This window comes from Bos indicus, chromosome 18 (assembly GCF_029378745.1).
Source record: "Bos indicus isolate NIAB-ARS_2022 breed Sahiwal x Tharparkar chromosome 18, NIAB-ARS_B.indTharparkar_mat_pri_1.0, whole genome shotgun sequence".
Lineage (NCBI taxonomy): Eukaryota > Metazoa > Chordata > Mammalia > Artiodactyla > Bovidae > Bos > Bos indicus.
This window is the reverse complement of record NC_091777.1, coordinates 50,829,639-50,890,192: the sequence shown is the minus strand read 5'-3', so window position 1 is coordinate 50,890,192 and position 60,554 is coordinate 50,829,639. Positions and strand designations below refer to the sequence as shown.

The following is a 60,554-nucleotide window of genomic DNA, read 5'->3' as shown; positions in this document are numbered from 1 at the left end:
CTACTGTATAGCACAGGGAACTATGCTCAGTGTCTTTTAATAACCTGTAATGGATGGCATCACCGACTCGACGGACGTGAGTTTGAGTGAACTCCGGGAGTTGGTGATGGACAGGGAGGCCTGGCGTGCTGCAATTCATGGGGTCGCAAAGAGTCGGACACGACTGAGTGACTGAACTGAACTGAACTGAATGGAAAGGAATCTGAAAAAGGAAAAAATATATATATACACATGTACATATATATTTGGGCTTCCCTGACTAATTGTTACTGCGGTCTAATTGTAAATAAGACTTTGCCGGTGCAGCCATGAGTAACAGAGAGAACCTTGCCCTCTCAGAGCACCTGCTGCTGCTACTGCTAAGTTGCTTCAGTCCTGTCCGACTCTGTGCGACCCCATAGAGGGCAGCCCACCAGGCTCCGTCGTCCCTGGGATTCTCCAGGCAAGAATACTGGAGTGGGTTGCCATTTCCTTCTCCAGTGCATGAAAAGAGAAAAGTGAAAGTGAAGTCGCTCAGTCGTGTCCGACTCTTAGGGAAGTGACCCCATGGACTGCAGCCTACCAGGCTCCTCCGTCCATGGGATTTTCCAGGCAAGATTACTGGAGTGGGGTGCCATTGCCTTCTCCAGTATATTTATATATATGTGTATAAATATATACACATATATATAAAATACATAACCAACAGGGACCTACTGTATATCACCTGGAACTATACTCAATATCTTGTAATAAACTATAATGGAGAAGAATCTGAAAAAGGAAATATATATATACATGTGTACCTATATATATATTATGTATTTATATATACATATGTAATGTATATATAAATATGTATGTGTATATATAGATACATGTATATGTACATATATTAATTATACACATATATATGTATGTAAATGGGCATGTGTAACGGAATCACTGCTGTACACCTGAAATTAACACGACATTGTAAATCAACCGTACTTCAATAAAAATTAATTAGTTAACAGAACGAACAAAAAAAAATAAAGAATCTAGGTTCAGAGAGCCTTAGGCCACACAGCTAACAAAAGGGCTCAACTAGAATTTGAACTCAGGCCAGTCTGAATGATTGACTAAACTATTCATTCACTTCACAGTATAGCACAGTGGTTAGAACCATGATGTCTAAAGCCAGACTACTTGAGTTCACAGCCTAACTTCTCCGTGACTCTGTTAACTCATCTGTAAAATGGGGATCTGTTTTAGAATTAAATAGGTTAAGTGTGGGAATTCCCTGGTGGTCCAGTGGTGAGGACTCTGGGCTCTCACTCCCAAGGGCCCCTGTTCAATCCCTGTTCCGGGAAATACGATCTCACAAATAAGAGGCCAAACATAAAAGAAAATAAAAAGATAGGGATGTGTGTGAAAAAGGGAAAGTGAAGTCTCTCAGTTGTGTCCAACTCTTTGTGACCCCATGGACTGTAGCCTGCAAGGCTCCTCTGTCCATGGGATTTTCCAGGCAAGAATACTGGAGTGAGTTACCATTTCCTTCTCCAGGGGATCCTCCAGGGGACCCAGGGATGGAAGCCGGGTGTCCCGCACTCTTTACTGTCTGAGCCACCACGTATGTGTGTACATAGCTTAAAACAGGGCCAGGTGCATATATAGCAAATATTAAACAAATGCAAAGCTAATATTCTTCTGACTAATTGTTACTGCGGTCTAATTGTAAATAAGACTTTGCCGGTGCAGCCATGAGTAACAGAGAGAACCGTGCCCTCTCAGAGCACCTGCTGCTGCTACTGCTAAGTCGCTTCAGTCGTGTCCGACTCTGTGCGACCCCATAGACTCAGAGCACCTACCCCTGTGTAAATAAACTTGCAAATCAAGACAATTTAAGGAATCTCAGAGGCCAGCCGAGGGAATGCGGTCCTCCAGGCAGAAGACAGTTATAGTATCAGATCCATGATGTACTCCAGCATCTGGGGCAGTCCCTGGCATAGAGTAGATGCTCAATAAATGTCTGTGTCATCACAGATTGAATGTAGGGGATGAGGATGTTGAGGTTGACAGGGACATCACGGAAAAGATTTTGTGTTTTATTTCTAATGAAAGGGGAAGCAGTGGGTGTCTAGCAGGAAGTTACTCTGTTTGCTTTGCATTTTCATTTAGTGTTTTATTAGGGAAACTTTAAAACATACAGTAGACACCAGTATATTCACCACCTAGCTTCCACTGATAACATTTTAACTATCCTTGCTTTGTTATGTATCTATTCATCTTGTCTCATCAATTCATCTTTTTTTTTTTATGCATTTCAAAGACAGTGGCAGACACCAGTATCCTTCACTCCTAAACACATCCGCATGCATATCATAACTAGCATGCATCTGGCATGCTAGAGTTAATATTGGTTTACAGGTCATTCCTTGCCACTTCCCAGGTAAATCTACACACAATGAAATGCACAAATTTCCACACATGAGTACATCCTCCATGTGGCCCCAAAATCCTATGGGGATACAGAGAGTTACCATCATCCCAGAAACCACCATGCCTCTTCCCATCACCCCTTCAAACATTCATTTTCTCTTTGCATTTTTTTCTTATCTCTTAAAAAAGATTTATGTATTTATTTTACTTTTTGGCTGTGGAGAGTTTTTGTTGCTTTTTGAGAGCTCTCTCTAGTTGTGGTGTGTGGGCTTCTTATGGCAGTGGCTTCTTTTACTGCAGAGCAAGGGCTCCAGGGTGCACGGGACTCAGTAGTTGCAGACTGAGGCTTTGGTATTTGAGGCTCGTGGGCTCTAGGGTGCTGGCTCTGTAGTTTGGCACACGGGCTTAGTTGCTCTGCGGCGAGTGGGCTCTTCCCTGATCAGAGATCAAATCGGTGTCCCTTGCATTGCAAGGCCACTCGAAGTGAAAAGTGCAGAGTAGTAACCACCAGGGAATTCCCCTCTTTTTGCATTTCAAAAGATCTTTCTGTCTGCCTTTAGAAGAAGGGACTGTTGGGGAGGGGGAGCAGGGGAAGAAAAAGCTGGGAGCCCTGTGCAATCAAGGTCCAGGCAAGTGATGCTAATGGCAGGGAGCAGAGTGGCTACCAATGAGAAAAGAAAGAAATGGATTTACTTTGAATGTATTAATACTTGGAGGTAGAGTCAGAAGGGTTTCCTGACAAATTTGGCTTGAAGGCGAAGGAAATTAGGTTGTTTCTGTCATGTACTAACAATTCTGGAGAGTAAGGAGAGACTTTTTATTCCAAAAGACTGTTGCAGTAGAGGGGACAGAGTCTATTGCAAAGACAGTGAGCAACCCCAGAATGTGATAACCCAGAAAAATGTATTTTCTAGCAAGACCAATGCTTTCCCTAATCTCGGTTTGTTTTTGTCCTCAGCAAATGGAAACATGACACTTTCCTTTTACAGAGGTAAGGAAGGAGATGGGGACAAATAGAGGTGGAAAACTGGAGAAGCAAGTTTTACTGGAGGGAGGGGAAATCAGGAATTCTCTTTTGGTCCCAAGAAGTATGAGATGGCTGTTAGCTATCCCAGGAGAAGAGCCAAGTGGACAGGCAGGTTAGATGTTGGACTTGGGACCTCCCAGGACCCTCTGGAACAGGGCAAAGGAGAAGCTTAAGGACTTGCACCTGCTTCATGGTAACGAAGGGTAGGCCAGCCTCTTCTAATCTCTCTCTGGTTTCAGAAGACATCTTTGGGTGTCAGAGGCTAGAATCGAGACTGTAGAGAACATTTTGGCCTTTTTTTTTTTGCTGCACCTTGCCATGTGGAACTTTCCCAGAACCAGGGATCGAACCCACAGTGGAAGTGTGGGTTCTTAACAATTGGACCACCAGGGAAGTCCTAGCCATGTTTTGAGAGAAAGGGCTCTGGCTTAGAATAGAAATTTCAAGATTGCAGAGGTCTAGGAGTCTAACCACGTTTTAAGATGAACTTGGTAAGTTCACAAGAGTCTAAAGATTTCAAGACAAATTCCTATAGGTAAGTTCACAAGATTCTAAAGATTTCAAACTGCAAATTCCTATAGGTAAGTTCACAAGATTCTAAAGATTTCAGGATTTCAAGACTTTCCACCACCATGGTAGTTAAATTCAAGTCCCTCGTGGTGGCCAATGGGGCCCTTTTGGGGGATTTGTCCACTGGCTGCTGTTTGACATCATCTGGGCCCACTTTGTTCTATTCTCAGAATGGTCCACTCATCCTGAGCATTGGCCTTCTTTCAGTGTTTTAAATAGCAAGCTGGCCTCAGGGTCTTTGCATTAACTCTCTGCCTGAAATGCTTGGCCTAGAGATTGAGACTGGCTCATCTTCTGTTCTCAGCTTAAATGCCAGTCCCCTCTGGAAGAGACTGTCATAGATGACACAAGCAGAATTCCCCTCGTCCTCAACCCCAGACCTTCCTGTAATTTATAAAATAAGGTACTTAATAAATATGAAATTAATTAATATTTTCTAAGCCTCTACAATGGGCTTTCCTGGTGGCTCAGATGGTAAAGAATCCGCTAGGAGTAGGGGAGACCGGGGTTTGATCTCTAGGTCGGAAGATCCCCTGGAGGAGGGCATGGCAACCCACTCCAGTATTCTTGCCTGGAGAATCTGCATGGACAGAGGAGCCTGGTGGGCTACAGTCCATGGGGTCACAAAGAGTCAGACACGACTGAGCGATTAAGCACCTACAATAATAATGCCTGGCATAGAGGCAGTTTTAAATGTGTTTATTAAATATATACAAAATTGTCTTCACAGCCTTTTATCACTACCTGGAAGCATCTTTTGTTTCAAAAAAATACTATTTATTTATTTGGCTGTACCAGGTCTCCAGACCACCTGACTTGTCTCTTGAGAAATCTGTATGCAGGTCAGGAAGCAACAGTTAGAACTGGACATGGAACAACAGACTGGTTCCAAATAGGAAAAGGAGTATGTCAAGGCTGTATATTGTCACCCTGCTGTATATTGTCACCCTTATTTAACTTATATGCAGAGTACATCATGAGAAACACTGGGCTGGAAGAAGCACAAACTGGAATCAAGATTGCTGGGAGAAATATCAATAACCTCAGATATGCAGATGACACCACCCTTATGGCAGAAAGTGAAGAAGTAAACAGCCTCTTGATGAAAGTCAAAGAGGAGAATGAAAAAGTTGGCTTAAAACTCAACATTCAGAAAACTGAGATCATGGCATGGGATCTCAGTGCAGCTCCAGAGTGTGAAGTCTTAGCCACTGGACCACCAGGGAAGTCTCCTGAAGTATCTTATATATTGATTCACATTTTCATTCTGCCTTCCCCCTCCAGAATATTCTCTCCATGAAGGCAGGAACTTCTCTCTGGTTCACTGATGTGTTCCCAGTGTCTGGCACAGAGTAGGTACTCAATAATTATTTTGTTGAATGAGTGATTTGAATGAGAGATTTGCTAGTCTCTCAAATTCATCTAAAGAGCAATGAAGGTTTCCAAAATCTCAGTCTACAGAGCAAAGATTCCGAGATTCCCAGGGTAGATTCTTCAATAACTGGGTCATCTGTGGTAGATCCTATCTCTCTTCCCCTGGACCAGGAGATGCTCACATATCTTATTCAGTGACTGACTGCTGACCCTGTGCTCCCCCATATCAGCTACTTCCCACCAGACACCCTCTGGGTTGGGTAGGGCCCTGGGTGACTTAATTTTGTATTTTTATTTTTTGGCAGTGCTGTGGGAATCTCGGCTTGCAGGATCTTAGTTCCTTTACCAGGGATCAAACCCAGGAGCCCTGGGCAGTGAAAGCATCAAGGTGTAATCAGTGGACCACCAGGGAATTTCTCACTGGGTGACTTTAAATTTAGTCTACTATGATGGATTTTAAGAGACTGCTCTGGGGGTTGTCAACCCCAGGGTTCCAGCGGGCTGTGTGGTGGGTGTGTTCCAAAAGTTGCTGGGGCTTTATTTTGCTTGGATCCTCCAAGCCTTACAGTTCTAGAACCTGATTTGCTATCTGGCGGTGAGCCATGGCCCATCTGCTCTCTGGCTTATTCCTTGCTCCAAATATTCTTTCCCCGGCTCTGCTTAGTTTCTTTGCCTTCCCTTCTGCAAAGCTACCCCACCCAGCATCCAGAACTGGGCAAAGGGGAAGTTTAAGATGAGTCTTGCTTCCTTCCTACTATACTGGGCCTAGGGTTTCCCTGGATTCTAAGAGCATCCTTGGCTGTGAGTAACATGAGGAAAGGAAGCAAAGTGAAGTCGCTCAATCGTGTCCGACTCTTTGCGACCCCATGGACTGTAGCCTACCAGGCTCCTTCGTCCATGGGATTTTCCAGGCAAGAGTACTGGAGTGGGTTGCCATTTCCTTCTCCAGGAGATCTTCCCAACCCAGGGATCGAACCCGGATCTCCCGCATTGTGGCAGATGCTTTACTGTCTGAGCCACCAGGGAAGCCCGAGTAACGTGAGGAACTTGACTATGCTGCAGTTCACAGGCGGCAATATTCTTTGGCTTTCTACTGCTGTCTCCAGTCCCATCCCTCATCCATCCACTCATTTACTCTCTCATCCACCACTTCATCCCATGCTCTTGAAACCAAGTCCCCCTAAAACCACATTCACCTGCTGAGTTTATGATTAACTATTCAAAACTGTATTCCGTTTGTTGTCTGGCTCCTGTTCCTGTCAAGATTGAGGAGTATCGAAGAAAGGGGGGATTGAAACTGAGCAGGACACTGTGGGGCCTCCCTGGGTATAAAAACCCTTCTATGTCGCCCATTTCTTGTTTGTAGAAAAAAGCTTTAGTCTCTTAGGCCTTCTTGGCGTTCCAAAGAACAGACTTCAGCAGTTACTAATTAGGGAAGTGAGGGGATGCAGAGACAAAGGAGGAGCAGTTGAGCAGGGAAAGTAATGATGTCTTAAACAAAGGTTTGTTGATTCTGTCCATAAAACAGAGTCCTGGTTCCTCCTCAACTGATACGTACAACGATCTGTGCATATCTTTGAGTTTTCTGCAGACGCTAAGAACCCCCAACCCCTGCTCCATGGGTGGAGGATGGTGACTACATGGACCACAAGCAAGTAGACACTAGACTGCCTGGAACCAGAAGGTTGATGATTAAGATTCCAGAAACATCACCCTGTCACCTGACCACCAACCAATCAGAGGAAAGTCCATACACTGCAACCCTCACCGCAAATGTTGCCTTTAAAAGTCCTCCCCTGAAAGCCATCCAGGAGTCTGGGTCTTTTGAGCATGAGCTGCCCATTTCCTTGATTGGATCCCTGCAATTGGCTCCCTGATGTACTTTTTCTTCAAACAACCTGGTATCAGTAGATTGGTTTTGCTTCATGGTAGGTAAGTGGACCCAGGTTGGCTTCAGTAACACTCTTACCCCATCCTCTCTTTTCCTGAGACCCTCGATGTATCATACCCTGTAGTGGGGTGGGTGGCGGGGTGGAATAAAAGTAAGGCACTGCCCCATACATTCAGGAAGGCAGCCAAGGGCTGAGATAAAGAAAATTGTAGGTCTTTCCTGCCATGGCTCTTGCTCCCTTCCCTCTATCTACAACTGCATCTGATTATTATCTGGTTCCATGCTTTGTTTTTGTTTTTCTCTAACTTTCACATAAGGTTACCATCCCTCCTCCTCAGAGCCTTTTTCAAAATTTTTGTTTATTTGCTTGTACTGGGTCTTCATTGCTATGTGAGGGTTTTCTGTTTGTTGTGGTGCATGGATTTCTTACCGCAGTGGCTTCTCTTGCTAAAAAGCATGGGCTCTAGGCATATGGGCTTCAATAGTTGCAACACACCGGCTCAGTAGTTGTCACGCACAGACTCAATTGCTCCGAGGCATGTGGAATCCTTCTGTACCAGGGATCAAATCCATGTCCCTGTACTGGCAGATGGACTGCCATCCACTGTACCACCAGGGAAGTCCCCCTTTTCTGTTTTAGAAATAATTATTTCAAATACAGAGATGGGAGAGTTTTTTTTTTTTTAAAGCAATTTATTTTATTATTTTCTGGCTGTGCCATAGGCATTTGGGATCTTTGGTACCTGACCAGGGATTGAACCTGGGCCTCCTGCAGTGAAGGTATGGAGCCCTAACCACTGGACCACCAGGGAATTCCCAAGACAGGACAGGTTTTGAAGAACTGTCATGATTCAGTGCATCTACACACTTTATTATATGTTACCATTTTTACCATGTATTTATTTAGGGAAAGAAAAAAAACTCTGACTCAGTGTGGGGGGGTGGTCTCCTGTATCCTCTCCTGTACCACCAGGGAAGTCCCCTTTTTTCTGTTTTAGAAATAATTTTTTCAAATACAGAGATGGGAGAGTTTTTTTGTTTTCTTTTCTTTTTTTTAAAGCAATTTATTTTATATCCCAGATGTCATATTTCTCCCGCCCCAGGGAAACCACTCTCTTACAGTTACTAGTCTGACATAACTTTTCATTCTTTTATTACATATGTGTGCATCCAACAGAAGATTTGGGAATCTTTTGCAGGTTTAAGAACTGGATACACAGGACAGCACATACCACACAAATATCTTTCTGCAACTGGTCTCTTTTTCTTCCATTTTTGGGGTCACTCATATCCAGTCAAGGCAGCTTTGATGCATTTGTTTCAACTCCAGGCAGGCAGTTCATGGAACTGCTTTGACAGTTTCTCTTACATAAAGCACTGAATCTTTCTCTTGGTTAAGAATTTCCTCATTTCAAGTGCCTGAGTCACGGGGGTCTGGTTCCTTCTGCTGCAACATTTGGTTTCAATCTCTCCTCTCCTATCTTTCCTTTGGATCCAAACTAATCTCCTCTAAGCTCCTGGCATCCAGGCCTCCAGGCTCCCACCTACCTTCCATTCGAAGCCAGAGAGGGTCTTTATTTATTTTATTTTTAAAAAAATTATGATTTTTTGATCTTGCCGCATCACACATGGGATCTTCTCTGACCAGTGATCGAACCTGCACCCCCCTGCAGTGGAAACACAGAGTCTTAACCACTGGAAAGCCAGGGAAGTCCCAGAGAGTCTTTAAATTACCCATCTTTGATGATTTATCTGATGCTGGTTGTGTTCGAAGCCCAGAGTTGGACAGGGTCCAGGGCAGGGGCAGGGTTCATCTTCCCCACCCAGCAACAACCGACCAGGAAGACACAGACATAAGTGGGATGAAAGTGTACAGTCTCAGCAGCTGGCTTTGGAATTCTCTGAAGGAAATGGCAACCCACTCCAGTATTCTTGCCTGGAGAATCCCACGGACAGAGGAGCCCTGAGGGCTGCAGTTCATGAGATCACAAGAGTCAAACACGATTTAGCGCTTTCTTTCTTTCTTAGGCTTGGCTGATGAAAGTATGTGGTTTGGCCAGTTGGTCGAGTTGGGGTGGGGTTGGGGGGTGGGAGTAGGGAGTGGGAGGGGCGGGCTAGGATGGTATGGAGTGGTTTTGCATTCAAAAGGAACAGGAAGAGTCCGAGTAGATGGGCTGGAGGCTGGAGTGTGAGCTTTGAAGGGCTGGAACCTCCAGTTTGGAAACTTTTGAGAACAGAAATACCTGAATTCAAGTCTCTGTTTTGCCACTGCCACAGCTTTCTGTGTGATTCTAGCAAGGTATTTTAACCTTGCGGTTTTCCCCATCTGTAAATGGGGCTCATAATTATACCTACCTGCCAGGGATTTGGGGCTTCCCTGGTGGCTCAGCTGGTAAAGAATCTGCCCGCAATGTGGGAGACCTGGGTTTGATCCCTGGGTTGGAAAGATCCCCTGGAGAAGGGAACAGCTACCCATTCCAGTATTCTGTCCTGGAGAATTCCATGGACTCTATAGAGATGGCAAAGAGTCTGCCAGGACTGGGCAACTTTCAGTTTCAGTTTCTTTCACCGGTGGCTCAGCAGTTGGATCCCCGGGTGGGGAAGATCCCCTGGAGAAGGAAATGGCAACCCACTGCAATATTCTTGCCTGAAAAATTCCATGGATAGAGGAGTCTGGAGGGCTACAGTCCATGGGGTCACAAAAGGGTCGGATGTGACTTAGTGACTAAACAAGCAAGAAAATAGTAAACCCAGACCCTTTACTCCCCACCCCAGCCTGGGTTAAGGAATCTCCTTTGGGCTCCTCCTAGAAAAGGCATGAATCTTATTATCACTCCTTAATGCCTTAAGAGAGGTGTCATCGACATCGGATGAAGAAACTGGGGCAGAAGAAAGTCAAGGTGACCTGCTCAAGGTCACGTAGGTATCTGCTGTTTGGGGCTGTTCTTTCCCTATTCCTCCATCCCTACTCCAGAACCTGCCTGGTACAGACTAGTTGTCCTGGACTATGATGAAATAAAGGAGTGAGCCCCCGCTGATGCCCACCCTCCCTATCGGGTACGACCGCGCACTGCGACACCCCCCATCCACTCCCACTAGCTTCTTCTGCCGTCACACAGGACTTCCACCAGGGGGCGCTCTCCTCCCTACCAGTCACCGGACGTGAGCGTCGTGAGCTGGAGAAGGGAGCTGACCAGAGACTCGGGAGAGACCCCGAGACTGGAGGGAGCTGGAACCTGCGAGGGATACCCGTACCTATTGCCCGGTGAGGGTTCCTGGGTTCAAATCCCGGCACCGACCCTGAGAAGCTGTGTAACCTCGGGCAGGCCAGCTAAAAACCTCCCTCTAGTTCAGTTTCTCATTTGGAAAAGGACTGACGGCCGATCCCAGGAGGCAGCGTACGTGCTATACCGCTCACTGCTGTGTCGTTCTGGGTGTGCGTCCGCGTCAGGTGTGGCCCTCGGATCTCACAACAGCCCAAAGCAGTCTCCACCACCGTTTTCTACAGAAATTCAGTTACACAAGTAGCAGATGATTATAAACTCAAAAATCTCAAAACACCGGGAGTTCCCTGACGGTCTAGTGAACTGTGTAGCTTGGCCAAAAAAAAAAAAAAAAAAATCTCAAAGACTGCAGGGAAAGAATCCCTTCAACTCCTCATTCCCTGGCCCGGACCATTTCAGCCCCCAGGCTTAGCCTTCAAGCCCGGGAAACACCTAAGAGGTTACTCATGTTCTCAGATTTGTTGCCGGAACCCGTGTGGACTGGTTCCACTATTTTCTATCTTTCTACCAAAGGAGACTCACCCTTAGATAGCTGACAGAAAGCCCTGCCCAGGGACAGGAGGTCACTGGCTCCCAGTGTTACTTTGGAAATGTCACATTCCACTTGGTCTCCAAATTTCAAGTAAATTCCACCTGCATTTAGGGCTACGTGTTATTTCAATATGCCCCAGCTTCCAGAGGAGAAGGAAATGGCAACCCACTAGAGTATTCTTGCCTGGGAAATCCCATGGACAGAGGAGCCTGGCGGGCTATAGACCATGGGGTTGCAAAGAGTTGGACGTGGCTTAGTGGCTAAACACACACACGTGCCCAGCTTCCAGAATAATTGGCTGGAGGAGAGCCAAAGGGCCAGGATGCAGAAGGGCATTCTGTCTGTGCCTAGGGCTAGAGGCCCCAGTGAACCCCAGTCTCCCCCTCTTAACTCCAAAGTGGATGCCAGCTAGCTCTGTGCTCAGGCCTGGCTGGGCCATGCTGGGGTCACAGTGGTAACATAGACAGCTTTGCCCTCTAGTCGGGTAGTCAAATCAGTCACGCTGACTGCCCAGTGTGGTCTGGGCTGGGACGGGGGTGGTATAGGCAGAGGGGTCAGACCCCGTATGGGGAAGGTACCAGGGACTGTGGGAATCCACAAAATGTGCCTGCCCCAGCCTGGGAGTAGTGGGGATCAGGGAGGGCTTCCTAGGAGGCAGCATCTCAAGTAACCCTGAGAGAACTACTCTAAGGAGGTGAGGAAAGGGCCCAGATTATATCAAAGTTTTGCAACAAAGAGCACATTAAAAGATTATTGTTAATTAAAGAAAACCAGATATCCTAAGTTAAGTAATTTAGCACTTTTCTTTGTATGGGAAGGTGCAAGAGTCCAGGCTCAATGAAATCGTTCCTTTCATATGCACCTCAGCTATCTTAGGGCCAGTATCCTGTGTTTCACATCTTGAGCTGTCCTGGGGCTCATCGTAGGGTGTGGCTGCAGTCTGATGGCTGCTCAGTTCAGTTGCTCAGTCTTTTCGGACTCTTTGCAGCCCCATGGATTGCAGCATGCCAAGCTTCCCTGTTCATCACCAACTCCTGGAGCTTGCTCAAACTCTTGTGCATCAAGTTGGTGATGCCATCCAGCCATCTCATCCTCTGTCGTCCCCTTCTCCTCCTGCCCCAAATCCCTCCCAGCATCAGAGTCTTTTCCAATGAGTCAACTCTTCGCATGAGGTGGCCGAAGTACTGGAGTTTCAGCTTTAGCATCATTCCTTCCAAAGAAATCCCAGGGCTGATCTCCTTCAGAATGGACTGGTTGGATCTCCTTGCAGTCCAAGGGACTCTCAAGAGTCTTCTCCAACACCACAGTTCAAAAGCACTAATCCTTTGGTGCTCAGCTTTCTTTATGGTCCAACTCTCACATCCATACATGACCACTGGAAAAACTAGCAGTTTTTGGCTGCTAAATGGCAGGTATTCCTCTCCTTCCTGCATGCCCTTAGGGCTTGCTGGCTCCTATTGGAGGGCTGAAATCCCTGATGACTGTGACATCCTTGTTTGCTGATACAGTACTGATATGGTAGGAGATACTCCATTTCTCACTATAAAAGAATAAAAAAGAAAAAATCTGATAGATTAAAGAAAAATAGGATGAGGATAATGACAGAGTTTAAAAAAAAAAAATGAAGTGAGTCTCAGGGGTTTAAAATAAAAGTGTCCACTAAGTTGCTTCTGTCTGGCAGCTCTAGGGGAGAATCTGTCCCCTGCCTCTTCCAGAACCTAGAGGCTGCCCATGGTCCTTGGCTCATGGCTGCATCAGGTAATATCTGTTTCTGTTATTGCAATTTCCGTCTCTGACTCTGACCCTTCTGTCACCCCTTATAAGGACCACTGTGATTACAATGGGCCACCAGAAGAATCCAGAATAATCTACCCATCTCAAGATCCTTAATTTAATCACACCTGCAAAGTCTTTTTTAGCAGGTAAGGGGAGCACATTTTGAGTATGAGGGCAGGGGCATCTTTTGGGGAAAGTGAAAGTTGCTCAGTCATGTCCAACTTTGCAACCCCATGGACTGTAGCCCACCAGGCTTCTCTGTCTGTGGAATTCTCCAGGCAAGAATACTGCAGTGGGTTGCCATTTCCTCCTCCAGGGGATTTTCCCAAGCCAGGGATCTAACCCAGGTCTCTTGCATTGCAGGCAAATTCTTTACCTTTTGAGCTACCCTGGGAAGCCCATCTTTGGGGGAGGGGGCTGTTATTCAGCATCCTGCTCTGGGACAGAGCAGATCCAGAGACCTCAGTCTCTTAGAGAATTCCTTCAGGAATCAAATCATGGGATTCCTTTGGCTAGAACTTCCCTCTGCACTCACTCTCTTCCTCCCTTCAGTTCCTCTGTTGAGTTTATCACCGTTTCTTCTTAAATCAACATTGGGTTTTACATTATCAGGACTGTGTAATAGAGTTCACAGCTGGGCCATGTAATGACTTATAGCTACATGTTCTTTCTCCTGCAGGCGTTTTTCTTAATATTGATAACAGCTTTATCTTTTGTTTGTTTACTTTTCTAAGCACTGGCCAGTATTTGATCCCCAGATTTTGACATAACCAGGAAACTTTCACTGTGATCAAGCATATCAGTGAATCGTCATGAGACTAAAAACCTCATGGGTCACTTTGGAAGGATACTGAGGAATAAATTCATTTTGGGGGAAAGTTGATATATATAAAGGGAAGAATCAAGCATTTATTTTGCTTTTTAAAAATAAAACTGTACTTTGGGGGCTCCCCTCCTCTTAAGCTGAAGATCTTGATTCTTATTTATTTGCTTTATCTTCAGTGTATCATCTATATCTACTTATGCATCAGAATCATATGGCTGTATCATATTTCATACACGCTTGTACTATGATTCGTTTTAAGTTAATTTTGGGCGTGGTGTGAAATAAAACTAAGATCATGGCATCCAGTTTCGTCACTTCGTGGCAAATAGATGGGAAACAATGGAAACAGTGACAGACTTTATTTTCTTGGACTCCAAAATCACGGCGACTACAGCCATGAAATTAAAAGATGCCTGCTCCTTGGAAGAAAAGCTATGACCAACCCAGACAGCATATTAAAAAGCAGAGACATTACATTGCTGACAAAGGTCCGTCTACTCAAAGCTATGGTTTTTCCAGTGGTCATGTATGGATGTGAGAGTTGGACTGTGAAGAAGGCTGAGCGCTGAAGAATTGATGCTTTTGAACTGTGGTGTTGGAGAGTCCTGTGGACTGTAAGGAGATCTAACCCGTCCATCCTGAAGGAAATCAGTCCTGAATATTCATTGGAAGGACTGACGCTGAAGCTGAATCTCCAATACTTTGGCCATCTGATGCAAAGAACTGACTCACTGGAAAAGACCCAGATGCTGGGAAAGAATGAAGGCAGGAGGAGAAGCGGATGACAGAGGATGAGATAGTAACTCAGTGGCATCAGCAACTCAATGGGTATGAGTTTGAGCAAATTCCAGGAAATAGTGAAGAACAGGGAAGCCTGGTGTGCTGCTGTCCATGGGGTCACAGAGTTGGACACGACTCAGCGACTGAACAATAACAACAAATGGCTTCCAGTCCCATCATGTCATGGCAAATTGAAGGGGGAAAAGTGGAAGCAGTTATATATTTCTTTTCTTTGTGACCCTATGGACTGTAGTCCCCCAGGCTCCTCCATCCAAGGGATTCTCCAGGCAAGAATACTGGAGTGAGTTGCCATTCTCTTCTCCAGGGGATCTTCCTGACCAAGGAATTGAACTTGCATCTCCTGCACTGCAGGCAGATTCTGTACCATTGAGCCACCAGGGAAGAGGCTTGAATGGATAGTCTGTAGGAAAGCGAATTGTCAAAAAGATGTTTTCATCTCAGCTTGACAAAAATATGAAATATTCGACAAAAAATAAAGCTTGATGGGATTTTGATTGTGTTCAGAATTCTTTATTCTACAGATCAGTGGAGCACTGACACTTCAGCAATCTTGATTCATCTGATTCTTGAACATGACGTATGTCTCATTGATTCAGTCTTACTCAGTTACCCTACTAATATTAGGTGGTTTTCAGTGTACAGGTCTTACACATATTTTATCAGATTTATGCCTTAGTCTCTCATGATTTAGATGTGATGGAAAATTATGTATATTTTGTTTCAATACATATGAAAAAGTACCCACAACAAATGAGTATCTGCCCAATGAATTGTTAAAAAGTGAAAACCCAGGTTAAGAGACAGAACGTAGCCTGCATCCCTGATGCCCCTCTACTGGCCCTCCCCATGACTCCTGCCTCTCTCTTCCCAAAGAAAAGCATTTTCCTGACGTTCATGGAGTTTTCGTGTGTTTAGCCTTTTACCTCCTAAGTAGGGCTACTTACCTGCCTGTTTTTGTGGAACTTTGCATAAATAAAACTTTTAGTACATATAGTTTTGTATTTTCTTTGCTTAAAGTTATGTTTTTTTTTTCTTTTAACTTTTAAAAAAATATGATAACAAATTTACAGGAGACTTGGAAAATAGAGAACAAGGTTACATATGGTTCCACTATCAAAGCTATGTTTTTGAGATTCTTTTCTGTTGCTGTTGTTGTTAAAGAGAACACATTTTTAACTTAATTTAATTTTTAAAACTTTTTGGCCATGGGTGGAGCTTGTGGGATCTTAGTTCCCCAACCAAGGATTGAACCCAGGCCCCGGGGCAGTGAGAGTGAGGAGTCCTAACCACTGGACCGTCAGGGAATTCTCTCATCCTTTTTATTGTGTGAAACTGCAGTTCATTCATTTTTCTTGCTTTATAGGAATTGATTTTATGACTGTGGCAATGTACCTGTTTTGGTCTTTTGCCTTTATTATTATTATTGCCTTCATTTTTATGTAGGTATAATTTACATACAGTAAAGTGCAAACAAAGCTTTTAAGTGGACAGCTTAATGAGACATGTTCATAACAGATAAAGAATTTTTTGGTACCCTGGACCTCTCTGTCCTGCCCTTTCTCAGTGATAGCCACTGAGTGGAACCACTGTTCTGACTTCATCTAGAGTACTTTTGCCTGTTTCAAAATTTCACCTAAATTCAAATTGTTTGTCCACTTTTAATTTGGGTTATACGTTCTCTCATTACTGAGTTTTGAGAGCTCTTAATAAATTCTGGATGAAAGTCCTTTTATTAGATTTAAACAACCCTTCACCTAAATGGAGCCACGTGTGATATGTAGTATGCATTCTTTTTCTAAATTTTAAAACTTTGGGGGCAATACAGTTTTAAATGTACAGAAAAGTTTCAAAAATGAATATAATTCAAATAACATCCATTTGGTGGCTCTTTATCCAGATTAGCATCGGGTTAACATTTTATTTCATTTCCAATATCATTTGACTCTCCTCTCTCTCTTTGTCTCATATCTATCTAACATTTTCCTGAATCATTCAGGATACATGACTGCACACAACATGGCCTTTTACTCCTAAATATTTCAGTGTATATTTCCTAAGAACAGAGATGTTTTCTCATACAGCTGCAGTCTGGTTATCAAGTTTAGTGATGTTAAGTTAACACTGATACAATACTTTCATCTCTACTCTTTATATTCCAACTTTGTCAATTTGAGAATCAATTGACAACTTTGAAAGAAGAAGTTGGGGAATCCCTGGTCCTCCCGGTGTGCTTTCACTGCCGAGGGCCTGAGTTCAATCTCTGATTGGGGAACTAAGATCCCAAAAGCCACAAGGCCAAAAAGAAAAATAAAAGTGGCTGAGGCTGAGTTGTGCTGTTGTCTGAGTGATCCACACTCCAGAGGCATCACAACAGCCAGTGGCAAAAGCCCTGAAACCAGACCCCTGGGGGTGATCCAGCAAAGTGGCCTTGATCAGATTCCTCCACAAAAAGATGGGGACACTTTTAGGAATACATAATCGGAAGTATTTACCAGTGAGAACGGATACAACGTCTGGACTTTGCTTCAAAGTACTTCTGATTTGGCGGGGTGTAGGAGGAGGGGATTGTTGAGAGTATGGATGAAACAAGATTGGCCATGAGTTGATCATTGTTGAACCAGGATGATGGATACATCATCACCAGTTTTTTTTTTAAAATATATCATTTTATTTATGTATTTTCGGCTGGGCTGGGTCCCCTTTGCTTCTCGGGTTTTTCCTTAGTTGTGGTGGGCGGGTGGCTACTCTCTGGCTGCAGTGCACCGGCTTCTCATTGCGGTGACTTCTCTTGTTGCGGAGCATGGGCCCTAGGATGCAAGAGCTTCAGCAGCTGTGGCTCGTGGGCTCAGTGGTTGTGGCTCCTGGGCTCAGAGCTCAGACTCACTAGCTGTGGTGCATGGGCTTAGTTGCTCAGTGGCATGTGGAATCTTCCCAGATCAGAGATCAAACTGTGTGTCCTGCATTCGCAGGCGGATTCCTTACCATTGAACCACCAAGAAAGCCCCATCATCCAGTTTTGGGTATGCCTGAATGCTCCATAGTAAGATTTTTTTTCCCAAAGAAAGAAGAATAAAATAAAAGTGGAGAAGGGTGGAAATTATTATTAACTAACTGACTTGAAGGTCTGTTAGGAGGAGGTATTAAACAAGTTATTTAAATGGAATCTAAGTAAGCCATTTAGATCAGTGCCTAGCCCATTTTAAATGCTATATATTAACTATTTATGGCAGAAAGTGAAGAGGAACTAAAAAGCCTCTTGATGAAAGTGGAAGAGGAGAGTGAAAAAGTTGGCTTAAAGCTCAATATTCAGAAAACGAAGATCATGGCATCCGGTCCCATCACTTCATGGGAAATAGATGGGGAAACAGTGGAAACAGTGTCAGACTTTATTTTTGGGGGCTCCAAAATCACTGCAGATGGTGACTGCAGCCATGAAATTAGAAGACGCTTACTCCTTGGAAGGAAAGTTATGACCAACCTAGATAGCATATTCAAAAGCAGAGACATTACTTTGCCAACAAAGGTTCATCTAGTCAAGGCTATGGTTTTTCCAGTGGTCATGTATGGATGTGAGAGTTGGACTGTGAAGAAAGCTGAGCGCTGAAGAATTGATGCTTTTGAACTGTGGTGTTGGAGAAGACTCTTGAGAGTCCCTTGGACTGCAAGGAGATCCAACCAGTCCATTCTGAAGGAGATCAGTCCTGGGTGTTCATTGGAAGGACTGATGCTAAAGCTGAAACTCCAATATTTTGGCCACCTCATGCGAAGAGTTGACTCATTGGAAAAGACTCTGATGCTGGGAGGGATTGGGGGCAGGAGGAGAAGGGGACGACAGAGGATGAGATGGCTGGATGGCATCACCGACTCAATGGACGTGAGTCTGAGTAAACTCCGGGAGCTGGTGATGGACAGGGAGTCCTGGCGTGCTGCGATTCATGGGGTCGCAAAGAGTCGGACACGACTGAGCGACTGAACTGAACTGAACTGTCGTTGTTGCTCAGCCGTGTTCCACTCTTTGCGATCCCATGGACTTCAGCACACCAGGCTGCCCAGTGCTTCCCCATCTCCCGGACCTTGCTCAGACTCATGTTCATTGAGTCAGTGATGCCATCCAACCATCTTACCCTCCGTCGTCCTCTGTAATAGCCCCTTTTTATCTTGTTCTCTCTTCCTCCAGAAGCAGTTCCAACAGAACACCACCAGGTGGCGCTGTCTCACAGCTTCATAGGGAGTCAGGCGCAAGAGACGCTCAGCTCTGAGAATGACTTCCACTCTGTTGCTTCCTGTCTAAGATCTTGGACATTTACTATCTCTGCATTTTGTTTTATTTATTTCTAAAGTGGGGACAGTAATAGGCTGGTTCAGTGACAGTGATGTAAAGTGTCTGATGCATTGTCTGGTGCATACCTTTCCAGGCACCTCTTTCTGGGGCTGGATCTGGCCCTGGGCAGTGTTTCTCATCTCTCCTTAGGGGACTGTCCATCTGCCCAAGTGACTGGGAGAATCTGGAGAGGTTACAAACAAAGTGAGAGATTTCTCCCCTAGCCTTACCACATGCATTCCTTTCATTGTTGTTGTTGCTTGGCTTCACAGCATGTGGGATCTTAGTCCCCTGACCAGGGATCAAACCCAAGACCCCTGCATTGGAAGTGTGGAGTCTTAACCACTGAACTGTCAGAGAAGTTCCTGGCATGAATTGCTATTACAGATCAGCCCTCCAGCCACAAACAACACAGTCTTCCTATAAGACAGGAAGTTTTAGAAATCCACTCCCCCCTCCATTTTTTAATTTTTAAAAAACTTTTATTTATTTTAATTGGATGGCAAATATCCCCCTCCCCCAGATTTTTTGAGAGGCGATTTACATTTGAGTCTGTAAGAATCTGACCTGAGTTAGAATTACCATTCTATTACCTGTAACCTATGTTATCTCACCAGTCTGCCCCTCAATTTTCTCCTTTATAAAATGAATATCTATATGTAAAACATACTTCTCACAATAGTATCATGAAGATTCAATATGATGCTACACGGAATAAATAGCAGCGTTTGGGAATTCCCTGGTTTCCAATGTTTAGGACTTGGCACTTTCACTGCTGGGGCCTAGGTTCAATCCCTGGTCAGGAAACTAAAGATCCCATGAGCTTCACAGGATGGCCAAAATAAAATAAAATAAAAAGCAGCTTTTATTAAGATACTGAGATGATTAAGCTAACATTTTGAGAGCTTATTATGTGTAGGGCACATAGTAACACTGTGATTCCCATAGTGACATCATGAGACAGATACTAATATTAGCAATGATCCCTGTATTATAGGAGAAGGTACTGAGGCTCAGAGAGGTAAAGTTACTTGCTGAAGGTCACACAGCTGGTACCACAGCAACTTTGGGATTTAAACGCAGGCAGCTATGGCACCCCACTCCAGCACTCTTGCCTGGAAAATCCCATGGATGGAGGAGCCTGGTGGGCTGCAGTCCATAGGGTCGCTAAGAGTCAGACACGACTGAACGACTTCACTTTCACTTTTTCACTTTCATGCATTGGAGAAGGAAATGGCAACCCACTCCAGTGTTCTTGCCTGGAGAATCCCAGGGGCAGGAGAGCCTGGTGGGCTGACGTCTATGGGGTCACACAGAGTCGGACACGACTGAAGTGACTTAGCAGCAGCAGTAGCAGCTTGTCTCCAGAATCTAAACCACTAACTATTATGCTAGTCTAGCCACCCTCCTCCTCTTAAACCACCTTGCATGCCCAGAAGTCAAGTTTCTTCTGGACCTGAGGTCTTTGAACAGCCAGAGCACCTCCATCCTGGCCACCTCCTGGATAGGAAGGGGTGATTCAAGAAGTACAAAACCCTCCCTTTGACCATGAACACCTCCACCTTAATTGTCCATCAAGGTCAGTGGGAATCCTTGTTGAAACGCAGGTCGCTGGCCCACTCCCAGGGTTTCTGATCCAGTGGGTCCAGGGTCTGGCCTGAGAATCTGCATTTTTAACGGGTTTCAGGTGATGTTGATGCTAGTGATCTCAGCAACAAGACTGAAGGAAGCTGTGTCCCTGACTGACCACATGGAGGGGAGCCACCTGCCATCTTAGACAACATGCCTACTTCAGGAGGGTCACGAAACAGAATGAGAACCTTCTATTTTACTTAAACCATTGTATTTTAGGATCTTACAGTTATAGCAACTTGGCCTTTACATTAATATAGACCTTCTATGGGCCTTCTTATCTTATTTATTTATTTATTTTTGGTGGTGTTGGCTCTTTGGTGCTGCACACAGGCTCTCTCTAGTTTCAGCGAGTAGGGGCTACTCTTCGTTGCAGAGCACAGGCTTTAGGGGCACAGGCTCAGGAGCTGTGGTGCACAGGCTTAGCTGCTCTGCAGCATGTGGAATCTTCCCGGACCAGGGGTTGAACCCATGTCCCTTGCATTGGCAGGCAGATTCGTATCCACTGTACCACCAGGGGAGTCCTGGGCTTTCTTCTTGGAAATGTTCTGATGGATACCTTAGGTCCCATCTACAGTCAGTAACACGGCTGACATTTGTCTATAGATGACCAGCTCCGTTGACTCCATCAGGTGTCTAGCACTCTGATGACTGTTGCTGAGAGGCACACCCTCCAGGGTGGGGTCCAAACAGTGAATGGGTGTGTGGCTGTGCAGGCTGTTCCCTGCACACGGAGTGAGCAGCAAATGCAGCCTGCTTACACTTCACCTGCCAAGTCACACACCTTGAAGCAGAGCTGCATCCAACCACAGGAGGGCAGTTTTGTTTTGTTTTGTTTTTCCCAAGAAAGCATTGCTCGCCAAACTTTGCACTTTGAGGTATGGCTCTGCCCAGATGAGATCTTGCTTCCATCTAGAGGGAGAGCCTTTTTCTGATTAACACAAAGGCACCCCATTGGCCCTGAGCTTAGATTCAAGAACCAGGAGTTGTCAAGATTTCTGGTATTACCGACAAGCTCTGTGGAGTTCTGTAACTGAGTGAGGGCTAATATGCCCACAGCAGAGAAAGTCAACCTCTGATAGCAGGTGTTTGCAACAAAGTAAAGCTTTATTTGTGGGGCTTTCCTGGTGGCTCAGATGGTAAAAAAAAAAATCTCCCTGCAATGTGGGAGACTCAGGTTCGATCCCTGGGTAGGGAAAACCCCCTGGAGAAGGGAATGGCAACCCACTCCAGTATTCTTGTCTGGGAAATCCCATGGACAGAGGAGCCTAGTGGGCTACAGTCCATGGGGTCGCAAAGAGTCAGGCATGACTGAGAGACTTAACATGCATGCATTTGTAGGACAGCAAGCAAGGAACTGGGAGACAAACCTCAGATCCACTTGAACCTGGTCTTCAAGTTAAGGATATTTTAAAGAGGAAGATTGACAGAAAAGATTGAGCATCATCTTCTGATCTTTCTTTATCATAGTTCCAGGAATCAGGATATCTTCAGTTAACAATTATTTGGCCAAGTAGCCCATGGCTTAGGGATCCCTGAGTTCATTTTGCCCTGGGGAAACCACCTGAGCTTATAGTATATCTTTAAGAGCAGTTTTAGTGCACTAATGATATGACAACAGCAATCTTAGTCATCTGATTGTGGTGAAGTAGTGTTGGAGAAGGCAATGGCACCCCACTCCAGTACTCTTGCCTGGAAAATCCCATGGATGGAGGAGCCTGGTGGGCTGCAGACCATGGGGTCGCTAAGAGTTGGACACAACTGAGTGACTTCACTTTCACTTCTCACTTTCATGCATTGGAGGAGGAAATGGCAACCCAGTCCAGTGTTCTTGCCTGGAGAATCCCAGGGACGGGGGAGCCTGGTGGGCTGCCATCTCTGGGGTCACACAGAGTCAGACACGACTGAAGTGACTTAGCAGCAGCAGCAGCAGTGTTCAGTCAGGCAGACTCTGGGAGATGGGGAGGGACAGAGAGCCCTGGTGCGCTCCAGCCCATGGGGTCGCAAAGAGTCAGACACGACTTGGCAATGGAACAGCACCAACAGCACAGGATTGAGGTTAGAGGGGGTGAGGATGGGACTGAGGCTTGAGGAGACACGCAAGGGAAGAAAGTCTTGGAAAGAGGAATTAAATCATAAATGTGGTAAGGGAACTCAGTTTTAGGGGGACTTGGTTTCCTTCCCAAGAATTGAAGCACCCCCCAGGGGTCGAAGCAGGGTCTTGTGCATTGCAGCTAGAATCTTTATCAACTGAGCCAGCAAGGAAGCCCCAGTCTGTGGTCGATGGAGGCAATTTTAAGATCCGTGAACAAGAAGAAATAAAGCAGCACAACCCCAGGAGGGAAATCTCTTCTACACTCCCTTCAGGCTAGACAAGGGAGACAAGGTGGAGAATTAACCCTCAGAGAAGAGGATTAGAGGCACCTATGTTGGTTACTGTGGATGGTGACTGCAGCCATCATTAAAAGACGCTTGCTCCTTGGAAGGAAAGCTATGACAAACCTAGACAGCGTATTAAAAACCAGAGACATCACTTTGCTGCCAAAGATCCGAACAGAGAACTACAGTTTTCCCCGTAGTCATATATAGATGTGAGAGCTGGACCATTAAGAAGTCTGAGCACTGAAGAATTGATGCTTTTGAACTGTGGTGCTGGAGAAGACTCTTGAGAGTCTCTTGCGCTGCAAGGAGATAAACTGGTCAATCCTCTTAGTTGAGGCATGAGGATCCAGTTCCCTGACCTGGGATGGAACTGGGCTCCCTGAATGGGGAGCATGGAGTCTTAGCCACTGGACCACCAGGGAAGTCCCAGTTCCTTCATTTTCAAAAATTAGTATAAGTGAGGAGCTCTAGGATAGACTTTGGAGGCAAAAACAGCTTGCGTTCAAGCCACATCTCTGCTGTATGGCGACCTTGAGCCTCGATTTTCCTCTGTGAAGTGGGGGTGAAATGACATAAGGCTTGGCCTGTCAAACTGTCAGGCAGTGCTGACTCACAGCAGGCTCTCTGATAAGAGCATTCTTGTCATTATGAACGTTTCGGTCAGAAATGTTAACATTGGCATCATTGCAAGGAAGGCTTATTGTTTGAGGGGTTTTTTGCTAATTTTTTTTTTTTTTTTTTTTGCCACATGGCATGTTGGATCTTATTTCCCTGACTGGGGACTGAACCTGTGCTCTGTGACGTAGGAGCACTGGGAAGCATGGAGTTTTAACCACTGGACTGCCAGGGAAGTCCTGTTTGAGGGTTTTGGAGCTGGGTGGACCTGGGGTCAAATCCATCTCTCCTGCATTCTAACCCTGACCAGAGACCACCACCCCTGTCTGAGCTGTTTCTTCATCTAGAGGACAGGGATAGCTGACTCAGAAGATGAAAGGGTTCAATCATGTAATTTCATGAATGTAAATTGCTCAGTGTGAAGCTAGTTTGGACTAAGAAAAACTCTGTCAACATTAACTATTATCCTGAGATTCTAAGATCCCTCAGCATTGCACCCACCCTTCCAGGTGCATCTATTACTGAGTCCAGGCTCACTCTTATTTGGAAAACCAGCTGAGAAGCTGGCTGACTGATGTGTCAAAATAACCATCTTACGGGATCTGGATGCCAGGTTCTTTTATAGAACAGAAGTGAAGGAAGGTGAAGAAACAAGGTAAAAAGCCCATTAATCTTGCCTATATCTCCTAGAATGGCAAACTTCGGGCAGGGGAATGTGTCAGTCTCCTCTTTCCTGAAGCCATTCACAGGTAGGCAGGGTCAGATGATCTCACTATGAGCTGAACACAGGCATTCTACCCCTACAAGTCAAGCAGAGGGGAAGGGTTCCCTAAGGCAGGCCATTATGCATGATTATAATAACAAAAGCAACATAAAGCAAGTTAAAGGAACACTTCCAACATGGAGTTAGAATTGGCTCTTCCCTGCACACATCAATTCCTCTGGACGGCTTTCCTCCCAAATGAGGGTGCTTCAGCCCCCAACCTGCTTGTCTGGAATAGCAGCAAGATCAGAGCAACCCCAGCCCTTTGTGTATCTGGGAATTTCCCATCCACCCATTGTCCCAGCCACCAGCCCAGCTCCAGCCTCATCTTCCCCACATCTTCCCTTGTATGTGCCTTACCACCAAATCCTGTCCATTTTACCACCAAAGTATCTCCACTTAGAAGATACTCAATCTGGGGGCCATCTCATTTAACCACTTATACTTGTTTTCCTGTTTGAAGAATATGGGGCAGAAAACAGAATCTATCAATATATCGGAGGATTGTCAAAAGCATTAAATAGCTAAAGATTGAAAAGCTGAATGTCTGAGACATAGTAAGAAGTCAATAGAGGAACTCACCAAAAAAAAAAAAAAAAGAGTTGAAACAACTCCAGGGTGACTTGCGTAAGAGGGGTTAAGTTCACAAACAACACAATGGCCCATCACACCGTTTGCAATAGTATTCTTTTCCTGACAAACTGACCCTGAAATAGGAAACAAGGCCTCCAAATCATTAAAAAAAAAGGGCACCAGAGAGTCAACCTTCATAGCTATTAATAACACTCCAGCCAGGTACATGCACAAACGTGGAGCTTATACTTGAAAGTACTTGCTTAAATGAGAATGCTATGTTATAGGAGATCTCACTGTGAAATGGCCAAGATGGGGCTCTTTTGTCATTCTAAGATTGTTTGTTCTGTGTAAACTCTAGAGAAAGCCCGCTTGAAAAAACTATTCCCCCACCTCCCGCAAAATTCTGACTCTAAGGGAACAGAAGTCCTGTAAGATGGAAGAGTCAGTATTGACTTTTCCATGCTAGATCTGTCTCTTTGACTTAACCCTGACCCTGGTATTCTTTACCAGGGCTTCCCTGGTACTTAGCTGGTAAAGAATCCCCCGGAAATGCAGGAGACCCCAGTTCGATTCCTGGGTTGGGAAGGTCCCCTGGAGAAGGGAACAGCTACCCACTCCAGTATTCTTGCCTGGAGAATTCCATGGACAGAGAAGCTTGGCAGGCTACAGTCCATGGGAATGCAAAGAGTTGGACACCTAAAACCTAACCTGACTCAGGTTTGATCCCAGGGTCAGGAAGATCCCCTGAGGAAGGGAATGGCTACCCACTCCAGTGTTCTTGCCTGGAGAATTCCATGGACAGAGGAGCTGGGCAGGCTGCAGTCCACAGGGTCACAGGGAGTCAAGACACAACTGAGTGACTAACACTAGGAGATATTTGCAAGACTAATGGCCTTTTCCACTTTGTTTCCTCACCTCCCCGCCCCATCTTCTAATTCATAAACAAACCTGGCATCCAGACCCTGACAGGATGGTTATTTTGAGATGTCAGTCTGCTGTCTTCTTGGTCAGCCAGCTTTCTGAATAAAGTCCTATTCCTTGCCTCAACACTGTGTCTCTTGGATTCGTTGGCCTATTGTGGCAAGCAGAGTGAGCTTGGACTCCATAAGAATCCTAAGAGGAGCTTGCATTCCTCTTCAGGTGCCTTTGGGATGTAAATGTTCTGCCTGCTTTTCTCAAGGAACTTTTATGTAAGTGATAATTCCAGGACTTCCCTGGTGGTCCCATGGTTAAGACTGTGCTTCCAATGCAGGGAGTCCAGGTTCCATCCTTAGTCAAAGAACTACATCCCACATGTTGCAACTAAACTGAAGATCCTGCCTGCTGCAGCAAAGATCCTGCGTACAGCACAGTCAAATAAATAAAGACTTTTTTTTTAATAAGAGAGATAATTCTTAAAACTGAAAAAATAGACCTTTTAAAACTCAAAATTTTAAGTGTCTTCTCCACAAAACAGTACAAGACTTTAGCCTTCAGAGTGAGCAAACCTAACATATCTCAAGAAGAGATAAGAAAGCTTTCTTCAGCGATCAATGCAAAGAAATAGAGGAAAACAACAGAATGGGAAAGACTAGGGATCTCTTCAAGAAAATCAGAGATACCAAAGGAACATTTCATGCAAAGATGAGCTCGATAAAAGACAGAAATGGTATGGATCTAACAGAAGCAGAAGATATTAAGAAGAGATGGCAAGAATACACAGAAGAACTGTACAAAAAAGATCTTCACGACCCAGATAATCATGATGGTGTGATCACTGACCTAGAGCCAGACATCCTGGAATGTGAAGTCAAGTGGGCCTTAGAAAGCATCACTACGAACAAAGCTAGTGGGGTGATGGAATTCCAGTTGAGCTATTCCAAATCCTGAAAGATGATGCTATGAAAGTGCTGCACTCAACATGCCAGCAAATTTGGAAAACTCAGCAGTGGCCACAGGACTGGAAAAGGTCAGTTTTCATTCCAATCCCAAAGAAAGGCAATGCCAAAGAATGCTCAAACTACCACACAATTGCACTCATGTCAAATGCTAGTAAAGTAATGCTCAAAATTCTCCAAGCCAGGCTTCAGCAATATGTGAACCGTGAACTTCCTGATGTTCAAGCTGGTTTTAGAAAAGGCAGAGGAACCAGAGATCAAATTGCCAACATCCGCTGGATCATGGAAAAAGCAAGAGAGTTCCAGAAAAACATCTATTTCTGCTTTATTGACTATGCCAAAGCCTCTGACTGTGTGGATCACAATAAACTGTGGAAAATTCTGAAAGAGATGGGAATACCAGAACACCTGATCTGCCTCTTGAGAAATTTGTATGCAGGTCAGGAAGCAACAGTTAGAACTGGACATGGAACAACAGACTGGTTCCAAATAGGAAAAGGAGTTCGTCAAGGCTGTATATTGTCACCCTGTTTATTTAACTTATATGCAGAGTACATCATGAGAAATGCTGGACTGGAAGAAGCACAAGCTGGAATCAAGATTGCCGGGAGAAATATCAGTAATCTCAAATATGCAGATGACACCACCCTTATGGCAGAAAGTGAAGAGGAACTCAAAAGCCTCTTGATGAAAGTGAAAGTGGAGAGTGAAAAAGTTGGCTTAAAGCTCAATATTCAGAAAATGAAGATCATGGCATCCGGTCCCATCACTTCATGGGAAATAGATGGGGAAACAGTGGAAACAGTGTCAGACTTTATTTTTCTGGGCTCCAAAATCACTGCAGATGGTGACTGCAGCCATGAATTAAAAGACACTTATTCCTTGGAAGGAAAATTATGACCAACCTAGATAGCATATTCAAAAGCAGAGACATTACTTTGCCAACAAAGGTCCGTCTAGTCAAGGCTATGGTTTTTCCTGTGGTCATGTATGGATGTGAGAGTTGGACTGTGAAGAAGGCTGAGCGGTGAAGAATTGATGATTTTGAACTGTGGTGTTGTCCCTTGGACTGCAAGGAGATCCAACCAGTCCATTCTGAAGGAGATCAGCCCTGGGATTTCTTTGGAAGGAATGATGCTAAAGCTGAAACTCCAGTACTTTGGCCACCTCATGTGAAGAGTTGACTCATTGGAAAAGACTCTGATGCTGGGGAGGGATTGGGGGCAGGAGGAGAAGGGGATGACAGAGGATGAGATGGCTGGATGGCATCACTGACTCGATGGACGTGAGTCTGAGTGAACTCCGGGAGTTGGTGAGGGACAGGGAATCTTGGCGTGCTGCGGTTCATGGGGTCGCAAAGAGTCGGACAGGACTGAGCGACTGCTCTGATCTGATTTATAAACGAGTTAATTTTATATTGTATCTGATCCATGACTAAAGTTTCATTTTTATTTCTATTTTTAAAATTCATGACTAAAGTTTTAAAATGAAAGTTGAGATCTGTGGTTATGTCTGTCTATATGTCTATTTGTGTGCATTATAGATATAATATTTTTTTCTATCTCTGAATGGTATTACCAAACCTAGTTTGTAAAAGACCTCTGTTTAATTGGCATAAAAGTAAGTGCAAAAATTTTAGTAAAATTCCAGAGGATCAGCACAGTCTTTTGGTAAAGTATAAAATTTTGGATGTAAAGTATTTGATTAGTCAAAATAAGAAGACTGGACAGGAAGATGATCCTGCTGAGTGAAAAAGATGCACAACGTGAGAATTGTGAGTTAAGTTTCATTTGGGGCAAAATGCGGACTGCAGCCTGGGAGGACTGCATCCCAAATAGCTCCGAGAAACTAAAGTGGTTCCAAAGAGGTAGTGGGAGAAGGTCAATATATATGATTTGGGTGAAAGGGGAGTTCAATGCAATCAAGCACTTATTTTACAAAAGGTTTTCTGCTAGTCCCAAGGAGCTGATGTAACCATGAAGGGATCTGGTGCTTCGCTAGATATGAGAAGATGCAAAGATTGGGATAATCAAATGAGCTCCTGAAAACATCAAACTACGTAAAGATCTATTCCACCAGCTTCCCTGGAGCATAGAGTGCCTCATCCTCCACACTTAACTCATCTCAAAGTGCATCAAATGTCGACAGCTGCAGCAGCACAGGATTCAGTCTTTGCAGAGGCAGATGGCTAATGTCCTTGGCAAATGCCAATTTGTAGTTGATAATCCCTTGAGGGATGAATTAAACAAAGAACAAGAAGATATTACAAATACTACTTCAAGAACTTCCTTCTCCCATTAAAGACCTTGTTCTCGCTCCCTCGCCTCTGCGCTTCCAAGAAGACCAAGAAAAGAAGGAACAACGGTCGTGCAAAAAAAGGGCCGCGGCCATGTGCAGCCTATTCGCTGCACCAGCTGTGCCCGATGCGTGCCCAAGGATAAGGCCATTAAGAAGTTGGTCATTCGGAACATCGTAGAGGCCGCAGCTGTCAGGGACATTTCTGAAGCGAGTGTTTTCGACGCTTATGTGCTTCCCAAGCTGTATGTGAAACTACATTGCTGCGTGAGTTGTGCCATTCACAGCAAGGTTGTCAGGAATCGCTCTCGGGAAGCCCGGAAGGACCGAACACCTTCACCCTGATTTAGACCCTCGGGTGCTGCCCCACGTCCTCCACCAAAGCCCATGTAAGGATCCAAGTCCTTAAAGACTGAAGAAATATTGGTTTCTCTGAAAAGACAATAAAATAGAAATTATACTTTATGTTGCATGTTGAATATATGTTGCCAGATGCAGTAGGCTTTGTAACATCTTATTTCTGTCTTTGGTCTCCCCAGTTTGCATAGCTTAGTGGTGGGGGTGAGGAATTAGGGCATCTGTGTTTGATTAATTCAGCCTGGCAAATGGCTTAAGTTGGTGTCTTAAAAATGGGGAGGAAGCTAGCAGAGTGAGGGATTCTTTTTACAGAGAAAATGAAGATATTTAGGACTACTGGTAAATATACTTGGTGCCACACTGAGAAAGTTTCTATAAGAAAGCACATGTTTTAGGAAGCCATAAATGGTATTTATGAGTTTGCTAATTTACAGAATGCTAATGAAGAAACACAAGCTGGAATCAAGATTGCCGGGAGAAATATCAATAACTTCAAATATGCAGATGACACCACCCTTATGGCAGAAAGTGAAGAGGAACTCAAAAGCCTCTTGATGAAAGTGAAAGTGGAGAGTGAAAAAGTTGGCTTAAAGCTCGACATTCAGAAAACGAAGAGCATGGCATCCGGTCCCATCACTTCATAGGAAATAGATGGGGAAACAGTGGAAACAGTGTCAGACTTTATTTTTCTGGGCTCCAAAATCACTGCAGATGGTGATTGCAGCCATGAATTAAAAGATGCTTACTCCTTGGAAGGAAAGTTATGACCAACCTAGATAGCATATTGCAAAGCAGAGACATTACTTTGCCAACAAAGGTTCATCTAGTCAAGGCTATGGTTTTTCCAGTGGTCATGTATGGATGTGAGAGTTGGACTGTGAAGAAGGCTGAGCGCCGAAGAATTGATGCTTTTGAACTGTGGTGTTGTCCCTTGGACTGCAAGGAGATCCAACCAGTCCATTCTGAAGGAGATCAGCCCTGGGATTTCTTTGGAAGGAATGATGCTAAAGCTGAAACTGCAGTATTTTGGCCACCTCATGCGAAGAGTTGACTCATTGGAAAAGACTCTGATGCTGGGAGGGATTGGGGGCAGGAGGAGAAGGGGACGACAGAGGATGAGATGGCTGGATGGCATCACTGACTCGATGGACTTGGGTCTGAGTGAACTCTGGGAGTTGGTGATGGACAGGGAGTCCTGGCGTGCTACGATTCATGGGGTCACAAAGAGTCGGACACGACTGAGTGACTGAACTGAACTGAACTGAATGTAAAATTAGCTTACTTCTTAATGTAAAATTGCTTACTTCTTAATTTGCACTAGAATTTAAGTATTTTAAAGGTCAAGGATTCTAATTAACATATGCAATTAAAATTACTACAAAGTTAATAAAGAAAACATCTTCATGTGTAAGACCAAAAAAAAGTACAAAGAATGGAAATGGAATTTGTTAAGGGAAAGAAAGTAATTTTGTCCTAAAGCTGGTTATTTCTAAATGAGAAAGAAAATAAAGGATAAACTAAAATGGACATAGAAAGATGTAAAAGGTTTGTTTTTGTGAGAAAAAAGGAATCTTTAGAAAGGAATTTTAAGTGTGGCCAGGACTGGCTAAGATGAAAACGAATTTAAGTTAACGAGTAAGCTAATGCAAAATTAAACTTTGTCTTTTTGCTCTGTTAAGAGGACAAAGTTTTCTTGAGTATTGATCTGCTTTTGATAACAGATTGTGAAGTTGTTGTTTTTTTTAACCTTTTAAGTAATCTGTTGTAACTTCCTGTATTTGCTTTTGAAATATTTTATTGTCATGTTTGCCGAAGAATTGATGCTTTTGAACTGTGGTGTTGGAGAAGACTTTTGAGAGTCCCTTGGACTGCAAGGAGATCAAACTAGTCAATCCTAAAGGAGATCAGTCCTGAATATTCATTGGAGGGACTGATACTAAAACTGAAGCTAGCTCCAATACTTTGACCGCCTGATGTGAAGAGCCGGCTCATTGCAAAATACCCTGATGCTGGGAAAGATTGAAGGCAGGAGGAGAAGGGGGCAACAGAGGATGAGATGGTTGGATTGCATCACTGACTCAACAGTGAGTTCAGGCAAACTCTGGGAGATACCGAAGGACAGAGAAACCTGGTATGCTGCAGCCCATGGGGTTGCAAAAAGTCAGACATGACTGAGCCACTGAACTGAACTGAACTGAACTGATTGTCATGTTGGTTAAGCAAATTAGCATTGTTTCACAGTGACCTATGATTCAACTTGACCAAGTGTTTTAAAACCTTTTGATATATCCATCAAACTTTCTCAAATAAAATTCTAAATGAAATCCCCTTATTATCTAAGTAACCTTGAGATTTTCAGAGGGCCCCTGAAACATCTCAGAGAGATATTAAATTAATTGGCTTATTTGATACATAAAATTACATGGGAACCATTGTCAAATAAGTGATAACCTACTTAGGTCATATTGCATGGGTAAATGTTAATAATGTGTGTTCTAAAATTATATGGAATTCCTAAAATCTGTTATATGTTAGTATTAATGTCATCATTCATAATTCTAGTTATTACATTAAAATGTGTATCACAGAAATAACCAAATTTTCTTTGTCAATTACATTATAGTCAGATCTTTACCATGCCATTTTAAGTCTTTTGTCATTTACAGACAGTTAACATTTTACTCTCATGCATTTGAAAAAATGCTACATCTTCAAGAAAGTTCATAGGAAGGACTTTTTGACAAGAACAAACTGCTGATAAACTTTCAGACCATACCTTTGAGCTGGGTACAAATTTACAGAACTCTAATGAAGAAACCGATGGCTTCATAAAACTACTAACCAAAGATCAAGAATTAGTTACATAAGACTGAATGGACTGAGGAATGATTATAATTTTTGTGGCTTTTTGTCTGAAATATTACTAATTTTTTTTAATCTTTGTTTTCCAGACATAAGGAATCTTTCCTCTCGAGGTAACTAGAACTTGCAACAATTCGATATCTTTGTAAATAAAGATGAAACATTTATTTATTTATTTATTTTTTGCTGCATGGCTTTCAGGGTCTTAGTTTCCTGAAAGTGAAAGTCGTTCAGGCATGTCCTGCTCTTTGCAACCCTATGAACTATACAGTCCATGGAATTCTCCAGGCAAGAATACTGGAGTGGAAAAAAAAAACAAAAACAAAAACAAAAAAAGAATGCTGGAGTGGGTAGCCTTTCCGTTCTTTAGGGGATCTTCCCAGCCCAGGTCTCCTGCATTGCAGGCAGATTCTTTACCAACTGAACCACAAGGGAAGCCCAAGAATACTGGAGTGGGTACCTTTTCCTTCTCCAGGTGGTCTTCCCAACCCAGGATTCGAACCAGGGTCTCCTGCATTGCAGGAGGATTCTTGACCAACTGAGCTATCAGGGAAGCCCTAATCGGAGATCAAACTTGAATCCGGGCAGTAAAAGTGCCAAGTCCTAACCACTGGACCAGCAGAGAATTCCCAAAACATTTATCTTTTTCTTTCTACCTGATCCCTTCTGGTGGGATCCCTCCAAAATCCCTCCAGAATTTCTTGTGCCACTACCCTCCACCCTGCCCTGGCACACACATATTCTGGTGGCATGGCACAAGAAAAGAAAAAGACTCCTGGGAGTCAAAAAAGGAGATTTGATCCCAACGAAGAGCTTTGGATAGGACCAAACAGGAAGCTCATCCTTCTGTCTGGAGCTCAATACTTTATTTTATAATATATTCATGAGCTAGCTCATTGGAACCCAGACAAGATGGTATTATGAGGTAAACAATAATTTTGGAAGGCTGTTGGGAGGCACAGTGCAAAATAGCCTTGAAGGAGAAGGTCCATGGGGGGGAAATGGCAAAATGCCAGAAGTACCCAGGCATTGTGTACTGATTGCTGAAGAACATTTCCTGCCTTTGGCTATGCTCGGCACCTAGATTTAACAATTAAACATTAAAGACGTTGCTTGAGAAAATGGGTCGTGGATAAATACATGGGTTGTTAAGAATGCGCTGTTCCTTGAAGTATCTTTTACTGATTATATCCTAGCCTTGTACGTATTCTGCTAGCCGTATGCTCTAAGCTCTTTGTTCCTTGCTCCTGTAAAAAGGCTTGACGGCAGAAATAAACTCGTCAGTCCAAGTGTTGTTCTTTCAGGTTCACCATTTCCAAGTCCCAGAGAGAAAACTCCAACAAGTGGCTCCAAGAACAGGGACTTGATAGGAAGACTGAACAAAGTGGCGAGCCCTGTAAAAAGAGGTAAGCAGGATGGGACAACATAGCAGTAAGATTCCTTTCATTTCTATAATGCATCACTTTCTGAAACAAAATGGTATTAATGTTTCAAGAGATCAGTTGAATGATTGCTATCATATTTTACTGGAACATAATCCATGGTTTCCAGAGGAGGGTATGCTTGATCTAGACATATGGAAAAGGGTTAAGAAGAATGTTTTGCGAGCATATCGGCAAGGAGTCCATATTCCCCCTCAATGGTGGGTTACATGGTCACTCAAATGGGCTGTCATAGAACAAATTGAAGGGCATAATGTTGATTTGGAAGTAGAAACTGTTCGGTCTTTACATGAATATGAGCTTAAGGAACAAGATATGCAAGGTGCTTTGAAATATAAGAATGTTATGCTTAATCAGACACAATCCCTGGAGAAACAGCTTGGAGACGTATGTATACAGGATGTGTCAAAACTGAAGCCACTTAGAGCGGAGGTCATTTCATTCAACGAACAGCCCAAATCTGAGGTTTTTCCTTCTGCTCCGCCTGTAACAGCAATTGCTGACTTTACTCGTACTAATCATTTCACTCCTCCTTGGGAGATACCTGCTTGCACTTTCGCTTTCCCAATACAGTTTGATCAGCCTGCCCAAGGCCAGAATGCTTGGGCTGGTCTAGATTTTGGTATGTTGTCCAGCTTTAAGAAAGCATGCACTCTGTATGGACCTACTTCTCCTTACTGTGTAGAATTCCTCAGAGGATGGGCTGATCATTGGATGCCATATGATTTTTTTTTTCAAGTAGCAAAGATGATTCTAAATCCTCAATAATTACTTCAATGGCAAATATGGGTTAACAAAGAAGCCCAACAAATGATGATTGACCAGCAATCTCATTGTAACCCTGCCAATTTAACTTATGATATGGGAACCATGGGAACCATGGCCGATATGACTGCACAATTAGCTAATATTACCCCTCAGATGTTGCATTTCATTAGAGAAATTTTTTGCAGAGCATAGGCAAAGGTTGATAATGTTAACTCTGATGGCTCATTTGTCAAGATTACCCAGGGACATGAAGAAGAATATACCCAATTTATAGAAAAATTAAAGGATGCCATCAAAAAATCTATCAAAGATGAAACCTTACAAAATATTATTTTAAAGCAACTTGCCTTTGAAAATGCTAATGAAAAATGTCAATGCATGCTGAGGCCAATTTAAGAAACTAGTTCTGTTATGGAATATCTGAAAACTTATAGAGATATCAAGTCTATGTCCCATAGAACAAAATTAACAGCACTAGAAACTTTTAATATGCAAAAGCCTGCTAATGCTAAATGTTTTAACTGCAAGAAAGCCAACCGTATGAAAAAACAATGCTGCATGCCAGTGCAAACAGATAAAAATAATCTTACTTCTAATAAAAAAAAGGCCCCCGGGAGTTTGCCCAAAATGTAAAAGGGGATTCCATTGGTTGAATGAGTGTCGTTCCAAATTCGATAAGGATGGAAATGCATTGACACCAAAGGCACAACAAAAACAACAGGGAAACTAATAAAGGGGCTATCCTCTAGCCCCACTACAAAAGGAGGACCCAACATTATGACACTGCAAGCAGCTACATCTAAGAGTGCTTGCACTGATGCACCTAGTCCTTATGATATGGAATTAATAGAATTATACAATCCTCATAAAATCCCCACTGGATATTATGGTCTGATCCCACCCGGAACAGTTGGACTAATTTTGGGACGTAGCAGCTGTACAGTGAAAGGTTTAGTAGTATTGACTGGAGTTGTGGATGAAGATTATGAAGGAGAGATACATGTCATGGTGAATGTCATAAAATTAAGAAATGTATATCTACAAAAAGGGGAACACTTTGCACAATTATTACTTTTGCCATATGTCAAACCAATGAGGGCATCTGATAAAATTAGGCAGGGGGATTTTGATAGCACCAATCTGACCACTGCACTATCTACCTTATTAAAGGAACATCAAAAGCCTATGCTTACTCTAAAGATATGGGAAAAAAATTTCACAGGTATGTTGGATACAGGAGCTGACATTTCCATTATTACAACTGAAGAATGGCCCCTTGAATGGGGTAAGACTATGGCTCCTTCCAGACTATTGGGGGTAAATAAGGCTGATGCTACACAAACTGTCATCAATACATCCTATTTACATGCTTATGGTCCTAATCAAATTGTAGCTTATATCGAACCATATATTACCAATATCCCTATTAATTTATGAGGAAGGGATTTTCTCAAACAAATGAAAGCCACAATTTCTCTAAATGAGCCTTTTTTGATGGGGGCCATTGAGTTAACACCGCTGCCTCTTGATTGGAAATCTGGTGCCTCAGTATGGACACCTTAATGGCCCCTGACTAAAGCAAAGTTCGCAGCTCTCACACAATTAATGAATGAGCAATTACAGAAAAATCATATACAACCTTCATTTTCCCCATGGAATTCTCCCATTTTTGTAATAAAAAAGAAATCAGGAAAATGGCGAGTGTTGATAGATTTAAGAAATGTTAATAATACTATGATTCCTATGGGGCCATTACAACCTGGATTGCCCTCCCCTTCCATGGTACCAAAAGGCTAATCTATAATTATTATTGATTTACAAGACTGCTTTTTTACTACACCTTTGCATCCTAAAGATAGAAAACGTTTTGCTTTTTCAGTTCCCTCTATAAATCACATGGCTCCTGTTAAAAGATTTCAATGGAAGGTTTTACCTCAGGGGATGATGAACTCTCCTACCATTTGCCAATATCTCATATTTGTTTCATTACAACCCAGTAGAGATAAATATCCTACTGCCTTCATAATTCATTATATGGATGACATACTCCTTTCCATGGAATCTGAACTTTGTTTACAACAGTTATATGATGAAGTCACCACCACTCTTCAAAATCATGGCCTACTTGTTGCACCAGATAAAATTCAATTGAAAGCACCCTTTAATTACCTAGGACATGTTATGGAAGAGTCTAAGATAAAGCCTCAAAAAACTCAAATCTCTGTGCATTCTCTACGCACATTAAACAATTTTCAAAAATTGATAGGAGATATTAATTGGCTTCAGCCATCTATTGCCATTCCCACCTATGCATTACAAAATTTATTTAAAATTTTAGAGGGACCTCCTGACCCTAATAGTCCTAGTCAGCTAACAAAAAAAGCGAAAGAAGAATTAAAATTTGTTGAAAAATACATTCAACAATCTTTCTCAACTCGGCTGGACCATACCCAACTGGTCTATTTATATATATTTCCCACCAAACATTCACCTACTGCAATCATAGCTCAAAACAGCCCAATAGAATGGGTATATCTACATACTAAGCAGTCAAAGAAAATCGTATCATACATTAAGAAAATAGGGCAAATAATTGTATCAAGAAGGAGCCGTATACAAACCTTAACTGGATTTGATCCATATGCAATACATGTCCCTTTGACAAAAAAGGAATTACAAATTGCCTTACAGTATAACATGACCATGCAAATAGCATTAAGTGACTTTCAGAACGTTATCTCATTCCATTTGCCGAAAGGAAAATTATGGGACTTCCTACAATTTACTAAATTTATAGTAACTAATATCATTGCCTCCCAGCCTATTTCAAATGCACCTACCTATTTCATTGATGGCAACAAGGAAGGCATAGCTGGGATTATTGGCCCTGATATCAAAGAGAAATTACCCACTACCTATTCTTCAGTACAAAGAGTTTAATTGTATGCTTTATATGCTCTTTTGTCTCTTCAACCATTATCCTACAATGTATATACTGATTCCAAATACCTTGCTTCCCTTTTCCCTGATTTTGTTACCGCCTTTCTATACAACCTAGATAAAGAATTATATATTCTTTTTTCAAAGACTCAAGCCTTAATTCGATCACGTACGGAACCTTTCTTCATTGCACATATACGTGCTTATTCAGGTTTACCTGGCCCCCTGGCAGCAGGAAATGATGCTGTTGATAAGTTCATAGCTCCTGTCTTTACATCTGTTATGGACGAACACGCTAAAAGATTGCACTCTAAATACCATATTCCCCTTACTGAAGCGAGATATATCATTAAATCCTGTGATGTCTGAGCTCCTCTGCACTTACGTACCACAGTTTCAGGAGTTAATCCTCGTGGGCAACAGCCTAACTCCCTTTGGCAATTTGACTTCACTCATTGCTCCTTAGGAAAGTTTTCTTTGCTTTTTATCTCAATTGATACATTTTCAGGTTTTGTATGGGCAGTGCCTGTCTCTTTAGAATCCAGCAAACATGCCATTTCCACACTTTCACTCACCTTCCCTGTTATGGGAATACCTTCGGTCTTAAAAACAGATAATGGGCTGGCATTTACCTCTCACTCGTTTCATTCATTTCTAATGGAATGGAATATAACACACATCACGGGGATACCCTACAACCCCCAAGGTCAAGCAATTATCGAAAGAACCCATTGTACTCTTAAAACTCATTTGTTAAAACAGAAAGGGGGAATATGGAAGAGGAGATATACTTCTTATCCTATGAACCCTCAATTGTTATTATCTTTAACTCTTTATTCCTTAAATTTTTAAAATTTACTAACAGATAGTTCTGATCCTCATGCAGACAGACATTTTGCAGAGGAAAACAGTAAGAAACTGTTAGGAGCCAACACACCAATATAGTATAAGCAGTTTAATCAATGGTTGCCAGGAATCTTATGACTCCTAGGCAGAGGTTACGGTCTGGTCATTGCAGATGGAGAAGAAATCTGGGTTCCACTTCGCCATGTCCATTACCGAGAAGGACCCCAAGACCAGACTCCCCCGACAGGTGATGTAGCTGACGCGAAGGGTCTCGTCAATGACCATAGAGAAGCCGAAGAGAAAACGTCAACATCTGAACCCCTAACGTAGGACCTGAGCAATGGCATGTCTGGAAGATTCCTGCTGCATTGGAGCACTTTGCCAGTGTGTATGGGACTGCGAAAGCCTTAAAAACCTCAAAACTATACCTTTTTATACAATAGTTCAGGTTATATCCAATCTTGTGTGCACCTTCTGTACATGTTTATTGTAGGTAACTTCGATATAGATCTTTGTGCTAAGATTGGTAACTGTACAGCATGTGCCTTGTATATGTGTTTAAACCATACTATTTCATATCATTATGTCAACATTGCAATAGTCAAGCAAAGATCTGATTTGTGGCTTCCTGTTAACCTAACAGAACCATGGACCGACTCTGTATTTCTCTCAGTTTTGCTCAAATATGGCTTAAGGAGGTCAAGGCGCATAATAGGATGGATTATCGCTGGCATTCTTGGTCTAATATCTCTTGTTCCAGTAGGAACCCTATCTGGTATGGCACTACACAAAACTAGATGATGTAGATGTCTCTACTCAAAACTCCGTGCCTCCTACGATGGAGTCCAACTAACAGCTGCTGTGCTTAAACTAAAAACAAAAGGAGGATATGTTGGGAGGCACAGTGCAAAATAGCCTTGAAGGAGAAGGTCCATGGGGGGGAAATGGCAAAGTGCCAGAAGTACCCAGGCATTGTGTACTGATTGCTGAAGAACATTTCCTGCCTTTGGCTATGCTCGGCACCTAGATTTAACAATTAAACATTAAAGACGTTGCTTGAGAAAATGGGTCGTGGATAAATACATGGGTTGTTAAGAATGCGCTGTTCCTTGAAGTATCTTTTACTGATTATATCCTAGCCTTGTACGTGTTCTGCTGGCCATATGTTCTAAGCTCTTTGTTCCTTGCTCCTATAAAAAGGCTTGACTGCAGAAATAAACTTGTCAGTCCTAGCGGAGAAGGCAATGGCACCCCACTCCAGTACTCTTGCCTGGAAAATTCCATGGACAGAGGAGCCTGGTAGGCTGCAGTCCATGGGGTCGCTAAGAGTTGGACACGACTGAGCGACCTCACTTTCACTTTTCACTTTCATGCATTGGAGAAGGAAATGGCAACCCACTCCAGTGTTCTTGCCTGGAGAACCCTGGGGACAGGGGAGCCTGGTGGGCTGCGGTCTATGGTGTCGCACAGAGTTGGACACGACTGAAGCGACTTAGCAGCAGCAGCAGCAGCAGAGACTGTCCAAGCATTGTTCTTTCAGGTTCGCCGTTTCCAAGTCCCGAGAGAAAACTCCAACAGAAGGCATCCTTTACAACAGCTCAGAAGGCTTATTCTTCAAATATGTACCATTTGCCCAAAATGTTACTCATGGAAGCCATTGTATGGTTCTCAAGGACATTTTCCTTTACCTGCAGGTCCCTTTGAAATTTGGCAGCTGGATTTTATACAAATGTCTCCCTCTCAAGGTAAACAACACACTCTTGTTATGATTTGTATATTTCACATTGGGTTGAAGCATTCTCATGCAGACAGCCTACAGCACAATCAGTAGGGAAACTCATTTTCAAAAGGGTGACCCTCTTTCGGGGAGTCCCCTCAGAAATGTGATAGTCACTCAGTCATGTCTGACTCTTTGTGACCTCATGGAGCCTGCCAGGCTCCTCTGTCCATGGAATTCTCCAGGCAAGAGTACTGGAGTGGGTTGCCATTTCCTCCTCCAGGGGATCTTCCCAACCCAGAGATCGAACCTGGGTCTCCGGCACTGTGGGCAGATTCTTTACCATCTGAGCCACCAGGGAAGCACCCTCTTCCCTCAGAAATACATAGCCATTAAAAAAAAAAAACATACATAGTGATAGAGGAACTCATTTTACTGGACAAATTGTTTAAGAATATTTTAAGATTTGGCCAACTATGGAGCATTTCCATGGTGATTTTCCTCAGTCTTTTGGGTTAATGGAACCAGCTGGAACAATTAAAACCCAATTGGCTAAAACTGTAGATGCTAAGTCCATTCCACTGACCCTTCTCAACCTCAGATCTACACCCTTTGATAGAAACATCACTGGTTTCCTTTAGAGATCATCACAGGGAAACTAATGAGATTGGATGATGGATTATATGAACTCATATTCTTGAAAGGAAGCATATCACATTATAACAAAAGTTTAACTGAAGGTGGAGCACATGGTCTCTCATCTTAGGCTATTGTTCCAGAAAGAATTCTTCTGGCGATTGAGGGCTTACTGCCTGTGGTATGTATTTGCTTTTAGTGAGTGCATGTTCAGTCACTAAGTTGTGTAAGTTGCGTCTGACTCTTTGTGACCCCGTGGACTGGAGTTGGCCAGGATCCTCTGTGCTTGGAATTTCTCAGGCAAGAATAATGGAGTGGGCTGCCATATCCCCCTGCAGGGGATCTTTCAGACCGAGGGATCGAACTCATGTCTCATGCATTGGCAAGCAGATTCTTTACCACTGAGCAACCTGGGAAGTGCTAGAGGCAGGTTCAAATGAGGCCAGTGCTCAGAAATGTCAACTGAGAAGACCCCCACCCTTACCCCCTCCCCAAACTACCCCACCGTTGCCCTCTTTCTCCATATCCTTGCTGGATTAACTGGATGTGAATTCTCTGAGCTGAAGACTCCACCTCCTCCCAGGAATGTTGCATTATAGTTCCAACAAGGCTCTTACACTTACACAATAAGAATAGACACCTGACATATGGCAGGAGCAAGGTAGGGAGGCTCATTGCTGAGTCCAGCATTAACTCTTTAGGTGCTGTTTTCTGGGGAGATCGGGGGATTCTGGGGTGGCCAAGGCCACGTGGGAGCAGTAGAGGAGACCCTCAGGGCAGTGGCTATTTACCATGAAGTCCAGGAAGTATTTAGATATTTTATCAATATTATAGCCTTGTCAGTCCTGGCCCCAAGATACCAAAATGCTAAAGGTCTCTAATTTAAGAACTCCAGCTCCATGTGTCAGTGTGATAGCAGCAGGGAAGAGCATGGACTTAAGCTTCAGCTAGACCTGTCTTTATGGGGCTTCCCTGGTAGCTCAGCTGGTAAAGAATCTGCCTGCAATGTAGGAGACCCTGGTTCGATTCCTGGGTTGAGAAGATTCCCCTGGAGAAGGGATAGACTACCAACTCCAATATTCCTGGGCTTCCCTGGTAGCTCGTAAGAATCTGCCTGCAATGCAGGAGACCTGGGTTCAATCCTTGGGTTGGGAAGATTCCCTAGAGGAGGAAATGGCAACCCACTCTAGTATTCTTGCCTGGAGAATCTCCATGGACAGAGGCGCCTGGAGGGCTAGAGTCCATGGGGTTGCAAAGAGTCACATGACTGAATGATTAAGCATAATCATTCATCATAATCAGAGACCTGTCTTTAATTCTGCCCCTGCCAGTTCCTACATCTCTTGGAGCCTCTGTTTTGCCGTGTGTAAAATGAGACAATACCTATAAGGTATGAGCCCAGGATTAGCCCAAACAAATATCACTTCTTGGAGATTGTTCCTGGGTTTAGTGTAAACCTTGACAGTTGTTTTGTTTGCTTTTTTCTTTTTGTAATGCAATTGCTTGACATAAGCTTTGATTGTCAGAGGCATCCATTTCAGAGGTACCTGCTTCGAAGGTGCCTTTCTCAAATAAACACATTACTGGCTACAGGACTAGGTGAAGAGCCAACCCATTTCTCCCACTGAGGCCCTTTGTTTTAGAGCTCTTGGTTGACATCGATAACTTTAGATCATTTGGGTTGCTTGCTTTTTTCTCTTCTTACACTTCATTTATTTTTCCATGCTTTATTTTCATTTGATTTTTAAATCAATTAACTTGGCAGCACCAGATCTTAGTTGCGGCACTTGAGATCTTTAGTTACGGCCTGTAGGATCTAGTTCCCTGACCAGAGATCGAACCCAGGCTCCCTGCATTGGGAGCGCAGAGTCTTAGCCACTGGACCACCTGGGAAGTCCCCTGTCTTCCCACACTTTAAATTCATGCTCTTCTGTTTTGAATTCACCAGTGAGGAGTGGGCCAGTGAAACCCTAGGTGCCCATTCTTGACACCAATAAAAGCAGAATCCCAGGTTTGCCCCCCACCCCTCTGCACTCCCCACCCTGCCACCTCATCTATACCAGAGACGTCACTGAGAGGCTCCAGCTGTGCTATATAATTTTTAGGTCTTGTAAATAATAAATCTCTATTTTTTTTCCTCAAAGTTTCCTGATGGTTATTGCTGAAGGGCATCTTGCAATCATAATAAAAACACCAAGGGCCAGTCCAACCACAAGCACTGCTTATTGATAGCCTGAGGCCAGAAAAACACTGGGGATTTAGAAAAGGCAGAGGAACCAGAGATCAAATTGCCAACATCCATTGGATCACAGAAAAAGCAAGAGAATTCCAAACAAACATCTACTTCTGTTTCATTGACTATGCTAAAGCCTTTGACTGCATAGATCACAACAAACTATGGGAAATTCTTAAAGAGATGGGAATACCAGACCACCTTATCTGCCTCCTGAGAAAGCTGTATGTGGGTTAAGAAGCAAGTTATAACCAGATACGCAACAATGGACTGGTTTACATTTGGGAAAGGAATGCATCAAGGCTGTATATGGTCACCCTGCTTATTTAACTTCTATGCAGAGTACATCATGTGAAATGCCAGGCTGAATGAAGCTCAAGCTAGAGTCAAGATTACTGGGAGAAATATCAACCACCTCAGAAATGCAGATGATATAACCCTCATGGCAGAAAGCGAAGAATTAAAGAGCCTCTTGATGAAGGTGAAAGAGGAGAGTGAAAAACCTGGTTTAAAACTCAACATTCCAAAAATGAAGATCATGGCATCCAGTCCCTTCACTTTATGGCAAATAGATAGGGAAGAAATGGAAAAGGTGGCAGATTTTATTTTCTTGGGCTCCAAAGTCACTGCAGATGGTGACTGCAGCCATGAAATTAAAATATGCTTGCTCCTTGGAAGAAAAGCCATGACAAACCTGAGAGAGTATTAAAAATCAGAGACATCACTTTGTCGACAAAGATCTGTATAGTCAAAGCTATGGTTTTTCCAGTAGTCATGTATGGTTGTGAGAGTTGGACCATAAAGAAGGCTGAGCACTGAAGAATTGATACTTTTGAATTATGGTGCTAGAGAAGACTCTTAAGAGTCCCTTGGACAGCAAGGAGATCAAACCAGTCAATCCTAAAGGAAATCAACCCTGAATGTTCATTGGAAGGGCTGATGCTGAAGCTGAAGCTCCAGTACTTTGGCCACCTGATGTGAAGAGCCAACTTATTGCAAAAGACCCTGATGTTGGGAAAGACTGAGGGCAGAAGGAGAAGGGGGCAACAGAGGATGAGATGGTTGGATTGCATCACTGACTCAAAGGACATGAGTTTGAGTCTACTCTGGAAGATAGTGAAGGACAGGGAAGCCTGGTGTGCTGCAGTCCATGGGATTGCAAAGAGTCAGACACGATTTAGCAACTGAATAGCAACAACAAATCTGTGAAGAAAACAATGCCATGGTTAAGAACTCAAGCTCTGAAATCAGCAGATCCTGTTTAAGTGGCAGCCCAGCCACCTACTAGCTGTGACCTTGAGAATGGCCTTTTGCCACTTTGCAAAGTCTCTCTTCCCTCGGCTCCCTCTCTCTCTCTTCCTCAGTTCAGTTCAGTCGCTCAGTCGTGTCCGAATCTTTGTGACCCCATGAACTGCAGCACGCCAGGCCTCCCTGTCCATCACCAACTCCCGGAGTTTACCCAAACCCATGTCTATTGAGTCGGTAATGCCATCCAGCCATCTCATCCTCTGTCGTCCCCTTCTCCTCCTGCCCCCAGTCCCTCCCAGCATCAGAGTCTTTTCCAATGAGTCAACTCTTCACATGAGGTGGCCAAAGTACTGGAGTTTCAGTTTTAGCATCATTCCTTCCAAAGAAATCCCAGGGCTGATGTCCTTCAGAATGAACTGGTTGGATCTCCTTGCAGTCCAAGGGACTCTCAAGAGTCTTCTCCAACACCACAGTTCAAGAGCATCCATTCTTTGGCGCTCAGCTTTCTTTTTCTTTTTCTATTTTCTTGGGATATTTATTTATGAAATTGTCATTCTTTCTTTCTTTTTTTTTAAACTTTACAGTATTGTGTTGGTTTCGCCATACATCAACATGAATCTGCCATGGGTGTACAGGTGTCCAACTCTCACATCCATACATGACTACTTGAGAAACCATAGCCTTGACTAGACAGACCTTTGTCCGTCTAGTAATGTCTCTGCTTTTTTTTTTTTTTTCTCAAAAATCACATTTTTATTATATCATCACGGTAAACAAAGCACACAGAAGCAACACATGCAAAGCACACGTGAGAGCGAAGCAGCAACCCCCGGGAGACTTTCTAAAACGGAAAGTCACTGGTGCATAATTCTGAGGTCAGGAGCTTCTAATGAAGGGCTGTGCTGAGCTGCCCATCGCCCCCAGGCTGGCCCGAGGCGCCACTGGTGCAGGCGGGCGGGTACACGCCCGCTCAGCTGAGCCTCATCCATCACGTGCTGCACCAACCAGGGTGGCTTCTGAGGTGTTTTAAGGCCACGCGCTGCACCAACCAGGGTGGTGCCACTCTTCCCTCTGGGCAATCCCAGAGGGATTAGAAGCTTAGCTTCTATTCTTAACTTCAAACGTTTGTGGGAAAGAGGAGCACCGTCGCCACAGGTTCCCACGGTGCCTGGCATGCCTTTATCACGCGCAGGAAGCACGCGCCCCCCTCCCCCAGAGTATCAGCACCACTGTGAACACTAGAGGAACCATGGAGGTAAGAAAAGGAGACAAGAATGTGGACACTACACCCTTTTCTCTCTCTTTTTTTAAGTATTAAATTCAGAAGTAAACAGAAAGAAAAAAAAACCCATGAATCCATTACATTATGAACAAATCTTAAAGAATCTTATCTTGCACTTCTACCAAAAGTTACTAAAACTCTGGAAAATCTAAATAATGGACAGATCAATCAATGTAATTCTGTGGAGGTGGGGAGCAGCAGCTCCTTGGGCCTGGCAGACAAGCTCTGGCTTTCCGGGAGTGCAGAAATGCAGATCCACATGCTGAGGGACGGGTGGAGGAGGTGCAGTGGGTTTTCCCATGTGCCTCAGGGACCTTCCATGTTTGGATGGAAGAACTGACTTGAACTCAAAGGGGAGACTCAATTAACATTCAGGATCTTGAGATGGTTCATCCAGGATGGGCACGAAGGCGTCACACGGCCCCATGGAGACTGCTGATGAGGGTGCGCCTCTTGACACCAGCTCTGCGGTGAGGCCCTTTGGGGAGGTCACCCCACAAGGCGTGGGCGGCCACTGACTGCCGGCTTCAGCAGCCCCATCGCTCTTCCTTTGATGTCCAGGGTCCATGCAAGCCTGGGCCCACCGGGGCTACGAGCAGATGCATGAAAAAGATTCTCGCTGTGATCTTTCCTCTTTAAAATAACATCTCAGCCACCACCTCGGCTGAGGATTTGTCCATCTGCTCCCTGCTCAGCTCAAAGCACCTGAGGGCGAGATGCTGCTGCCGTGGATCCTCACTCAGCATCAGCTCCCCGTAGAGGTAGATGCCCATGGCCTGATCCTCCTGAAGGAACCTCTCCACGTCTCTGTACGCTTTTGTGTATTTGTGCTTAACAATGAGTTCACACCAGCGATGGCGAACCTCGGCATCCTGCTCCGAGAGGCGGTATATCCTCTCAAGGCTCTGCAGAGTTCGTGGAGTCACAGTCTTCTGCTCCAACAGATGCTCCAGAAGCAAGACCAGTTGGTCTGGAAGAAGCTTCTCAAACACTTCTTCTCTGTCCTTTCGTTTCCGTTTTCGGGGTCTCCGGTTCACTCGGACCCATTTCGCGACCTCGGCGCTCACTTGCTGCGCGAGCCCGCACTCCGCCAGGGCCTGGAGCTCCCTCTGCAGCGGCTCGCCCGCAATAGGTGAAGGTGAGAGCCAGGCGCCGGAGCCCGCGCTCAGAGCCGTCGCCCCGCCGGCCCGGCGGAAAGCGGCGGGCGCTAGAGGCCCGCAACACCTAAGGCCTGTCTCTGCTTTTTAATATGCTGTCTCGGTTGGTCATAACTTTCCTTCCAAGGAGTAAGTGTCTTTTAATTTCATGGCTGCAGTCACCATCTGCAGTGATTTTAGAGCACAGAAACATAAAATCAGCCACTGTTTCCACTGTTTCCCCATCTATTTGCCATGAAGTGATGGGACCGGATGCCATGGTCTTAGTTTTCTGAATGTTGAGTTTTAAGCCAACTTTTTCCCTTTCCTCTTTCACTTTCATCAAGAGACTCTTTAGTTCCTTTTCACTTTCTGCCATAAGGGTGGTGTCATCTGCATATCTGAGGTTATTGATATTTCACTTTGCTCCAAACTCACTGGCTCCCTCTCTGTTTCTGAACACAGTAGGCCCATCAACCTCAGGGGCTTTGCATTCACTGGTTCTTCTGCTGGGAATGCTCTCCCCCAGTATATCCAGATGGCTCCCACTCTCATCCCATCTAGGTCTTTGCTCAAAGACTCTCCTTCTCAGGGCAGCCTCTCCTCACTTATTTAAAATTACCACCCCCTCTGCCTAGCATTTGCTTTGTCCTCTCTTTGCTCTATTTTTGACCACAGCACTTATCACCATCTGATACACCATATATTTTTGATTTGTATTTTTAAATTTTAAGTATACTTGATCTGCAGTGTTGTATTAGTTTCTACTGTACAGCAAGGGGATTCAGATATATATATATATATCTGGCTTCCCAGGTGGCACAGATGGTAAAGAATCCACCTACAATGCAGAAGATCTGGGTTATCCCTGAGTCAAGAAGATCCCCTGGAGAAGGAAATGGAAACCCACTCCAGCATTCTGGCCTGGAGAATTCCATGGACAGAGGAGTCTGGAGTACTACAGCCCATGGGATTGCAAAGATTGTGAGTGACCAACCAGCTGGCACAAGTGGTAAAGAACCCACTTGCCAATAAAGGAGACATAGGAGACACAGTTTTGACCCCTCGGTGAGGAAGATCCCCTGGAGGAGGGTATGGTAGCCCACTCCAGTACTCTTGCCTGGAAAATCCCATGGACAGAGGAGTCTAGTAGGCTGCAGTCCATGGGGTTGACTGAGCAACTTCACTTTCACTTTTCACTTGCATGCATTGGAGAAGGAAATGGCAACCCACTCCAGTGTTCTTGCCTGGAGAATCCCAGGGGCGGTGGAGCCTGGTGGGCTGACGTCCATGGGGTCACACAGAGTCGGACACGACTGAAGTGACTTAGCAGCATACCATAGATGTACCTTGAGGACATTATGGTAAGTGAAGTAAAAGGTGAAAGTGAAAGTCACTCAGTTGTGTCCGACTCTCTGCGACCCCATGGACTACACAGGTCATGGAATTCTCCAGACCAGAATACCAGAGAGGGTTGCCATGCCCTCCTCCAGGGGATCTTCCCAACCCAGGGATCAAATCCCAGGTCTCCCACATTACAGGCAGATTCTTTTCCAGCTGAGCCACCAGGGAAGCCCTAAATGAAGTAAGCCAGTCACAAAAGGACAAATGCTACATGATTCCTCTTATATACCCAGAGCAGCCAAATTCATAGAGACAGGAAGTGGAAAGGTGGTTGCCAGGGGCTGGGGGGAATGGAGGATGGGGTTTGTTTTTTTAATGGATACAGTTTTGCAAGATGAAAAACACCTTTGCAGATACATGGTGGTGACGGGTGCACCAACAACATGAATGTACTTAATGCCACTGAACTTCACTCTTAAAAACGGTTAATTTTATGTTATACCACTTCCAAGTGGTAAATTTTATGGTATGCATATTTTATCGCAATTAAAAATAAATTAATCAATAATTTGAAAAAACCTGATAGGGGGCTCATGATATCTACTTCACAGGCTTGTGGTAAAGCTTCAGTAAGATGGTCCATGTGAGCAGCAGATAAATAAAGGTTGTGGTTCTCATGGCTGGAGAATTCTAAATTGTGGTGGCTCTGTGATGAGAGAAACAGCATAGCACTGTGATGTGGGACATGGCAAGTCCTGGTTTTCCCACCTACCAGCTGGCGACCACAGTGGCTCAGTTTCCTCCACTGTAACATGGAGATAACAGTACCTACTCTTGAGGTCATGAGAGGATGGAATGACTTAATAACTGTAAAATATTTACAACATGTCTGGCACAGAGGGAGTGGTTAATAAAGGCCAGCTATTCTGGTTGTTTGAAGAACTCATGATTCCAACATTTATTTATGATAAATATGATAAAAATAAATATTATTTCTTTATTTCTATAGCCCCTAAATTCACCCTCCACCGCCAGATAACTGGGCTGTAGAATCACTTAAACTAGAGACCCTATAATTTATTGCTACACCCAAATTTCTTTGAGCGTGCAAGAGGTGATATTAGTAACTGAGCCAGGGACTTCCCTGGTGGTCCAGTGGTTCGGACTCCAGGCTCCCAGTGCAGGGGGCACAGGTTCCATTCCTGGCCGGGGAACCGAGAATGGCCAAAGAACATGCCACGGCCAAAAAAAAGAATGAATTAATTCAAAGAATAATTAAGCCAGGACAAGAGGCAGTTAACTGGACTATCCCCAGCCCATCCTGGGCAAGAGTCATCCTTGCATAATATCCCTCCACAGAAGGCAGCAGAGAGCATGTCTCTTGAGTGATGTTACCAAACAGGGCTCACTGGTTCACTCACCTGGCAAGTTTTCTTTGCATCCTCAGTTTACTCAAGGACTGAGAGTTAAGCCAAAGACTGGTGGAAGCACATGAGCCCTCTCCCCAGTACAGGCTGTGGCTCAGAGGCAAGAACACAGTGGGAACCCAGCCCTGGGGCCCAGCCCCTGCTGGGTCTGGGTGTTGGCTGGGAGTTGGAGAAAAGGATTGCCAGGGCCCTGCCTCTATCTGCACATGCCTCAGAGGAGACGGCACTCTGAGGACATACAGGTGTGCAGCGAGTGGGATTCTTTAAAATATGTCAGACCGCATTCCCTCCTCTGCTCAAAAACCTTCCACGGCTTCCATATCTTTCATGGAAAAAACCAAAGTCCTCTGCCATCAATCCTATCACCTCTCCTGTAACTGGCAAGCTCACTCATCCTGTCAGCCACACTGGCCGCCTGGTTGCTTCTCCAAACTCCAGGCACATTCCTGCCCCAGGGCCTTTTCACTGGCTGTTCCCAAGGCCTGAAACTCTTCACTCGGATATCTGCATCAGTGCTTTCTCATTTCCTTCAAATTTCTCTTCCGAAGTCCCCTTCTTAGCATGGTCTTCCAGATCACTGAGTTGAAAACCACAGCTGGCCCCATCAACTACTCCTGCCCCTCTAATTTATTCTCCCACAGCTTTTTACATCACCTTCAAACATTCCGTGTTGCTGTCGTTCAGTCACCAAGTCATGTCTGACTCTTTGTGACTGCATGGACTGCAGCACGCCAGGGTTCTCTGTCTTCCACTATCTCCTGGATTTTGCTCAAATTCATGCCCATTGACTCAGTGATGCTATCTAACCATCTCATCCTCTGTCATCCCCTTCTTTTGCCTTCAATCTTTTCCAGATTCAGCATCTTTTCTAATGAGTCAGATCTTTGCATCAGGTTGTCAAAGTATTAGAGCTGCAGCTTCAGCATCAGTCCTTCCAATGAATATTCAGGGATGATTGCCTTTAGGATTGACTGGTTTGATCTACTTGCAGTCCAGGGGACTCTCAAGAGTCTTCTCTAGCACCACAATTCGAAAGCATCCTATACCATTTAGTTATTTCTTGTCTCTTAATTATTATCTATCCCCTCTCCCTCCCTCAACACACATAAATGTCAACTCCACAAATGTAAGTACCTTTTCCTGTTTGTCCACTGTGGTATTCTCAGCACCTAGCACAGAGCTGAGAATGTAGTAGATGTTTGATAAATAATTTGTTGAATGGTCTGTGAGGTAAGTATTTTTATTACCCCACTTTACAGGTGAGGAAACTGAGGCTGTGAGGTGGAAAATCACTTGACCAAGGTCACACAGTAGAGAAAGTGTCAGAGCTGGGACTTATTTAAGAAACATATTCATTCAGGATAAAGATGTGGTACATACATACAATGGAATATTACTCAGCCATAGAAAGAAGGAAATAATGCCATTTATAGAAACAGGGATGAACCTAGAGATTGTTATTCTAAGTGGGTTAAGTCAGACAGAGAAAGACAAAACCATGTATCACTTACAGAAAGAAAGTGAAAGTGAAGTCGTGTCCGACTCTTTGCGACCCCATGGACTGTAGCCCACCAGGCTCCTTCATCCATGGGATTTTCCAGGCAAGAGTACTGGAGTGGGTTGCCATTTCCTTCTCCAGAGGATCTTCCCAACCCAGGGATCAAACCCAGGTCTCCCGCATTGCAGGCAGATGCTTTACCGTCTGAGCCACCAGGGAAGATCTAAAATATGACCACAAATGAACTTACTTCAAAACAGAAATAGATTCACAGACACAGAGAGCAGACTTGCTGTTGCCAAAGAAAGGAAGGTGGGGGAGGAAAGGAGTGGGAGTTTGGGGTTAACAGATGCAAACTATTATACATGGAATGGATAAACAACAAGGCCCTCCTGAATAGTACAGGGAATTACATTCAATATTCTTTGATCAGCCATAATTGAAAAGAAGGTATGTATAACGGAATCACTTTGAAGTACAGAAGAAATTAACACAACATTGTAAATCAACTACACTTGAATAAAGTAGATTTTAAAAATGCAAAAGCAAAGCAAAACCCCCCTGCATTAATGCAGCAAATGTTTATTGAGCACCTACTGTATGCCAGCTGCCATTCTGGGAGCTGGGGATAGAACTCCCAGTGATTGAAGGGAGCCCCAAACCAGGGTGTCAGACCCCAGAGCCTCTTTGTGGACACTAGTGTTGTGCATGTAGGGGAACTGAGGCCAGACAATGGAAGGAAGGCACAGGGTCCCAGCCAGGGGACAGGGGCTCAGTGTTGGAAGTGGGCTTGACTCTTCAGGAGCTGTCCTGGTTGTAGGATGAGCTGGAAAGCTGTGCTGGGTCCACAGGTCCAGAACCACAGGAGGCAGTGGAGAGGTGGGTGAGAAGAGCTGTACCAGCCACGTCAGGTGGAGAAAGAGCTCAGTCCCGGCCAGAAACTCTCTGGGGTATACTCAGCACCCAATGGGAGCAGGGAGACTGAGGTCAGAGATGAGGAGGGAGAGACAGAGAGAAGTGGGTGGGAAGCACAGATTAGAGGTAACAGGAGACCTGGAGAGAGAGACAGGTCAGAGATGACCTCTGAGCCACTGTCTGAGCCACTGATGGTTTAAGATTGGGATTTCAGCTCAGAAATCTTTCCTGATTTCCTCCTTGAACATTGAAACTTCATTCTCCCATAAGCCAAGATGTCACATACTCTCGTCTACCCGTGAAGGCAGGTGCATCCCAGGTGATCACCTCAATGAGTGTGGACAGCTCCATCTGAGAAGCAAAGTTGCCCCTGGGTTTGGGGAGAAGATAGACTGAGGCATTTCAGTATCTTCCTAGAGATACTGGGAAAGTGAAGTTGTGGGACTTTCAAAGACCCCAGGAATCAACCATGTTTCAAATACACTGAAAAGTCGGGTGGGAAAATGATGGATTAGCCCTGCTTAAAATCATCCTTGGGTCTGCATCCTTTCGTCAAGGAGAACCAACCAGTCCATTCTGAAGGAGATCAGCCCTGGGATTTCTTTGGAGGGAATGATGCTGAAGCTGAAACTCCAGTACTTTGGCCACCTCATGTGAAGAGTTGACTCATTGGAAAAGACTCTGATGCTGGGAGGGATTGGGGGCAGGAGGAGAAGGGGACGACAGAGGATGAGATGGCTGGATGGCATCACTGACTCGATGGACGTGAGTCTGGGTGAACTCTGGGAGTTGGTGATGGACAGAGAGGCCTGGCGTGCTGTGATTCATGGGGTCGCAAAGAGTCAGACACAACTGAGCGACTGAACTGAACTGAACTGAGCAGCCCAAAGAATCAGGCAATTACTTCTTTTTTAAAAGCAATAATTTTATCTATTTATTTTTGGCTGTGCTGGGTCTTTGTTACTGGGCAGGTCTTTGTTACTGTTTCTCTAGTTGCAGCGAGAGGAGGCTACTCTCCAGTTGAGGTGCTCGGGCTTCTCATTGCGGTGGCTTCTCTTGCTGCAGAGCATGGACTCTAGGGTGCATGGGCTTCAGTAGCTGCAGCCCGGGGGCTCAGTGGTTGTGGCTTCTGGGCTCTAGAGCACAGGCTCAATAGTTGTGGCACATGGGTTTAGCTGCTCCTTGGCATGTGGGATCTTCCTGGACTAGGGCTTGAAGCTGTGTCTCCTGCATTGGCAGGCAGAATCTTTACCACTGAGCCACCAGGGAAGCCCAGGTGATAGCTTCTGTTATTGAACTGTAGTTGATTTATGGTTTGTGTTAGTTTCAGCTGTACAGAAATTGAAAGCAGTAGCTTCTTCAATGAATGCGTGTGACTCAAGAGTTTGCTCCTAGGGACTGCTCCTTCAGTAACACTCTCTGGGCAGTCTGGAGACCCATGTAGAACAGTATACACTACAACAAACAGAAAAACTCGAAACATCATGCTGATGTTTGGCAGAAATCAAACCAATATTGTAAAGCAATTATCCTTCAGTTAAAAATAAATAAATTAAAAAAAAAGCAAACTAAAAAAAAAAACAACTTGAAACAATCCACATCAATATGGGAATGAGTGAATACATCATGGTGTCTCAACAATAGAAGCCACACAAACATTAAGAAGAAAGAGTTAGAACTCTGCATGCTGCAAAGGTATAATAACTGAGATGGATGGCTAAAGAAAGTCCACAATGGGATGCTAAGAGCACTTATTTTTGTAAAACATATACATAGATTCATATTTATGTGTGCATTTGAACAAACAAAATTTGAAGGATGTGTAAGAAATCATCAGCCATGCTTGTCACTAAGTTTATAGCTTGTGATCTAGGAATACGATGGGGAGGAGGACTTTATTTTCATTTTATTATTAATTCATAATTAATTAATTAGACCATGTCTCATGTCTTGCAGAAGCTTAGTTTTGAGACCAGGGATTCCAGAACCTGGGCCTTGGCAGTGAAGGTGCCAAGTCCTTACCATAGGACTGCCAGGGGAACTGCCATACTCTCACTTTATATACTCTCATTCTGCAGGATTAATTTTTTATTAAGTGTTTGCTTTACCTTCATAGCTCAGTTGGTAAAGAATCCACCTGCAATGCAGGAGACCCTGGTTCGATCTGCTGGATTGAAGTTCTGCTGGAGAAGGGATAGACTACCCACTCCAGTATTCTTGGGTTTCCCCTGTGGCTCAGCTGGCAAAGAATCTGCCTGCAATGTGGGAGACCTGGGTTTGATCCCTGGGTCGGGATCCCTGGGATCCCTGGAGAAGGGAAAGGCTACCCACTCCAGTATTCTTGCCTGGAGAATTCCATGGACGGTATAGGCCATGGGGTCGCAAAGAGTCGGACACAACTGAGTGACTTTCACTTTACATGTATAATTAAAAAGTAGTTTAAATAAAATGATTAGCCAGTGTTTACAAAGCTGTATAATTTTTAGATAACTCTAACAAAACTGATCATTTTAAAAGTATTTTGTATTTTGAATTAAATGTGCTGTTTATTTTACCAAGAAGTTGGAGGATTGCCGGGAGCCAGAGTGAGGAGCTCCGCCCGTGGCAAAAGTCATGAGGAAGGAGGCTCGGCATACGCAAAGGCGGGATCGAGCCTCAGGAGTCCCCCTGGATATTCTTGAGCATCTACCCCCAAAAACCACAGTCTGCCTACTTTACTGCTTTGTGCTCTCACCTCTGACTTTACTTGGGCTGTCCCCCACCACCATCTTGCTCTCTCTGATAAAGAGTTAACTTACAGCTCCAGTTAATAAAGTTCCTGGGCATTAGGAGTGTTTAAATCCAAACCCCTCAGATAGCTCTCTAACTCGCCTGACAAGTTTACCTGGACTCCTAAAGCTATGCATACAATTGTTTACAGTCTCCCAGCCTCGAGAGGCACGGGAAGCTTAAGATATTCAAATAGCTTAGAGCCTCTCAGAGAGTTAGAAACTGTCAGAATAAAACTAGTATTTCATTGATGAGCCAATGCTTGCTGCCAGGTTTCCACATCCCCTGTATTGTATCCTTGAATGTGTATTAATTAATATAGTTGGTATGTAGAAAAAATAAGTAATGGCCTTGGTGTTAGCAACTTTAGACCCTTAAGGTAATAAATTCTTTCCTTTGTTGTAAACCCACTGCACTTCTGCCCTATAGGAATGCAACTTTATCTAACACCTTCGGAGGATGGCGCCAAACCTTAAAATAATTACTCTTAGAGAAAATAAGTCTTATGGATTGACAAACTTTTGTCAAGAGTCATAAAATGTTAATAGGCCTTCTGGCCAGAAAATGATGTAAATCACCTAAACCATTTGTATATGATAAATTTGCAGGAAAGAAACCCTGGTTTTGATAAGGATCAAAGACTGCTGACTTTGCATGATTTCACACCCCCTATTATCCTCTATGTACAACTTATGGTATAAAAGCCCCTGTTGAAAATAAAGCTACGGGCCTTGCTCACCAAAGCTTGGTCTCCCCATGTCATTCTTTCTTTCACATTCTGGCTGAGTCTCCATCTGGAGCGCGGAGGTTCTCTGCAACTATTTATTTGCCTGGGCTTGTAAGACCCACTCGAGAAGGTGCCTAAGGTGGGGCACCTTCTGGTATTCGAGAGGGCGCCTGCGGCCTCCGTGGTCAGAGCTAACCTGATGTCACAGGTTATATTGATTTTCCGCGTAAACCAAGCTACTCAGCCTCTTTTCTCCGCTGAATTTTCCTACTGAGCTATCGTCATTCTATTACTCTTTATATCTTTGATGAATATTTAAATTAATTGCCGACACTGTCTCCCCTTCTAATTCCCTGGATCAGCCGGAGCTGGACCCCGGCAGAAGATTATGTTTAATTAGTTTTTATTATTATTATTATTTAGCAAATGGGAAAAAAAAAAAAAAAAAAACCTTTTGGTTGTTTTCCACAGGCTTGGCACAATCTATAGTTCCTGAGTGAGAACTGACCTCAGGATTAACCGTGGCTAGGGTATCTCTGTGCTTCCCATCTACCCTTCTTGCCTGAGCCTGGTCTCCAGTATGTGTTTTCCAAACCAATGAGAAATGGAGTACTTTCTTGCCAAATTGGCAAACAAGGATGTCACAGTCATCAGCAATTGCAGCCCTCCAAATGTGAACTTCTGAGCCCTGAGGAGACCCAGGAAGGAGAACAATACCAGCGATCCCACAGCCATTAGGCTGCAGCCACTCCCTATGGTAAACTCCGAGGAACTGAGGATGTGAATAAACACAAGATACTGGCCCCCAATAGGGGAGATGCATATGAAAGGAATGATTTCAGTGAGCCCAGACTCTTGCACTTTCCCATACATAGAAAAGCACTAAATTCTTTAACTTCGGATATCTGGTTTCCTTTAATTAACAATAATCTCTTACTGTTCAGGCTACCTGCCTTTTGTTGTAAAACTTCTATATAATCCGGCTCTTCCCCTAGCTTCCTATGAGCAGTTCTCTGGGTTACTTGAGATGCTGTCTGTCGGGCTTAAGTACTAAAAATTTCTGCCAAATAAAACATAACTCTCAACTTTTAGGTTGTGTCTATACAACTTTATAGGGTGTGTTACAACTTTTAGGTTGTGTTTAAGTTGACACCAGCAATCACAAAATTACTGATTAGTGTTAAAGAGGGAGGTGCAGAGAGAGAAGGGATTCTCCCTGGAATCACACAGCAGCCCCTGACCTGGACAAAGTCATAGACACTGACCTGCAGAGAAGGGCAGAAAGGCGGGGCTCTTCTGAAAAGCTCCGTTGGCATCCAGAAACCTCTCGGGCTGGAAGGAAGAGGGATCCTGGAACTGGTCAGGGTTGTGGAGAATGGAGTGGAGCAGTGGGAACACCGTGGTGCCCTGTGAAGGGAGTCTGTCCAGATGTTCATGGCTGCCATACCCAGAAAAGCAACCAGAGGTGGGCTTCTCACATGTTGACCCCAAACCCCTGGTCTACTCAGCCCTGGGGAATAGCAGGGTGGGGAGACTGCGGACTTTGGGGTCTGTGGAGCCCAAAACCAAGGTCACAGGTGCGAGACCTTGCACCAAGACCATAGATGTGGAGTCCTGCCTGACTGAACCCCATTGTAATGGTTGCCAAAAGCCCTCCCAATCCTTACCGGCCAGCTTCCTGACCTCATATTAGGTAAAATGCCCATCCCTGTTCTCATCCTATAGTGCCCCAATCAATCACCTAATGCCACCCTTCCAGCAGGAGTTTTCTTTATCTTGAGGCTATAAAAACTGGCTGATAGCTCACGAAAGGCATCGACTCTTCCCTTGAGCTGGCCCAGTGTTGGCTCTCTCTGTCTGTCAGAAGGATGGTCTGCTGTGCTTGCAGTGCTCTCATTATCTCTGTTCTTTGTCCTTAATAAACTCACTCCTTTCTGAAATGCTCCATGTCTGGACAGTCTTTCCCAACCTGCCATCAGACTGCTACAACATTCGACCTGGGCTCGAATCCCAGCTCTGTCACTTCCCACCTGGGAGACCCAGCAAGCAACTTCTCCCTGAACCTCAGTATCTCCATCTGCAAAATGGGCATAAGAATAGCACCTGTTCACAAGAGTCCATGAAATAGTGAGAAATCAGTTGGCACATGCTAAATCTTCAATAAATGACTATTATTACTCAGGGCTATCACATGGACTGGGCTCTCCTGGTACCTCAGTGGAAAAGAATCTGCCTGCCAAAGCAGGAGACCTGGGTTTGATCCCTGGGTGGGGAAGATCCCCTGGGGAAGGAAATGGCAACTCACTCCTGTGCCTGTATTCTTGTCAGGGAAATCCCACAGACAGAGGAGTCTGGTGGGCCACCGTCAATGGGGTTGCAAAAGAATTGGATGCAACTTAGCAGCGACTAAACAACAACAATCACATGGGTATCACCACAGCAGGACTGAAATCCCAGAAGGGCCCTTTTTCTTCATACCATGCAATCCACAGGCCACTTGCTCAGAGAAGATTTTTTTTTTTTTTAATTATCACAAAGATGCACTATAAAAGCTGGTGGCTCATCTGGTGTTACTTATATGGTTTCTGACCACAAAAACAGATTTCAGCTTCTGGTGAGAATACTCACATGTTTCAGATTGTATTTAGCTATTCTGATGGCTTTTGAGCAACGTCATAGATTTCTTAACCTCTCCACCCAAGAGTACATGTGTCATTAATTCAAGCAAAGAAGCAAACATTCTAGTCAACACTAAGGACATTCGGTAACTTTCAGGCCATTGAGGACCAAGGTTCAGGCACTCCCCTGGCAGCCTCTCTCCTCCTTAGCACTACTCACCACTTGCTATTGAAGGGGGAAGAAAGTCTCCATTCCATACATAAAAAGTGGTGTATGCAGGTAGATCTATCCTCAGATTTAGGGAGATTTATTTTCAGGAATAGTTTTATTTATTTATTTTACAGTTTTTTTTTTTAAGTCTATGTTTGAATTTTGAAAGTCGATTGAATTTGTTACATTATTTCTTCTATTTTAAAAATTTTGTATTTATTGTTTTAGGCTGTGCTGGGTTTTCATTGCTGCCTGTGGGCATTCTCTAGGTGGGGAGAGTGAGGGCTATTCTCTAGCTGCAGTGCAAGGGCTTCTCATTGCAGTGTCTTCTCTTGTTTGCAGAGCACAGGCTCTACTTAGGGAATGCGGGCTTCAGGAGTTGTGGCTCCCGGGCTCTAGAGCACAGGCTTAATAGTTGTGGTATACAGGCTTAGTTGCTCCGAGGTATGTGGGATCTTCCTGGATCAGGGACCGAAACCCATGTCTCCTACATTGGCAGGCAGATTCTTTACTCCTGAGCCACCAGGGAAGCCACTATTGCTTCTATTTTGTTTTCTTTTTTCTTTTTTTTTTTTTGGCCACAAGGCATGTGAGATCTTAACTCCCTGACCAGGAATTCAACCTGCATCCCATGCACTGAACGGCAAAGTCTTAACCAATGGACTGTCAGGGAAGCCCCTACTTATTTATTTAACACTTATTAGTGATAGCTTATGGCAATGGCACCCCACTCCAGTACTCTTGCCTGGAAAATCCCATGGACGGAGGAGCCTGGAAGGCTGCAGTCCATGGGGTTACTGAGGGTGGGAGATGACTGAGCAACTTCACTTTCACTTTTCACTTTCCTGCATTGGAGAAGGAAATGGCAACTCACTCCATTGTTCTTGCCTGGAGAATCCCAGGGACAGGGGAGCCTGGTGGGCTGCCGTCTATGGGGTCACACAGAGTCGGACACGACTGAAGTGACTTAGCAGCAACTTAGCAGCAGTGGCCCTAAAATAGAAAAGGTGGATGAGGCACTGGTTTCTGATTTGATGTCCAACTCCCTCAGATGTGTCTGACTCTTTGTGACCCTATGGACTGCAGCCCAGCAGGCTCTCTGTCCATGAAATTTCCCAGGCAAGAATAATGGCATGGATTGCCATTTCTTCCTCCAGGGGATCTTCCCAACTAAGGGATCGAACCCAAGTCTCCTGCACTGGCAGGCAGATTCTGTACCACTGAGTCACCTGGGAACTCTATGATTTCTGACCACCCTTGTTTTCTAAAACTCTATTTTCTAATACAAGGAGGAAGTAAAGAGAAACACTTATTGATATTACTACCTATAAAAAAGTGCTTAGCGTTTCCTTATTGTTACCTTGTTTTAGACTCTATTTTAAATATTTTATTTATACCCTACTTAATATCATAAAAACTCCAAGAAGCATATACTATTGTCCTCACTTTTATGCACACAAAATAATTCAGGCTCAACTATATTATGTAACTGTTCCAATGTTATGGATATTCTGAGTCATGGCCAGGATTCAGATGCAGGCATCTGGCTCTGAACTGTTGTAATACATGACAGAAACTGCAAGCTAAGTAGGTTATACATAAAGTTATTTAGTTCCTACAACAATATTTTGAAATAATTTGTTATCCATGTGTGACGAATGAAGCAACTGAGACTTAAAGCAACTTAATAAGATGGTAAGTTGAACACAGATAATTGATTTTAGAACAAGACCCAGTCTAGCTTGAACATAATGGTCTATACCACCCAGTGCCCAATTTTCCTAAAGCAAATTTCTCCTTCTAAAAAAATACAGTAATCTTGATGCCTAAAAATAATAAAATTGAAAGGATCATTGAAGCCATTAAATCCTAATTTTATCTAATTCTTTTACTATTGACGTAGTAAACTTTTTACTAGAATGTTAATGAAGTTTGCCTTTGTGCCTTAGTTGTTTTAGTTCTTTGTCATTTTTCTTTTTCTTTTTTTAACCATCAGACAGATGGGATAATTATTAGGGACATATAACCTTTCCAGGTGGTTCAGCGGCAAAGAATCTGCCTGCCAAGCAGGACTTGGGTTCAACCCCTGGGTTGGGAGGATCCCCTGGAGAAGAAAATGGCAACCCATTACAGTATTCTTGTCTGGGAAATCCCACAAACAGCGGAGCCTGGTGGGTTACAAAAGAGTCAGACACAACTTAGTGACTAAACAAAACAAATAACCATAAAAGAGAAGCAAGGATAAAGGGTTTCAATAAAGGGGTGGCTGGATATGGGTGTGGATGGAGCTTGGCTCACTCAGGCTGGGGTGTACGATGGAGCTGTAAGTGGGAAGGAAAGGAGGTAGGTGGGGGTCTGGGGCCAGAGTTAGCTCTCCCCGGAACTGTCACATTCCTTTGAGGAAGTCTGAGAATATCCAGATAAAACGTTGCTTTTCACGTCACTGGGGAGTTCTCTCTGTAAGGGAAGGAGGAGGAAGCATGCTTTACCTGATGGTTGTTAGTTCATCTCCACATATTTAGAGAAGGTTGGACTTCCCCTGGTGTCCTGCCCCACGTAGTGGACACTATGGTGGCCACCCACACCTCCTTCAGGACTGAAGCATTTAGTTCTAGCTCCTGGGGACATCTGCTGCT

At 44.1% G+C, this 60,554-nt stretch overlaps 1 long non-coding RNA gene and 1 pseudogene across 1 annotated transcript; both read left to right on the top strand.

The window, feature by feature from the left end:
- Window positions 1-10,132: 10,132 nt before the first annotated feature.
- LOC109571732 (small ribosomal subunit protein eS26-like) lies at window positions 10,133-29,407 on the top strand (annotated as a pseudogene).
- Window positions 29,408-33,163: 3,756 nt separating this feature from the next.
- LOC139177119 (uncharacterized) lies at window positions 33,164-55,105 on the top strand. The gene is made up of 3 exons (XR_011561561.1): window positions 33,164-33,567; window positions 39,852-39,902; window positions 54,153-55,105. It is a non-coding gene; the product is annotated as an uncharacterized lncRNA (long non-coding RNA).
- The last annotated feature ends 5,449 nt before the right edge of the window (window positions 55,106-60,554 follow it).